Source organism: Lampris incognitus, chromosome 4, assembly GCF_029633865.1.
Source record: "Lampris incognitus isolate fLamInc1 chromosome 4, fLamInc1.hap2, whole genome shotgun sequence".
Taxonomy (NCBI): Eukaryota; Metazoa; Chordata; class Actinopteri; order Lampriformes; family Lampridae; genus Lampris; species Lampris incognitus.
Window position 1 is genome coordinate 28,378,722 of NC_079214.1, and position 72,089 is coordinate 28,450,810.

Below are 72,089 nucleotides of genomic sequence, written 5' to 3' on the forward strand. Positions count from 1 at the left end.
ATCTATTGAATCAAATTGTGCTTTTATTTTTCTGAGCTTTTGAGTCATATGCCTTCTTTCTGCCTATTTCTGACAATGTATCATAACATGCTCTATTGTTTCTTCTTGCCCACAGTAGTCACATCCGCCTGTGTTGTGTTTGCCTATTTTGAAAAGTATACTGTTTAGTTCAGTGTGTCAAAATCTGAGTCTTGAAATTATTGTCTCATCTCTCCTGTTCTTTCCTGCACACCTCATTTCCCTCACTTTCCCTTGAACTCTGTAAAACCATCGTCCGTTCCTTTCTTCCCCCATTGCTTTTGCCACCTTTCCTTCAATATGTGCGTAATAATGCTCTTTATTTCTGTCTTGCATAAAGTAACTGCCAAATCAATGTGATTATGTTTTGTAGTCTTCTTTGCAACCTTATCTGCCGTTTCATTTCCCTTAAGGCCAATGTGTGCCGGTACCCATACAAATTATACTGTAAGACCCATCATTTGAATTCTATGTCTGAATGACTGTATTGTAAACTGGCTAGCGATGAACTTGAGTCTGAACAAATAATTGCTCTCAATGGTCTTGTTTGCTCTAGCCACAGCGTTTCTGCTGTGTATACTGATATTTCCTCACTGAGCATTTTCTCTAATTTAATATGAAATTCTGGAACAATAAATGCTAATCTGTCTTTATTTACTGAACTCTTTGACGCATCTGTATAAATCTGGATGTAACTGTGGTAGTTATCACTATAAGCATGTGTGGTATGTGAATCATAATTAAGCTCCTTATCTTTATTCGACTTTTCTAATAATACAAAAACTACTGTGACATCTGGAAGTATCCAAGGTGGTATTGCTGGCAAAGACACTGTTGGACTAATGGACTTTTTTTGGACTTTTTTTCCACTTTTGTTTTGTCTTGAAAGTTTTGTTTTGGTTTGATTTGATTGATAAAGTATAAGAAAGGGGTAGGACCAGAAAAGTTCTTTACTTCATCCTACGCCTTTTTCGAACATGGTCTAGTTATTACTTGTGTTGTTACAGAGAGTTTGCAAAATATGTTCACTATTATTTCCATTTGTTCTTGTATTCCTGCCTGTGTATTTTATTTTGTTATTTTAGCATGTTCGAAATAAACGAAACGAAAAAATGTTTAATTGATCTACTTCAAGTTGCTTTCTGTGTCATTGTCCATCCAAAGCTTTTTGTTTCCCTCCTCTTCTTTTCCCAATGAGGGATTAAAGTGTCTAGTGTTGGATGATCCTGACTATGGCCCTTTAAATTAACCTAGTAGTTCAATGATAGCCGTATCCTTCTCATTTCTAGTGGCATGTCTCCCATTTCCACCTGTAATGCTGCTGTTGGGGTTGTTTTAAATGCACCTGTGCATAATCTCAAAGCCTGATACTGTATCTTATCTTATTTTTTTAGAGAAGTGTTTTTTCTTCTTCTCCTTCTTCTTCTTCTTCTGGCAAACAACAATTTGGTGCATTACTGTCGCTAACTGGAATGGAGAGTGGGCCAGAATGTCTATTCAATAAACAAAAATTAACAACAAAAAAACTCGTATCTTTTCTATTAAAGTAGTTATTTCACAGGTTTCTGAGAAGGACTAAAAGCCTTCTCCCAGCAGCTGCAGCACACATTCTCCAGAAACTCCCCCAACACCCAGAATTGCTGCATCTACATTTATGTCAATTTTCTCAGTTTTTCTTTCTACTCCAGCAGTACAGTTAATTTCCATTGCCAAAAAAGGCCCAAAACTTCATCTGGTCCTTACAAACGAAAAACTCAGCATGCTTCCTGACTGACTTGTCCTTTTCTCCATTCTCTTGGCAGCTTCAGCATATGACAATCCCTTTTCTGCTCTCATCTTATTCACTTTCTTTTCCTTAATTCTTTTTGGACACTGTGCTGAATGCATGATTCCTCATGCAGGGCAGGCACGTTACTTGTTCCTTCTGAACTTAACAATCTTCCATATTGCAGTTGTCCCACATCTCCCACATCCAGAACTGGCCCTAGCTAACATTGCGCCCTAGACAAGATTGTCTTTGGCGTCCCCTTGTGACCAGAAATTCAAGGCCCCTGTCCATGAGGTCTTCAACTCCCACCTCCGGAAGAAGTTCTCGTGTATCCCGAGGGAGGGTGGGGACATGGAGTCTGAGTGGGCCATGTTCAAAGCCTCTATTGCAGATGCAGCAGGTAGGAGCTGTGGTCATAAGGTCATCGGTGTGTATCAAGGTGGACACCGGCAGTGAGGGAAGCTGTCAGGCTGAAGAAGGAGGCCTTTGGGCTTGGTTGACTTAGGGGTCTCCTGAAGCAGCAGACAGGTACCGGGAGGACAGAAGGCCTGCAGCTTCGGCAGTCACGGGAGCAAAAACTCGGATGTGGGAGAGTTTGGTGAGGCTATGGAGGAGGACTTTCGCTTGGCCTCAAGGAAGTTCTGGCAAACCGTCCAGCGACTCAGTATGGGGAAGCCGGGCTTGTCTCAGGCTGTGTTCAGCAGCAGAAGGAAACTGTTGACCCGGACTGAGGATGTTGTCGGGAGGTGGAAAGAACACTTTGAGGAGCTCCTGAACCCGGCTAGCATGTCTGCAGTGGAGGAGGTAGAGTCTGAAGACCCGGGGAAAGCCCCACCCATATCCCTGGCAGAGGTCTCTGTGGCAGTTAAGAAGCTCCTCGGTGGCAAGGTGCCGGTTGTGGATGAGATTTGACCTGAGATGCTGAAGGCTCTGGACATTGATGAGCTGTCTTGGCTGAAACACCTCTTCAGTGTCGTGTGGAGGTTGGAGACAGTACCTGTAGAGTAGCAGACTGGGGTGGTTGTTCCCATATTTAAAAAAGCAGACGAAAGGGTGTGCTCCAATTATCGGGGCATCACATTGCTCAGCTTCCCTGGGAACGTCTATGCTGTAGGGTGCTGGAAAGGAGGCTCCGACCGATTGTTGAATCTCGGATCCAGGAGGAACAATGCGGATTCCATCCTGGCCATGGAACAACGGACCAACTCTTTACCTTTGCAGAAGTGCTAAGGGAGGCATGGGAGTTTTATCAGTCAGTCTAAATGTGTTTTGTGAACTTGGAGAAGGCTTATGACTGTGTACCCCGGGGCACTCTGTGGGGGGTACTGCGGGAGTATGGGGCACCAGGGCAGTTGCTACAAGCCATCTGGTCCTTGCATAACCAAAGTGAGAGCTGTGTTCGCATTCTCGGCACAAAGTCAAACACATTTTCGGTGGCTGTCAGAATCTGGAAAGGTTGTCCCTTGTCTCCGATTCTGTTTGTTAAATTCATGGACAGGATCTCAGGGCGCAGCCAAAGTGAGGAGTGTGTCAGTTTTGGGAACCTCAGAATTGCATCTCTGCTCTTCGCAGGTGATGTGGTTTTGTTGGCTTCATCAGAACGCGACCTACAGCGTGCATTGGGGCGGTTTGCATCTGAGTGTAAAATGGCCGGGATGAGAGTCAGCACCTCCAAGTCTGATGCCATGGTTCTCTACAGGTAAATGGTGGGTTGCTCCCTCCGGGTTGGGGATGAGTTGTTGCCTCAAGTGAAGGAATTCAAGTATCTCGGGGTCTTGTTCACGAATGAGGGTAGGATGGAGCGGGAGATTGAGAGGCGGATTGGTGCAGCAGCAGCAGCAGCAGCAGCTCTCAATTTACCAGTCAATCTTCATTTCAACCCTCACCTATGGTGATGAGCTTTGGGTAGTGACCGAAAGGGTGAGATTGCGGATACAAGCGGCTGAAATGGGTTTCCTCCGTAGGGTGTCTGGTCTCAGCCTTAGAGATAGGGTGAGGAGCTCGGACATCCGGAGGGAGCTCGGAGTAGAGCCCCTGCTCCTTCACGTCGAAAGGCGCCAGTTGAGGTGGTTCGGGCATTTGATCAGGATGCCTCGTGGGCGCCTTCTTTTGGAGGTTTTCCGGGCACGTCCAACTGGTAGGAGACCCCGGGCTAGACCCAGAACTCACTGGAGGAACTACATGTCCAATCTGGTCTGGGAACGCCCTGGGATCCCCCAGGAAGAGCTGGAGGGTGTTGCTGGGGAGAGGGACGTCTGGAGTGCCTTGCTGCCACTGCGACCCGACCTCGGAGAAGCAGCTGATAATGAGATGAGATGAGAGATGAAATTTTAAAAAAAAGTAAGACATTGAAACTACAGCCATCCTCTACAACTGGACCCTTCTAGCTTTTCTTGCTGTGAAATCATCGATTATGTCATCGTGCGATATTTTTAAAATGTTCCCCCTTTTTCTCCCCAATTGTATCTGGCCAATTACACCGCTCTTTTTGAGCTGTCCCGGTCGCTGCACCACCCCCTCTCTGCCGATCCGACCACAGGAGGTGCTAGTGCAGCGACCAGGACAAATATCCACATCTGACACACTTTGACCCCACATTGACCTTACAACTCGCATGTGATGCTTCCCCTTACGGAGTGGGGGCAGTCATTTCTCACATCATGCCCAGTGGTGAAGAGCGGCCAGTTGCATTCGCTTCACGCACACTCAACCAAGCCAAACGCAACTGTGCGGAAATTGAACGAGAAGCACTGGGAATTGTGTTTGGGGTCAGAAATTTTCGCCAATATGCCTTTGGGAGGAAATTTGTCCTTCTGACAGACCATCGCCCTCTGACAACAATTTTCGGGCCCCATACTGGTATTCCTTCCTTGGCAGCAAGTCGGATGCAAAGATGGGCCTTGTTGTTGTCCGCCCACGACTACGACATCAAATACCGAAAGTCGGAGCTGCATGCAAATGCCGACAGCCTCTCTAGGCTGCCCCTGCTGGTTGACCATGGTGAGCCACAGCAGGCTGGCATTTTCTGCTTCAGGCAAGTGGAGGAGGCTCCCATCACGTCTACTCAAGTGAAACGACATACCAAAAACGGCCCTGTGCTCTCCAAACTGATGGATGTTGTGAGTGGAAACCGTCCAGAGTTAAAACCGTACCTAGCAAGACGGAATGAGCTCTCTGTGCAGGCAGGATGTCTCCTATGGGGACACAGAGTGATTATTCCACCCACGCTGGGAAAAAGGCTACTACAGAACTCGCCAGGAGCTACTTCTGGTGGCCTGGACTGGATGGGCAAATAGAAGAGACTGCGAGAACATGTCCATCTTGTCAGTGGGTGCGCGGTATGCCACAGCCAGCCCCCCTCCACCCGTGGGAATGGCCAGAGGGACCCTGGCAGTGCATCCATATTGATTTTTAGCTGGCCCGTTCGAGAGGAGGTTTCTTTCTGATGTTATGGATGCCACATGGATACCACAAGATACAACAGTCGGGACAACACACGTAAAACAGGGATTTTCGAGATCACCGGTCAACGACAGATAGATGATGAGGCACAGTCAAGAGGTTTTTGGTTTAAAAAAAGATCATGTTGTAGAGCCGAAGGAACGGAGAAGACCGTAGGTTCACACTTTAGCTGTGTAGGCAACTTTCTTTAATCCACGGTAAATCAGAGACAACAAAACCACAGCTCGACTGAGCGGAGGCGGCAAGAATAATCAGAAAACTGGCTGGACAACCATAACTTAACCCTGCGTTAACCTGCCAGGGCAACCCTGACTTAACCCTTAGTTCCTGGGGTGAATTCTATCCCCAATACGTGTCCACCACATGAGCCCCCCCAGAATTCGCCCTAGTAATCGAAGTCAGGCAGGCGCAGGGGGACGACCGGCCGTCCGCGGCGGCTCCGGGTAACAGGGCCCGGATTGTCTCTGGGAGGCATTGACGCGGGCCTGTGGAGGTCGGCCTGAGGAGCAGAAGAGGCAGCGCGGGCCTCCACGGGGGGAGGAGGCGGAGCCGGGGGACGACCGCGACGAGGAGGTTGGGCTAACTCCAACGGCTGCGTCAAGTCCAGGTGTGCGGGTTTAACTTGGTCCACTGAAACATGCTCGGCCGTGCCCCCAAAATCCACCACCAGGTGCTTAGTTCCCCGTTCCAGGACGCGGAAGGGGCCGTCATAAGGGGGTTGCAGAGGGGGGCGGTGTGCGTCGTGACAGATGAACACGTAGTCCGCTGACTGCAGACCTGGGGGCACCTGGGACACCGGAGCGCCGTGTTGGGCGGTAGGGACGGGTGTGAAAGCTCTGACCCCGTCCAGCAAGGAGGCTCGTTGGTCCACAGCTGACCAGGGACGCATTGCGTTGGGCATGAAATCACCTGGGACTCGCAGCGGCGTGCCGTACACCAGCTCCACAGAGGAGGCTCGTAGGTCTTCCTTCGGGGCAGTCCGCAGGCCCAGCATGACCCATGGGAGCTTGTCGACCCAGTTGCAGTCCTTGAGAGTAGCCCGAAGCGCAGCCTTCATGGACCGGTGGAAGCGCTCACATAGGCCGTTCGCCTGAGGGTGGTAGGCGGTAGTGCGGTGAAGCTTGACGCCCAGAGCCTCACCCACAGCATTCCATAGCTCTGAGGTAAACTGTGGCCCGCGGTCAGATGAAAGGTCGGAAGGCGTACCGAAACGTGAGACCCGCGACCCAATAAAAGCCCGGGCCACATCAGCAGACGTCGTGGATGCCAGGGGAACAGCTTCAGGCCAGCGCATAGTCTTGTCCACCACAGTGAAGAGGTAGGTGAACCCATGGGAGGGGGATAGGGGACCAACCAGGTCGACGTGGACATGGTCAAATCGTCTCTCCGGCACTGCGAAGCGTTCCAGGGGCACCTTAATGTGGCGGTGTATCTTAGCCCGCTGACAGGCAACACACGAGTCGGCCCACGCTTTCACGTCTCTCTTAAGTCCCTCCCACACAAACTTAGCAGAGGTCAGGCGCACGGATGGCTTACCGCCTGGATGAGAGAGGCCGTGCACAGCTTCAAACACGGGGCGTCTCCAGCTGTCCGGGACGATGGGCCTGGGCTGTCCTGTGGAGACGTCACACAGGAGGGTGACACCCGTGTCGCTGAAAGGAACGTCCTGCAGGCGGAGCCCCGTGTCGGAGGTCCGGAGACGGAGGATGCTCGGGTCCGTGGCCTGGTCAGCGGCCATCTGTGCATAGTCCAGGCCTAGGTGGACCGCTCCAATCACTGCCCTAGAGAGGCAGTCAGCTACCTGGTTAGACTTACCAGCGACGTGCTGGATGTCGGTAGTGAATTCCAAAATGTAGGAGAGTTGTCGCTGCTGGCGAGCGGACCATGGCTCGGCCGTCTTGGACATGGCAAACGTGAGGGGCTTGTGGTCCACGTACGCAGTAAACTCGCGGCCCTCTAGCAGGAACCGGAAATGCCGGACGGCGAGCCATAGACCGAGGAGTTCCCTGTCAAAAGTACTACACTTGCGCTCTCGGGGTGTAAGCTGGCGACTGAAAAAGGCCAAAGGCTGCCAAGCCCCCCCCACCCACTGCTCGTGAACCGCACCAACAGCATTGTCCAATGCATCCGTGGTTATGGAAATAGGCGCTGTAGATGAAGGATGCGCTAGCAGGGTAGCCTGGGAGAGCGCAGCTTTAGTCTCGGTGAACGCACGGTCCCGCTCTGCTGTCCAGTCGACCGCCTGGTTGGGGGACTTGCCTTTCAGCGCCTCGTACAGTGGCCGGATGATAAAGGCGGCTCGGGGAATGAAGCGGTGGTAGAATGTCACCATCCCGATGAACTCCCTGAGCGCACGAGCTGTTTGGGGGCGCGGAAAGGCCGCCACCGCTTCCACCTTTGAGGGCAGGGGGACCGCCCCGTCCCCAGTGATGCAGTGCCCGAGGAAATCAATGGCCGTCAGCCCGAACCGGCACTTCGCCGTGTTGACGATCAGCCCATGCTGGCTGAGGCGTGTGAAGAGGGTGTGAAGATGGGACAGGTGTTCTTCCTCGGAGGCGCTGGCGATGAGTATGTCGTCCAAATAGACGAAGATGAAAGGAAGGCCATGGAGCACTGAATCCATCAGCCGCTGAAAGGACTGGGCCGCGTTCTTGAGTCCAAATGGCATTCGTAGGAATTCAAATAGGCCGAATAGGGTAGTCACCACTGTCTTGGGGATGATAACCACGGACCAGGTCGACTTTTGAGAAGACGCGTTTGCCAGACAGGTTTGCAGAAAAGTCCTGGATATGCGGGACAGGATAGCGGTCGGGCGTGGTGGCGTCATTTAGTCGGCGGTAGTCCCCGCATGGGCGCCAACCTCCATCAGGCTTAGCGATGATGTGGAGTGGGGACGCCCACGGGCTGTCAGAGCGGCGGATGATCCCCATGCGTTCCAGGTGCTCGAACTCAGACTTGGCAATGGCGAGTTTGGCGGGATCGAGACGCCTGGCTCTGGCGTAGACCGGGGGCCCTTTCATAGCAATGTGATGCTCCACCCCATGCTTAGCGGTGGGTGCAGAGAAGGTAGGCTGGGTGAGGTCAGGGAACTCAACGAGGAGGCGGTTGAACTTGTCTGCCTCTGAGAGAGAGTTGGCTAGACCTGCATAGGCCGCTTCCCCCCGCGTGCATGCGAAGGAGGAGAAGATTAAGGCGTCGACCAGACGGCTGTTCTGAATGTCCACTAGCAAACCATAAGCGCACAAAAAATCAGCTCCGAGGAGGGGAAGCGTTACATTGGCCATGACGAACTCCCACGTGAAACGTTGTCCACCAAAACACAGTTCTACAGACCGCACGCCGTAGGTGTGGATAGGGCTGCCGTCAGCCGTCGCCAACTGGGGGCCCCGCTCCCCGCCCATGATGTCGACGTCAGTAGCAGGGAGCACGGAGATGGTGTCGAGGATGAAGAGTAGCCTGCTCGTATCGCCAACACTCATGGCCACTACTGAGTGTTGGCCCTCTCGTTTCCCGTCGGCCTGTAGTTGCAGGGGGAACGGCACCGTTTAGCTTTCGCACCAAATCGAGCGTGGTACATACAGAGTCCAGAGGGCTTGTAGCGGTCTGATGCTGTGGCGCCACCGTCGGGCCACGCCCGCGATGTCGGCGGGGGGCCAGTGAAGGTAGGAGCCAGCACCCCGGCATGGGAGGAACGTTGTGTAGCGACGAAGAATCGGTTAGCCTCCTTTGCCAGTTCACGGGGATCAGTGATGGTGGAGTTAGCGAGCGCAGTCTGGACGTGGGGCGGCATGTTGCGCAGAAACAGCTCCATAAACAGGAAACATGGCTTTTCTTGACCCAGTAGGTTTAACATCCTGCTCATTAGCTCCGATGGTTTGCCATCTCCCAAGCCCTGAATTGCGAAGAGGCGACGTGCTCTCTCCGTTGTTGACAGTTCAAAAGTTTCAAGGAGGAGATGTTTAAGTGCGGCGTATTTACCATCGGCCGGTGGTTTGGTTATGAAACCGCTTATCCTGGAAGCCGTAGCGCACCCCAGCGCCGCCACTACGTAGTAGTACCTGGTCTCGTCTGCTGTTAATGTCTCTGAGCGCGAACTGTGCCTCAGACTGCGCGAACCATGTAGCCGCGGAAGACTCCCAAAACTCCGGCAGTTTAATTGCAACGGCGTTCGTAGCCATAATGTGTGTGGTTTCAGAAAACTTATCCGAAAACCGACGTCGGGGTCACCAGTGTAGAGCCGAAGGAACGGAGAAGACAGTAGGTTCACACTTTAGCTGTGTAGGCAACTTTCTTTAATCCACGGTAAATCAGAGACAACAAAACCACAGCTCGACGGAGCGGAGGCGGCAAGAATAATCAGAAAACTGGCTGGACAACCATAACTTAACCCTGCGTTAACCTGCCAGGGCAACCCTGACTTAACCCTTAGTTCCTGGGGTGAATTCTATCCCCAATACGTGTCCACCACAATGTTTAATTAAATGACATATCGTCCAGCAGCATTTGAACACAGGAAAGCATCTGAGATATTTACTAGAGATATTTATTTGAGATACTTCCTCTCCCAAGCTGTCTCCCTCTGGTGGACGTATTAAATCAACAGCGAGGCACTCAGTAGCCCATTATTTTCGCACACAACCAACCTACCGGGCATTACGTGGTATTAACTGTAGCCTATTGAATACTTATTTATGACTTAATTAATTAAAATGAGTGATACTTATTTAACTAGCCTATGTTATTACACTTCGTGTGTGCCCCGTCCGTATTCGCCAGCTGTCTGTTATATTGCATTTAATTTTCATGTTGGTGGGGGATAAAACGGAGGAGAGGCCTAGGGCCCATTAACGTCATGATCCGGCCCTGGCCCTCTTCTAGACTGCTGGGATAGGCTCCAGCATTCCCGCGATCCTGAGAGCAGGATAAGCGGTTTGGATAATGGATGGAAGGGAATGGATGGATCTCCCAAGTTTCCCCCCTACAAACTTTCCGACCACATGCGGGTCGTGACAATCCCATCTTCTCTTGTCACGGTTATCACCCCAACAACACACGTTTCCTCTGTTCTCGACTGACGGGAATTACTTTAGTATTGGTCTTCCTTTTCTTTTTATTTTCTAACCCTCTCGTACTCTCATTTTGATTTTCAATTTCGCTCTCCAACTTTGATACCATTTCTGCTGTCTTCTTCTCGCCGCTATGTTGAATGCTACGTGCTAGTGATCTCATTACGTGCGACGTATGTCGCTTCCCTTTCTAAACCCAGGCGCATGCGCGGCTTGGCACTTCCTCTACGGCTTCGGGTTCTCTTTGAAAGGTCTGTTGATGGCGACTGCTTATACACGTGTGGTTATTCCTGTGCAAAATCTGTGTTTGGGGACAGATCTGCGAGTTTAGGTTAGTTTGCTGGATGGGTAAAGTAACCATCTAGTTACCAGCTTTTGTTTTGAGAACTGCGCAGCGACTTGGTAGAGAAGCCATTGGTTACGACTTGGAAGTTTAGCCGGGTTTTCTGTGGCTAGCATGTTGGTGTTAGCCAGACATTGCATCCACTTTGTTTTCCTGCTAACGTTTGCTAGCTGGCAACAACATTCGGCTTAAGCTAGCTGGCTAACGCAGTCCATTGTAGAGAAAAGAAAATCAACGAGTTGGGTGTCATTAACTTCCAGTTAAAACAGGAAAAATTTACGTTGTGTCTGCTGCTGTTAACAAGAACTAGAAGTCTAACATTTCATCAGACATCTTATCACCAGGTTGTAAGCCATAGAAGCCGACCACCATGGGGGCATATCTTTCCCAACCCAATACGACCAAAACTTCTTCTGATGGCGGCAACAGCAAAATGAGCTACGGCTTTTCTGCCATGCAGGGCTGGCGGGTCTCCATGGAGGTGAGCCGATAAAAAAAAAGAATAACATTTTGAAAAATTGAGTCATCTACTTTCGCTGGACAGTGTATGTTATTAACGTGTGTGGCTCTAATCTTCTGTATAGATCTGCAGGTTGAGGAGCTTTTAGGATTTATAGCACCCATTTATAGCACCATTGACAATAAGCAAGGTTTTCTTTAATTGTTGACTACAGTGGCTGGTGAATTCTAAAACGCAATTTACAGCAGTGTTGTTAAACTGCAGGGTTTCATCTATTCTCAGATGTCGTTTTTAAACTTTAAAACCTTTAGTTGCCTACACATGAATTGGTTATGTTGTCCATAGTAGTTAAAATTCCTCTTTGCAGAACTGCAATAACAGATTTCTTGGTAGAGATGATGGTAGAGATTGAGTTACAGACACGTTGACAAGTGTGTGGACAAGTAGTAACAAATGAGACATTAAGGATTTGTCAGAATTTTCTACCTGTAATCTTGCCCGTTTTTTTGTCGCGTGTTCTTGTCTTTGCTTTGTAATAGGATGCTCACAATTGTATCCCAGAGCTTGACGAAGAAACAGCCATGTTTGCTGTGTATGATGGACACGGAGGTAACCTATGCATATATGGTGTTATAACATAATAGGTGTCAGGACCTGATCATAACTGTACTATTTCCTAAACATGAATCCTTCAAGTATGCCATTATCATGACTCAACACGAATTCTGACTTAAAACCCTAACACTAAAAAAACAAACGAAGAGAACGCTCTGAAATTCTCAACTTTCCAGGAAGTCTGTTCCTAAAATTAACGAAATTGATACCAACAAGAACACAAAGCCAGATTTTTTTTCCCTCAGTCCTTCTCTATAGTTACATCTTGCTTTTTGTGTTTAACACATCATCCTAATACATGCTCATGCATCTGTGCAAAAGATGAATTATTCTGTTCCCCCATCTAGGTGAGGAGGTGGCCTTATACTGTTCCAAGTACCTCCCTGAGACCATCAAGGAGCAAAAAGCCTACAAAGATGGCAAACTGCAGAAGGTGAGAAATGGTAAAATCCAATGTGTTTCTCATTTTAACAAGTGATAGTACAGGCATGATGTTCATTTCGCTAACCAATCTCTAAAATTCAGCACCATCCATCTAATTACTTTGTTCATAAATTTGCAAGAGGCATTATTTTTCTTTTACATGCTTGAATTTAGATATGTGTTCCAAATGGATATTTTCAAGCATTTCACTTTCATTGATCTCAAATAAGATTACTGTTTTTTTGTACTCCAGTTCCACTTGTGATCTATTCTGTAGATCAGATTTCTTATGATGACAAATCTGTCGCCTCTTAATGCATTATGTCTTTTGGCCATTACATTATGGAAAGGCTGTGGTATTGGAATTTTTTGTGGCCTTGGACAGTGTTAAAGTGGAATTCGTTTTTCCTGATCTCTGCATTTACCTGTAAAAGAAGAAATTAGGGTTATCACCAGGCCAAAGTTGTTTATGAGCATTATTGAACCATATCAGCTATTGCGATATCTTGAGTTGGCAGAGTAGACAAGCCCAGTGTTTCCCCTAGAAACTTTATTAGTGGGTGGGGGTGGGGATGTGTAGGTGTGTTGGCGAAGGGGGGAGGGGTGCTATACAGTTTACCCATCTCGCTTCCTTCACTCCGTCTTGTTGTCATACCAAGGCTACTATTAAACTTTCCACAGCCTTCTGTTACATCATGCTTTAGTCACTCTCACTGTGGTAATTATTGCTGTTGGGCGAAAACCATGTCTCTGCAGAGGAACTCACGTTGCAGGAAGGGGAGAAAAAAACATTTCACTACTTGATAACCAAACATTACATTTTCACAGGCTTTGTAAAACACTTTGCATTTGCCAAGGAGCACTAAGGTACTCAGAAGCCTTCAATGGGTAGGTTGGTTTACATAATAAAATTCCCAAATTTGTAGCTAAGTGGTTTTCACTCGACAGTGACATTTATTTAAGTTTTTTGCCAAAAACATGCGGTGTGAATATACGAGTCGACTCATCCTGCGATGAGTCACCTTTCAAGTCACTGACACTTTGAACTGTGGGGAAATTAAAGGACTTGTTAGAGGAAACAAATACTGATATGAAACATGACATGTTGTAGTACCTGTGTTAAAATACATTTACCAAGGTCCAGTCAACACCAAAATACCAGACGTGTGTGACATCTACATTGTCAACAATGCTGCAACTCTCCTGCATGAAATTATAATGGGACAAAGTTGCATTTTGGGGATGAAATAATAAATAATCAGGAAATTGCAGATTATTCTTTTGAAAATCTTTAATTCTATGTTACAGTAAAATTAACTTTTTCTACACGATATTGACCTTTTCACTCAAAATTAAAAGTAAATTCTTTTTCACATTTCGGTGACAGAAGGTTGTTCGGTGGCTCTTCACGATTAGTGCTAGGCACACCCACCAGTGGCTGTGGAAGGGGAAAAGCTGCAAACCTGTGTACAAGAATGCTACCCTAATGACCCTGATCATTTTGCTTTGTGTGCCCATTTCATGATGTACACTAAATAATCTTAAAGGAGTGTGCAGGTTTTTAATGGGTGCTAACACATTCCACCTAGCCTCACCAAGCGTGTCAGAATGTGAATGTTATCGAAATGATGGGTCATGGTTGATCAACTTATCCAACTAAACTTAAGTTGTAACTGTTCTTCATGGTCCTCACGTTCATTATGAGGACATACCAAGTAAAATAAAGGTGGTCCATTTGTGAGCAATATAGTAATCAGTTTAAGAGGTATTGACTCAGACATCCTAGACTTTTCAATTTGAAAATACGGATACAAAATATGCACACACTGTATATGTGTGCGTGTTTGTTGCTTCTGTCTTCTGGGCTCTTGGTGGGACTTCATATCTCACTGTATTTGATTTTACTTTCTTTGTGTTTTTGATAGGCACTAGAGGATGCCTTCCTGGCCATCGACAGCAGAATGACCACAGAGGAAGTCATCAAGGAGTTGGTGCAGATTGCTGGCCGGCCCACAGACGAGCCATCCAGTGAGAAGGTGGCAGAAGAGGATGACTGTGAGTAGACCTCCAAAAGTAGTCCATAGTCTTGGGTAGAAATGCTGAAGAATAATCAGCACATAATATAGTACATGTTGTCTATTCCCCTTTGAGTAAGGTTAAGAAATTATACCAGTATCATTTCTGAACAGGTACTCTCAGTGCTAAGGCTAATGGTGAACAGACAGCATTCAATACTTGGGCCGTTCTTACTGCCCCTAAACATATGGCCATGTTGATATTTCTAAATAAAAGCACTTGTTGCATTTGTTTATCCTAATGAATTTATGCAGGTTGAGTTTACGTGGACATTTCTTTTCAAGCCGCTGCTGGCAATCTCGTGTATTTAGCAGCCAGTATGAATTAGACTAACCGTGTCCCTCAACACAGGAAAATTATGCGAAGAAATAATTGATGTAATAGCCTGCAATCCCAATGCTTCAAGTCTTACTTGCTGTCTGCTGAGTACATGTAATCTCAAAGCATTTATGCAAGTGATCCATGTGATTTCTCTGAGTGGTAAAAATACTTCCAGTGGCAGCATTTGGAGCTGGGCGATATGGCCAAAAAAGTTGTCGCGATAAAAATTTTCATATCAGTCGATAATGATAATTATCACGCTAAATGTCAAATCGTTTTTTATTTCAGGTTTAAGGCTGATTTTTGCCCCTACGTGAAATTTGAAGAAACCAGACAAGTTTTGTTTATTGTCAGAACATAAACACTTGCCAAACAGTAGAATATTTCATAAATCTGAGGTAGAATATTCAAAACAATTATAATGGTAAAATCTTTTTTTCAACATCAAAATATGCATACAGTCGTTTTTCTTCAACAAAATAAATATCTTAATAGAAAAATTAAGTGCTGCAGTGTACAGCACACATGTAACTTTAGATGACTTGGACTGCAAAGTTTGTGTTTTAAAGGATTATGTCAATAAATAAACGAGAAAAAAATCTTAATTCTGGTCAGCAGCATGTCAAACCCTTTATGCAGATGGTAAGTATTTTAGCTGACAAAGTAAATGTTTCAAATGATGAACCAGGTTTGTGGCGTTGCCTGTCTTAGCTGGCACTTGTCTTCAGCACAGTTTTCCATGCACACTGCTCTGTTTTTTGTCGGACTGTAAAATATCTCAAACTACTGAAGTTGAGTGACATTTCTTGTTGAAAATGGCTTTGTTCTGCTTTGAGCTGGTCATGGGTACTGCGTTTTCTTTGGTGTCGCTAATTTCACTCACCAGTATTTTGCTTATTCCACTCCAACTACAAGCCTGTCAGCCACTGTGTCTTTAAGCATACTTCTATTCCTGCAACATGATAGCTGTTCATCTTCTTCTTCTGTTTAATGGCAGGTGGCAACTAGCGTTTAAGGTGCATTAGCACCCCCCCTCTCCCAGTGTATGGGTAGTTGAATTATATCTAGCATTTGTTGAACATGTGTTATTGTGCTTCTCCTTTAAGAGGGTTGGCAGTGTTAACTGTGTGACGCTGTTTGTCTTATTTGGACTCGACATAGTTTGATTTGTACTGAAAAGCCTTTGAATCGCAGCTGTTGTTTTTCCCATTTTCATTATTTTTTTTTCCTCTGCTGAACCCTAAAGAACTCTTATCTGTAAGTAACCAGATATTTGATTTGAATATTTACCTTGGAATGGTTATTTGGAACAGCTGTTAGCTCGTATGAAAAACTTAAACCATGACGATGCTAATTGCGCTAGCTTGTTTATAGGATTGTTAATGTTAAGTTAGCATTCGTGCTTGACTGTCATAGCTAATTAATGATGATGTAGTGTTTGTTGGTGTGAGAGCAAGAGGCAAACACATTATAATTGCGAATTTGTATTTTTATTTTTGTATTTCAGTTTCACAGTTTTTCTGATAAACATCTTAAACTGACAAGCTGTCCCCTGGATGTTTATTGAACCTATTTAGCTATCTGCCAAGCTAGCAGTGATGTCTACATTCTAGTAAGAGCAGAATAGTGAAAAGATAGATGCCTAACGGGTTACCTACAGAAAAGTGGATCTTCGTGGAAATACACAGCATTCTTCTGCCATTACAGCTGCAGTCAACAGGATGGATAAACTTGAAACACGATCACAATGCTCCAACACCTCACATACCAGTTAGTTGTCCTCAGCCAGTGCCATTGCAGCCATAGCATGTGCAAAAGCAGAAGCAGCACGTATGCAAGTATCATTTGCGCAAAGAGAAGCAGACATGATTAAGGTGCAAGCATACACTGAAGAGGAGCAACAAAAGGCTGCAGCGGAGGCTGCCAGAAAGAAAGCAGAGCTTCAAGCCAGTCTGCACACACTGCAGCTAAAGAGCGCAGCACCAGTTGCCATTGCTGAAGTTCTGGAAGCAGCTGCTGAGAACAAATTTGGGGATCTAGATCGTGCATGCCTAAAGAGTGACTATGCTGAGGATAAGTACATTAGTGAATTCAGTACCTGAGTCTCACCAAGACTCAAAGCTACTAGAACCCACATCCACACCAATGCACCAGCTAGCAGTGGATGACGGTGAGGCAGCTAAAACCTACATGGGGAAAAGTAATTTGCAGTTAAGTGAGTTCAGCGACCATGAATATCTGGAATTACCTGCTCGGCATACGTTCGGACAGAAGGTTGATGCCCCTCCGAATTATCTTCATGCTCAAAGCACATCCTGTGTCAGCACAGTCCCAAGTCTATACAAAGACACCTATAGCCACCAAGACCGGTCACACAATACAAGACCATTCAGCAGTGGTTACCAGCCTCCTCAGCCACATCCTGGTGTTGCACCCAGAGCTAATGAGGCCAGTTCATAGTTTACAACAGATTTGGCCAAGTATCTAATATGTCAGGAAATGGTAAGCTCCGGGCTATTAAAATTTGACAACCAACCAGAAAATTATTGGGCCTGGAAAGCATCTTTCCACAGCTCTTTGGAGGGCTTAAACCTGACACCAAGAGAAGAGCTTGATCTTTTGTATAAATGGCTTGGGGCAAAATCATCTGAGCACGCAAAGAGAATACGAGCAGTCCACATCCATAATGCATCAGCAGGTTTGAGCATGGTATGGCAAAGTTTGGAAGATTGCTATGGATCCCTGGAAGCAATAGAAATGCACTCCTTGAGAAAGTTGACCATTTTCCAAAAATCACAAACAGAGAAAATCAAAGGTTAAGAGAGCTAGGAGATATTCTTTTGGAGCTTGAAGCTGCCTGAGCAGATGGCTCTTTACCAGGTCTTAACTACCTGGACACATCTCGTGGAATCAATCCCAACTGTCCAAAAGCCGCCATACCACCTGCATGACCAGTGGGTCTCTGGCATATCGTTACAAAGAAAATCACTGAATATCTTACCCACCATTCTCTTTCTTTGAAAAGTTTGTTTGTGACCAAACCAAGACAGTCAGTGATCCAAGCTTTGCCCTACTCACTGGTAGTTTGAGTACAAGTAGGACAGAGAAACTTTTAAAACACAACATGAAAACGCCAGTTTCTGTCAGAAGTATAGAGGTCTCAATAGACTCTGACAGCAGTACTGACAACCCCTCAGAAAAAGGGGTGGCCAACCCAGACAAGCAGTGCCCACTTCACAACAAACCACATCCCCTTAGGAAATGTTGGGGTTTTAGGAGCAAATCCTTGGATGAGAGGAAAGCCTACCTTAAAGATAAGAATATTTGCTATAAGTCTGTTCATCAATCAGTCACCTAGCCAGAAATGGTGACAAAAATGTTCAGGGCAGAGAGCGCAACAGTTGAGGGCCAGCCTACTGTACCGCATCCAGGACCAGCTCCATAGATAACTGGGACCTCTGTAACCACAAAAGATCAAGGCAGAGAGCAAAAAGATGGCGCCCCTCTAGCCGTCACATCGAAATGCACCGACATGTGTGGGACTGCAGTTAGGTCAAGGTCATGCTCCAAAATCTGTCTGTGTTGGTATTAAGGAGGGCACAGCACCGTACACTCTAAAGATGTGCACAGGATTCATTGAAACTTTAGGGCGGCAGGCTAACAATTTCATTATGGAGTCATTGGATGGCAAAACTCATATTCCACTCCCCCCTCTGATCAAATGTGATATGCTCCCAGATGACAAATCTGAAATCCCCACATTTGACATCGCTAGACACTATACACACCCCAAGCGGGTAGTGGACAAGATCCCAACTCTAGAGCCCGCTGCAGCCATCCTGATCCTGCTTGGCCGAGACATACCACGAGTGCACAAAGATCGAGAACAATGCAGTGGACCCCAAGACGCATCCTATCCCCAGTGTCTTGACCTGGGCTGGGTGATTATAGGAGAAATCTGTGTCAGAAGAGCCCACAAGCCAGACTGTGCCAATTTCTACCAGACTAACATGCTAAATAATGGGCATACATTTCTTTTTGACCCTTGCACTAATAGCATCCAAGTCAAAGAAGTTTGACACTCCAGTGCTTCCCTATGGATTTCCAAGGACTACCGAGACTTAACAACCCATTTGATGAAAAAGACAATCTTGGTAAGGGAGTTTATCACCAAACGTCACATGACGACAAGCCTGTGGTGTCTGTGGAAGATAAAGCCTTCCTGGAAATAATGGACAGAGAGGTCTTCATGAACAACTCAAACAGTTGGGTGGCACCACTACACTTATGAGAACCAAGGTGCAGCCTCCCCAATAACAGAGCACAAGCAGTCAAGCGTCTTACGATGTTACGCCGTATGCTTGAAAAAAGGCCAGACATGAAGGAACACATTGTTATGTTCATGCAGAAGATCTTTGAGTCAGGTCACGCTGAACTAGCCCCGCCACTCAACGGAGAACAAGAGTGTTGGAGGTTCTATGTGTATGTCGCTAACAGTCACACACGTCCGGGTTTTGATGGTGCGGTATCTTTTCCCTGATAGCAAGGGAACAAACACGACAGTGACCTGGGTGTGTTGTGTCTTTGCTGATATTGCTGGCTTTCCTCTGTAGGCAGCCAGCATACACAGCATCCAGGTCCGGGAGCACAGCTCCCACAATCCTCTGTGCCGTCTTTAGCACCCGAGCCAAGTCCTTCCTATTCTCTGCTGTGCATTTGGCATACCACACTGTGACACATTGACAGAGGATGCTTGCTATTATGCTTCTGTAAAAGTTGACCAACAGCTGAGAGGGGAGACCGGCTTGTTTAAGTTTCCTGAGGAAGAAAAGCCTCTGTTGTGCTTTCTTCACCAGGTGGGAGGTGTTGAGTGACCATGTGAGTTCTTTGGTTATGTGGATTCCCAGGAATTTGATGTTATCCACAATATGCACCTCTTCACCGTTTATGTGCAGTAGGGGTGGGGTGGTCTTCCTGGAGCTCCTAAAGTCAACAATGATCTCCTTTGTTTTACTGGTGTTCAGGACCAGATTATTGTCTGAACACCACCCAACCAGATGTTGGACCTCCTCTCTGTAGTGTGTCTCCTCATTGTTGGTTATGAGTCCCACTATAGTGGTGTCTTCAGCGAACTTCACTATAGCGTTGGATGAGTGAATAGGGGTACAGTCATGGGTGAAAAGGGTGATGAGGGCTGGACTGAGCACACAGCCCTTCGGCACACCTGTGTTCAGGATGAGGGAGAAGTACGGTTACCTATCCTGACAATTTGTGGTCTTTGAGTGAAAAAGTCCATAATCCATGAACAGAGTGAGGTGGTTAATCCTAGGTTGCTGAGTTTGTGTACCAGTTTTTGGAGGATTATCATATTGAAAACAGAGCTAAAGTCAGTAAAAACTATCCTGACATATGTGTTTGGATGCCCCAGGTGGGACAGGGCTGTCTGAATTGTAATTGGGACAGCGTCCTCCGTAGATCTGTTCCCCTGATAGGCAAATTGGTGGCTGTCCAGATCTGTGGGGATGATGTCCTTGATGTGAGAGAGTATAATCCTCTCAAAGCACTTAATGATAATTGGGGTCAGGGCAACTGAGCGATATAGTCATTGAGGCAGTTGGCTGCTGTCTTCTTGGGTACAGGTACAATGGTGATGGATTTAAGGCAGGTTGGGACTACAGCCTGTTGTAAGGAGAGGTTGAAGATGTTGGTGAACACCCCTGTTAATTGGTCAGCGCATGTCTTCAGTGTGCGGCCCGACACTCTGTCTGGTCCTGCCGCTTTGGAAATATCGATTCTCCTCAGACTGGATTTCACCTGATGGTGCTGTAGGATGAGTGCATGCTCCTGCTTGGGCAGGGTCATTTGGGCCCTCGCTCCGCTGTTCTGCGTTTCAAAGTGTACAAAGAACTGGTTAAGTGTGTCAGGGAGTGTGCTGTCAAGGGGGATGTGTGGGGTGCTGCATTTATAATCTGTTATGTTTTTAATACCTCTCCACATGCTCGGGGGTTGTTGTTGTGTGTGAAGTGCCCCTCAATGCGCTGCTTGTACCTGCATTTAGCCTCTCTAATGTCCTTTTTCAAGTCCCTCCGGGCATTTTTGTAGGCCAGCATGTCACCTGTCCCGAAGGCAGCATCTCGAGCCCTGAGCAGAGACTGCACATTTCTTTCCAGCCATGGCTTCTAGTTTGGAAATACCTTGATGGTTTTGGTGGTTCGTACTGTGCCAGTGCAGAAGTGAATGTAGGCCAGGATGGCTGAAGTGTATTCCTCTAAGTCTGCTCCCTGTGCAAACACTCCCCAGTCTGCGCTTCCAAAGCAGTGCTGTACTTGTGAGTTGGCTTCCTTACTCCAAACTTGGACAGTTTTAACAGCTGGTCTTGTTCTACAGATTAGAGGTTTATAAGATGGAGTCATTACCAGTGAGATGTGGTCTGATAAACCGAGGTGTGGCGATGGTGTGGCTTTGTATGCTCCCGGGATGTTGGTGTAAACTTGGTCCAGAATATTTTTGTCTCTGGTTGGGAAGTTGATATTCTTGTAGAGTTTGGGCAGCACTGTCTTTAGTTCTGAGTGGTTAAAGTCTCCTGCCACAATCACAGTTCCCTCTGAAACAGCTGTGAGTAAGATGGCAGAAAACTCCCTCGGCATATAAAATGGCCTGCATTTCACAGCCAGGTATTCTAAGTCCAGGGAGCTGTGTGTCCCAATAATATTTGTAGCTCTACACCAGTCATTATTTATGTAAATACACACTCCTCCACCTTTGCTCTTACCGGAGGCTGCTGTCCTGTCTGCTCGGTAAACAGAGTGCCCCGTTAGTACAATAGCCACGTCGGGAACAGTGCTGGCCAGCCAGGTCTCTGTGATGATCATCACACAGCTGTCCATGTTATGCGACGTAATCCTCAGTCTTATTTCATCCATCTTATTGATGAGTGAGTGGAAGTTGGCAAAAAAGAGACTCAGCAGGACTGGTTTGTGCGGGTTAGCCCTTAGCCTAGCTTGTAGGCTGCTCCTCTTACCCTGCTTCTGCTTCCTTTCCCTGCACCGCCTCCGGCGCCTCTTTGGTGGGATAGCCATAACTCCTCCTCCGGGCTCTCCTGGATGCAGGATCTCCAGTGGGATGGAGTCCAGGCTTTCAGTTGTGTAACCCTGATACCATCATCCGATGTTAAGGAGTTCGGCTTGTTCATACTGTATACTAGCCTCAAGCGCTCGAAAACGCAACCACAACACACACAAAAATACTGTTTTGATGAGAGCACCGAGACACTGCATCTGTGTGCATCGCCATTTTAAGTTTTCATATGTGTAAATAAACAAACAAACAAGATACGAATTGGTTTTCAGGACCCTCCTTCTGTAAAAGGATGATGGAGCTACACCTCCTCAACAAAAGTCCTTTGAACCAGACTTGGATGCAGATATGCATCTACTTATTACAACTTATGCTACGAAAGATTCAGAAATCTTGCTGGTTCACACAGATTCAAGTGTTTTTTTCCAGCTGGAAGCTACTTACCCATGGATTAGCCGAACTCATTCAGAAAGTCAGATCCTGTTTCAGAGCTCAGGAGGGAGATCTTCCAAAAGCAAATGAGCTTATGCAGGCGAGAACAGTAATTGTCCAGAGTGTTTGCATGAGGCCTTCAAAGAAGAACTCAAGCCTGTCCAAAGGAGAGATTGTCTCAAAACACAGATAGTGTTGTGAGGAATGGTGGCCGCATGTCATCAGCTGCAATTTCTTGGGAAGAGAAACATCCAACCATTCCTAAAAACCACACCACATTGCTACATTGTTGGTGTAGTGTTACCATGAACGGGTCACACACCAGGATAGGCACATCACTGAAGGGGCCGTCAGGTCTGCTGGGCTGTGGATCCTGGGAGGAAAGAGACTGGTCTCAAGCGTCATACAGAAGTGTATCTATCACCTGTCGGAGGTTAAGAGGAAACATGGAAAAACAAAAAATGTCCAACTTACCTGCTGTCTGACCCAAGCCCCTCCATTCACACACGTTGGGTTAGACGTAATTGGGCCATGGACTGTCTGTGCTCACCATACCAGGGGAGTCTTCTTAGAAAGCAAGCACTTGCCTGTCATGTTTAACTGTTTGGTCACAAGAGCAGTACATATAGAGGTATTTGAGTCTCTACGTCAAGCTTCATAAATACACTTAGAAGATTCAATGCAGTCAGGGGTTCAGTAAAACTGTTGCATTTGGACCATGGGACGAACTTTTTTGGTGCCTGCAAAGAACTTGGAAAATGCAGAGCTTCAGTCTTACCTCAAAGAACAGGGCTGTACTTGGGACTTGAATCTACCACACTCTTCCCACATGGGAGGAGTATGGGAAGAATGATATGGGTTGTTCACCGCATTTTAGATGCTATGTTGCTCAAGGTGCACTCAACTAGTCTTTCACATGAAGTCCTCATCATGCTGATAATAGAAGTCACCGCCATAATGAATGCGCAGCCAATAGTAACTATGTCATCAGATCTGGACATGCCTGCTATGCTCACTCCTGCCATCCTTTTAACACAGAAGATTGACTGTGTCCACGCCTTCAGGAGACCTTGACATTAAGGATATCTACCGGAGTCAGTGGAAGCAAGTCCAGAGCCTTGCTGATTCTTTCTGGAGACGATGGCGTCAAGAGTACCTTCGAACACCACAATGAAGGAGGAAATGGCAAGCAGGCCAATCTAACCTGCAAATTGGACATGTTGTCCTCCTGAAGGTCAGCTAGGCCAAAAAGGAATGAATGGCCTACGGCACTTATAGTAAATACCTTTCCTGGTCAACACAACAGGGTCGATAAAGTGGAGGTAAGAGTGGTTAAAAGGGGCTCCCCCAGGGTGTATTCAAGACCTGCCTCAGAAGTTGTGCTACTAGTGGTATAGTACAATATACCAGGTGGCGAGTGTGCTGCCCCTTTAAGAGAGTTGACAGAGTGTTGGCTGTGTGCTGCCATTTGTCTTATGTGGATTTGCCATAGTTTGATTTGTACTGAAAAGCGTTTAAATCACAGCTGTTGTTTTTCCTTCTCATTCATTTTTTTCTCTGCTTAACCCTAAAGAACTCATGTCTGTAAGTAACCAGAGTTATTTAATTTGAATATTTACCTTGGAATGGTTATTTGGAACGGTTGTTAGTTCGTATGAAAAACTTAAACCATAGGGATGATAATCGCGCTAGCTTGTATATGGGATTTTTAATGTTAAGCTAGCATTCATGCTAATTGCTAGTTGACTTTAATGGCTAATTAATGGTGAGTTAGTGGTTGTTGGTTTGAGAGCAAGAGGCAAACACATTATAATTGTGAATTTTCTTTTTATTTCTGTATTTGTTTCAGTTCTGATAAACCTCTTAAACTGACAAACTGTCTCCTGGATGTTTATTGAACCTGTTTAGCTATCTGCCAAGCTAGCAATCCTGTCTACATTCTAGTAAGGGCAGAATAGTTATATTTCTATCGAGGAAAATTATATCAAGATAATTATTGCTATTGTTTTATCCCCCAGCCCTTGCAGCATTCACGAAATTATAAATGATGAGGCAATTCTGCTTAAAACCCCATTTTCAGAGATGGAAATATTAGTTGTATGAGCGCTTTTAGTTTCAATCATTTGCATGAGTTGTTAGTTTATATCGTGATCTAACTGTGTTTTTACCTCGTTTCCTTTTCCTTCAATCTATGTCTTTTAAACAGGCATCTCCACTTCTGAGAGTAGAATTACAATATATAACAGGACAATACCAGTTTTTGGTATTTGTCAACTTAAAGGCACCAAAAAACATCATAAGGCTTAAGCACGCTGGATTCTTGCAGTCAAAATAGAGAAATATTATTAACATAGTTATAAATAATGAAACTATGGCATAGAAAGCATTCAACAAAGCAGTACAACACTGTGCTCGTCTGTTGATATTTCTATCTTTCATCAGCGATATGATGTAAAATTCGTAGGCGGAAATGTAATCCTGCATTAATAAACACAAAAAAAATATTTCTGCATATTATTTACCCTGAACTTCTAAACCCTGTTTGTCCTCCTTTCTCCTTTTCTGTCCAGTGGACACAGAGGAGGCCGCTCTGCTCCACGAAGAAGCTACCATGACTATAGAGGAGCTGCTTGTACGCTATGGCCAGAATGACAATACTGTCAAACATGCTGCTGCACTCAGGTAAATAAATAAATTCTGTTTGGCCTGTCTCACATTTTACATACATACACAGCACTCTTGACTAAAGGGTCTGTCTGTGATTGCACTATAGTACTGACATGTATAGTAACCTAATCAGAATGAATACACATCCTTGACAGATTAGTATGGCTGACCATTATGTTATTTACGTATACAAAATTTGTAAAATATTGTTCCCATGGTTTTGTAAGTGTTATATGCATGCTTGATCCCTCTATTTTAACCTCCTTTTTATTGTGCTCCTAGTGTGGCTGCAAAAAAGGCCTCCTGCCCACATGCTGGGGCTGCAGGAGACGAGGAAGAGGGTGATGGTAGTGTGCAGAAGAAGGTAGGATTAAATGGAGAGGTTGAGGAGGATAGCAACGGAAAAGCCAAGGAAGTAGCAGGGGAAGGCGGAGCAAGAGGTTGCAAGCTGCGAGCCATTCGGAGAATGGGAGGAGGCGGTGATAGCAGTGATGGCTCCTCTTCAGGTATGGGAGTAAAAAGCGATGCTGTTAACAAATGCTCTAAATTCTTACTCTAGAAAGAACAGGTACCTTTTCAAGATTTATTTTCATCATGGGTCCTCTGATCACAGAAGCCAGCAATTGAAAAAACAGTTTTTAATTGCACCTCATATGTGTAAATTCTTAGTAGGACCATTCCAAGTAATAGTAAAGTGTTTCCTTCTTGCCTGCAGATTAAACAACCCTTAGATGTTCTGTTTCCTCAAGATTCTAAATAGTATTGTGACATTTACATTGCATTCACAAATAAGAACCCAAGTGGTATTAAGAAAAAATAACATCACGAAGGGTAGTAAGAATACTTGCCTTTGGTCTTCTTTCCACTGTCTTGTCTCCTATCTTGTATTTTCCTTCCCCTTATCCTCTCTCCTCTTCTATCACCATCATCCTCTCCTCTCCCCGATGTTCCTCAGCTGGAGCAGACAGTGGAGGTTCAGGAGGCACCAGCAGAGGTGAAAAGGCAGAAGGGGATGCAGGTCCTTCCTGTTCATCTTCTTCCTCCCAGGCTCCAGGAGACACCAAGTCCAGGTTCTTTGATGACAGCGAGGAGTCAGAGGAGGGTGAAGAGGAGGAAGGCAGTGATGAAGAGGTATGTATGTCTCACGGGTTTAGGGAATATGTTGTATCTGTAAGCTCAGTTAGCTAAGTTGAAGTCAACAGTGGGGGTGGAGTGGGCACACAACACAAAATGCTGTTGAAATGTCATTTGGGGATGTCACTTGGCCAGTCTGAATGATATTGGACTGAGGCAATGAATTAATGTATGAAGAAATGCTAAATGGGGGGCAGCAGTGGCTCAGTAGGTAGAGCAGGTCGCCTGGAGGGTTGCTGGTTTGATCCTTGGCTCCTTCTTGTAAAAAAAAAAAAATGTTGAGGTGTCTCTGAGCAAGACACCTAACCCCTAACTGCTCCCGGTGAGCTGATTGTTACCTTGCATGGTTGACACCGCTGTGTGTGTGGGTGGGTGGGTGGGTGAATGTTAGGCGTTCACTGTAAAGCACTATATATAAATGCGGTCCATTTATCATTTAAAATCTGCTCCAAGGCCTGATTGACCATTGACTATAGAGAAAGGCCAGGGACTGATTGAAACCAGAGATGGGCACAAATACATCAAAAGTATCAAGAGTATCTTGTTACAAATTACAAATACTTGCTCATCAAATGTATCAAAATAAAATACAAAATACTGGTATGAGAAAATATATTTAATTAAAATACAGGTAATTTGTAATTTGAAAATACAAAAATACATTCTATACAAACGGTATCACATTTTAGACATTAGGTAGCCTCAGTATGGGTCTGACCTTAACCCTCCCTAACATTGAAAAGATGAGCTCTGCTAATTTCCCCACATCGTAGATTTGAAGTGGCCAATCAGGATATCTTGGAGGTGGGAAGTTGTGAATTCAGGGATGCATGCGGGTGGTTTCTGTCAGTCAAAGCGACCATTAACTGACTGACTGAACAATTAATTGAAATGCAACTGGGGGAACTGAAGAGTTAGGCCAAAGTGATGCACTAGTTCTTTCAGAAGGCAATAAGACTGAGCATTTAGCAGATGCCTTTTGCAAGAGTCTACTACTACTACTACTTTCAGCTGCTCCCGTTAGGGGTCTCCACAGCAGATCATCCATTTCCATCTCTTCCTGTCCTCTGCATCTCCCTCTGTCACACCAACCACCTGCATGTCCTCCCTCACCACATCCATAAACCTCCTCCCTGGCAGTTCCATATTCAGCATCCTTCTCCCAATATACCCAGCATCTCTCCTCCACACATGTCCAAACCATCTCAATCTTGCCTCTCTTGCTTTGTCTCCAAACCATCCAACTTGAGCTGTCCGTCTAATATACTCGTTCCTAAGAGTGATAAATATAAATGCAGTAGAGTAAGTAAATTTCTGAGATCTCCAACTTTAAAAGCAACCAATTGAATGAGTGCAAAAGACACATAACAGTAGCATTACAGCAGAGTATGATACAGTACAAAAGAGAAGAGCCCCCCCTTTCCCAATTGCAAGAACAACCTAAAAACAGAGTATACTCCTTTGTGTAGCGCCTAACACTGCAGTCCTTCAATTTCTGTTTTAGATGTTTTTCAGCACAACTAATTCATTCATTCATTCATCATCAGCCGCTTCTCCGGGTTCGGGTCGCATTCGCAGCAAGCTAAGTAGGGCACTCGTCCCTCTCCCCAGCAACGCCCTCCAGCTCCTCCTGGGGGATCCCAAGGCATTCCCAGGCCAGATTGGACATGTAGTCCCTCCACTGAGTTCAGGGTCTACCCCGGGGTCTCCTCCCAGTTGGCCGTGCCTGGTAAACCTCCAAAGGAAGGCGCCCAGGAGGCATCCTAATCAGATGCCCGAACCACCTAAACTGGCTCCTTTGGATGCGAAGGAGCAGCGGCTCTACTCCAAGCTCCCTCCGGATGTCCGAGCTCCTCACCCTATCTCTAAGGCTGAGCCCAGACACCCTATGGAGGAAACTAATTTCAGCCGCTTGTATCCGCGATCTCACCCTTTTGGTCACTACCCAAAACCGATGACCATAGGTGAGGGGTGGAAAGAAGACTGACTGGTAAATTGAGCGCTTTGCCTCCCAGCTCAGCTCCCTCTTCCCCACAACGGTCTGGTACAACGTCCGCATTACTGCTGATGCAGCACCAATCCGCCTGTCAATCTCCTGTTCCATCCTACCCTCACTCGTGAACAAGACCCTGAGATACTTGAGCTCCTTCACTTGAGGCAACAACTCATCCCCAACCCGGAGGGAGCAATCCACCATTTTCCAGTAGAGAACCATGGCCTCAGACTTGGTGCTCAGCACAACTAATATCTATCTAACAAATTTTTTTACGTCAGTTGTAGTTGTTTTTCAGCACAACTGATTTCTCCCAGTTCAGCTGTTAATCACCTTCTGCGAGGGTGGTAAACCATGCCTGCAAAGGAGGAGAGATGCTCAACTGATGCCAGTGATGGCAAAGTGGTGTTGAATCTCACAAACTCAAAACTTTATTGCAGACTCGGGGTCCATAACTGACAAAGACATGGTAAAAAATGAAGCCATAAAAAATAAGAACCACTAGTAAAAGATAAACCCAAGACAATACATAGTGTAGACAGTAGAATAACATAAAAGGAACAAATCAGTGTCTTACATGGAGGCAGCTATACCAATGGTCCCGCTGCTTGGATTGGTAGTGTGTGTCACTGAATCTTATATTTGTTAAACTCTTGATTACATTATCAAAGTCATTGAGCCGGCAAATCAATTTATACATGAGATTTGTTTTAGAACAGCCTGAAAAGTATTGACTCCTGCAGCCACAAACATTTCACTTGCACTACACCATCTAGGTCTTTTTAGTAGTATTCTCGTTGCATCATTATAAGCTATTCAAAGTCTCTGTAAGCTTGCTTTTTTGTAGTTTGACCACAGGTGTGCAGTATAAAGTGGTGTACTCCACAAAGAGTAGCTTCATCAGTGGATATGAATCCACAGAGGAAAGGTCCTTTCTGGGGTCCTCAAGAAAGTGAAGGGTCTTCAACTCTGCTTTGCTGTGCCTGGGAAGTATCTCTCTGCCCAACTGTCTCAGTTCCTGTTGTTGGGATTGGAAACAGTAGAGACAAACAGGGAAACAATGTTATTATGAATTTACATTCAAGGATTTTTGACATCACGAAACTATTTAAAAACATGACATGAAACTAGCTACTCATTTATTTTTTTTAATTGATGAATATTCATTTTTGATGATTAATTCATGAAATTGCAGTTTAACCTTAAGACATTGAAGTGAGAGTAGTTTACCTGTACCCTGGTCAGAGAAGATGAAGAAGTCATCTTCATTCTCCAGCGGTGTTTGATGAGGTAGTCTCACTTTTTGACACAAGGCCAAGCTCTTCAGCTGAGTGCAGAAAGAGGTGATGTATTCTTTGCAGCTAGTTTGGGAGGCAGCCACCTCATCTTGAAAAACAGGTGGGTGGCTGTAGCCAGGATGGCTTCATTGACATCAGTCTTCAGCTGTAAGAGGCTACTGAACCTTTTCTGAAACCCAGCTATGGTGGCTTGCAAGATATGTGAGCAGTACCACAGGTTTGAAGCTTGCAGGTCATGTAGTTTAGCCTGAACATCAAAGAGGGTAGGTATGAGCTCACCATAGTAGCATGAGGTCTGACCTTGAAGGCAGTCAATTGCAATGGCAATGGGCTTGAGGACGTCCGTATTCCTCAAGGAAATCAAGCTCTACCTCTTTGAACAGTGGGAGTTGTAAGGCTGGCATGATCTCAGGAAGCTTCAGCCAAAGAAATGTCAGTCATAAAGAGAATTCCACCTACAAACGCAGGGTGTCTACAGTTGCTGGTTGGTCAAGTCGTTGAATATTTCCACAAATTTTGGTCTGCCAGAAGAATTCCATGGGGCTGAACACTGCCATGGATGAATGATTCAGCCCAGAGAGAGTTGAATTGTCTTTTAATTGCCCTTTTGGCATCAGTGGTTTAAACTAAACTGTGTGTGTGTGTGGAACACCTGATGTGAGGTCGTAGAATGATAGCACACTGACATTTCTTCTCTCTCTGGATTTATTATTACAAATGAAAGATCCTCTGTTCCTGCTCATCTCTCTCATCCTGTTCCTCTGAAATGACTGATATTGAACTCTCGAAATGCTTTTGAGAAGTTTGAGGCATTTTCAGTTACAGTACTCACAGTAGTGTCAGTTGTGAGTCCATATTCTGAATAGATTTCCTCCAGTAGTTCTGCAGTGTAATTCTAGGTATGTGGACTGGGAAAATACCTGCAAGCAAGAGCAGCTGATTCACATTCTATCATCTTTTTGTATCCAATGTACAGTGACTCCCGTATAATTTTTTTTTTAGTTGACCAGATATCTGCAGTGGTGCAGATGTGTGCATGTAAGTCTCTCCTTCAAATTTGCTGTTTTATTATTGAAGTCTTGATCGATTCTTCTCCCAAGTGTCCTCTTGGATATAACTTTAGCACCTTGGCAAAGTCCCTGTACTAAGTCTATAAAAAAATGTATGCTCAACAGTGGCCAATGAATACCATGTCTTTAGTGACAAAGGATGTCATGAGTCAATTTTAATTTGTGTCACTGGACCACATTCAAAGAGAGTTGTTTGTTTGTATGAGGTCCTGTTTGTATGAGGTCCTGTTTTTTTTGTTTTTGTTTTGTTTTTGTTTTTTTGCTTTCCCCACTGGCAAATTCCTTTTGTGGTCTTTAAATTCCTTTATTTTGTCAGGGTGCCTTCGTTTCAAGTGGTTTTTAAAATTTGATGTCACTGCAAGACAACACGTATTATGGTGACCTTTTTGTTAGTGCACAGCTGACACTCAGCCTCTATCTTTCCGTTTGAGATCTGCTTCACTATTTGGAAGTATTTCTCATGCAGCTTTGCACATTTGAGCATTGGTGTGGCTTCTTCTTCTGCAGATGTGGCAGATGATGGGCCAGCCTGGCCAGGCTCTGATGGTTTATTGCCACTCATCCACTGAGATGACTGACTTCTACCTAAACAAAAATGTATAAAGATACCATTAAATTGATTAGGCCTACCAGTTGCAACTTAAAACCAACAGCATTCAAAAACACTAACAATTCACATAATAGACAATAAAACAGTAATTTATGTGTTGCTATTATTTAAGCATTATCCAGGAATGGAGTCAGTTCGCTCTCAATTGTATTAATTCTATAGTCCATATTGCAAAACGTTTTTTTACAAAAAGATGAACAACGTTCAGCTTTAGAGTAAAGATCAGAATGAAAGATGTTTAATTGATACATGATTGCTTTCTTAAAATCTATGATGAGTATTTTTTTTTTTACCTGAATATTAACCTGACATTTTGCAGTGTTTGCCCTGGCATAGCAAACACTATAAAATGTTATCCTTATCCTCAGGAGGACTGTGCAAACTATTTCCCTGACAACTATTCAGAATGGCCACTGTAAAATGCCTAAATGTAACTATGCTAGAAATTAATTTTGTCCTGAGTTATAGAAGTTGCTAAAGATAATCTCGCTAATGAAGCCTATATGGCTAACCACAAGATGCCACTGTTCCAGGCTGCCTGAGCATATCTGTGATGTTAGCTGGTATGCTGACATTACTAGTTAGTAAGTGTATTTACCAGTTCTAGAGCACATGTTTGCTAATTGCTCTTTTCTTCTGTTGTATTTTAGAGTCATTCAGAAAGCTTGACTTAGCATGCAATATCTGATCATATTTTGATTACGTAACTTTGTCTTAGGGGAAGTTTGCACTAAACACCAAAGCAGCTTCTTTCCTCAAGCTATTGTCACAAGGAACACAATTGAAACAGAGTAATTAACAATGAGTGCAATGCTGGACCCAACAGGACATGTCACATGATTCACTTGCATTTAGCCAAAGACTATTAGGCTAATTTTTGTGCTGTTTTTTTTCTACAGTTTAAACCTGGGGATAAAAATGTGTCTTATTTGCGAATAAAATGACATATTAAATAATGTATTTTAAGTATTTCAAATATACAAATACAAGCTCTTTAAGTATTTTGTTACAAATTACATCTTATTTTTTCTGTCCAACAAAATACAAATTACAAAATACTCAAGTAATTAAATACATATTTTAAATACATTTAATGGAAATACTGCCTATCTGATTGAAACGGCATTTCCTAATGTTACCATGGAAACGAGTACTAGGTTTCTGTTAGATATTGTTTCCCCCGTGGCCAGGAATTGGCATTTATTTGTTTTTTTGTTGATGTATGTGGTCCCACCCTAATATCAGGGCTTAAAGTATTCCGGCACCATGCCGGCTTTCCGGCATGCGGCGTTTGGCTGCGGGGGAAAAAAAGTCTTATATTTAAAAAAAAACGTCTTGATATCATCACCATCGCTTTCAAGTTTGAGTTCGTCTGCCAATGATATGAGAGGAGCACAACTCTCACGCTCTCAAATTAACATTATTATCCAATCAGAAGTACAATGGGGCGGGTCTTGGAAAAATGTGCTTCAACTGAGTCCTATGCTGCATAGATGCCTGAGTAGAGAGATGACACGTCGAAGGAGAGTAGGATGGAGAGTAAGTTCATGAATCCTGGGGAAGATGCCCTCTTAGTTGATAAAGGATTAAAAAATAAATGGCGCTGGCCGTGGATAGAAGAGTTTGGGAAGGACGGTAAGCCTTTTGGTAGCTGGTGTAAGAAGTTAAGAGAAGCAGGTGCTTGCTTCTGCACTTTGTGCTCGAGAAAGCTAGTATATGCAACTAGCGGGGAAAAAGTGATACCACGTCATGAGTCAGACCCCGCTCATCGAGCAGCTGTTCGTGCTCTCCAACACACAACGCGGTTACCGGGAGCAACAACCACAGCTGATGTACTGGCATCAATAACTGACCGTGTGTGTGACTTGAAAATATGCGTGTGCACGTTCATCACAGAGCACGATCTGTCTTTCAAGCTCGCCCAACCCTTGGTGAATTTATTCAAAAAAATAGCTGGAGACAAAATTGCTTTGACAAAACTGTCAATATCTAATCAGCATGCCAGCTATTTGAACACACACGGCATAACACCAGAGTTTAAAAGACATATTTCAGAAAAGCTAAAAAACGGCATGTTTTCCTTAAATGTCGACGAAGCCACCAACCAGAACATGGACAAAGTCCTCAATGTCCTCGTTCGTTTTTTGCTACCTACTGACCTTTCTTGTTATTGCAGTTTCAAAAGGCCCACCATAATCTGCAATCATTCATTTCCATATAATGTTTTGGGGGTTTTTTTTGACCCTGCGAATGTGTCCACGCCACAGGATGACAACACCCACACACACACACACACACAAAGTTCAGGCTCAGGATTTTTTTTTTTTTTGTTGCTTTAACCCCTGTAATATGGACCGCAATGATATTTGGAAGTTGGGGAGGGCAAGGATATTTATCTATAAACCATTCATTTCATATGCACGCAAGACTGTTTAAAAATGTTTTGTGGTTGTTGGGAAGCCTTGTAGATGTGATTTTTATGACCCTTTATTTTCATGGTCCAAAGTGTTAAGGACCATGTTTTCCAGAGTATCCAATTCTTTTAAGATCTTGTGTTTTCACAAAACAACAGGATTCAACTGGAAATATTCAGCCTTCAGTTCATGCAAGCCATGAAAGATAATAATACCTTGTTTCCATTATTGTGCTGACACTGTAATGAGGCCACTGTGTGCCACTGCCACACAGAGTTTCCACAAGGAAAATTTGGTGCTGGCCAACATGTCCAGGGAGATTCCAGAATGTCAGACAAATGGGAAAAATTCCAGTCATATTATAATTGCCTCCCATACACTATACAATAAGAACAAAACATCAGTGCAAATAGAATGTACGTAAGATTTATTTTAATGATTGCCATTCAAACAAATATTCAAAATAAAGAGTTAGAAAACAGTGTAACCTAATTCGAAAAACTCGAATGTAAAAGAGGCGCAAAAAAAGGATCATTGCTAGCAGCTTGTGGCCACTCCAATGGAAAAATATTGAAAATTAGGAAATTGATTATGGATGTGCTGTTTTGCCATTTTCCTCCATAGCCATGTGGCAGTAAAGCTACAGCAGCTTGCATAGGCCAATCCAAGTGTATGAGCAGCCAAGGCCTAAATGATAAAATGAGAAAAGAAAATTAATTCTTTTAATCAGCCAGTAGTCCTACTGGCTTACAAAATTCTGAAAACCCACATTTTTGAAAGAAGGGTCTAACTGATTTTTATATATATGTAAACTTTCTATTCCTTGGGTGGAATTATTTCCAGACACCATGTCTGGGGAGATTATTATTTGTCGGATTTTTAGAGTTTTACATCTGATTTGGTTTACCATGCTCAGAACTGACCTACAGACAATATAACGACACCACCATTGGCAAGTGGAAATTTTGAAATACTGAAAGGCTGTAGGAGGTGCTGTACCACCATTACCATTGGCAAGTGGAAATTTTGAAATACTAAGATGCTGTAGGAGGTGCTGTACCACCATTATAAAGAGTTTAATACACTGTCAACATGAACATTTGTTATTCCAATCATTGATCTTCTAAAATTATCCTTATTGGCAAAAGGCAGCTGTGCTTTTGTTTCCATCAAAGGATCTTCCCACCATACTTTATATGGTGCTATGCATAAATGTGTATGTGTGCCTATTTCTTCTCAGGATGGCAGTGAGGAGGAGGAGGAGGGTGACAGCAGTGACATGGAGGAAGAGGAGGACACAGAAGAGGGGGAGGAAGACTCTGAGGATGAAGATGAGGAAGAAATGTGCCTACCCGGGATGGATGGCAAGGAGGAGGTATGTGCAAGGAGAGTCACTCGTGGATCAAAACTGTGGCTTAATTCGGATGCCTCAGGGACACTATGAGAAGTGCCTGGAAATTGCTGAGAAAAGTTGTGATTGTAGATGTTACATTGTTACAATTTCATTTAGCAGATGCTTTTATCCAAAGCGACGTACATCTGAGAATTAAGACAACACAAGCAATGATCTAGTCAGGAAGCGAATACGCAAGTAAGTGCCAAAAACTAGGTTCAAGTTCGATAGGACATAGGTGTCAACAGGCAGTGCACAAAGGCAATGCATAGGATTTTTTTTTTTAATACCATCAGGTGTGGAGGTGTTCGAGAAAGAGCTGGGTCTTTAACTTCTTCTAAAGATGGAAAGGGACTCAGAGGATCGAATGGAGTTTGTAACTTGTTCCACCACCAGGGAACTACAGTAGAGAAGAGTCTGGCTAGTGACTTAGGGCCCCGTTGTGGCGCTAGTGCCAGGCGCCTTTCATTGACAGTGCATAGTGAGCGGAACTGAGTGTAGACATGAATGAGGGAGTTCTGGTAGGTGGGAGCCGTTTTAGTTGCTGTTTTGTAAGCAAGCATTAAGGTTTTGAATTTGATGCGGGCAGCAACTGGGAGCCATTGGAGGGATATGAACAGTAGAGTAATGTGCTGTTTTGGGTTGGTTGAAGACCAGACGTGCCGCCACGTTCTGGATCATTTTCAGAGGTCTGAAAGTGCATGCAGGGAGGCCTGCCAGTAAGAAGTTGCAGTAGTCAATGCGCGATATTACAAGAGCCTGTACCAGGAGTTGTGCTGCATGCTCAGACAGGTAGGGTCTAATTTTCTTGATGTTGTACAGGGCAAATCGGCACAGCCAAGCAATCGAAGCCATGTGAACCTTAAAGGTCAGATGGTCATCAATCATGACACCCAGGTTTCAGGCAGACTTTGTGGGCATGAGTTGGGTTGATCCAAGCTGGACATTGTTCTGTTGTTGTACGGATGGACTGGCTGGGATGACAAGTCTTAGATAGGTTAAGCTGAAGGTGGCGTTTTTTTTTCATCCATGCAGTGATATCAGTAAGGCACGATGATATCCATGCCGAGACTGTGAGGTTATCTGGCAGGAATGATCGTCAGCATAGCAATGGTATGAGAAACCATGGGAGCAGATGCTTGCACCAAGTGAGTTGGTGTATATTGAGAAGATAAGGGGACCGAGCACTGACCCTTGAGGTACCCCTGTGGATAAGCCGTGTGGTTTGGACACCTCTCCCCTCCAAGATACTCTAAAAGATCTCCCTGAGAGGTAGGACATGAACCAGCGGAAGGTAGATCCTGAGATACCAAGCTCAGTGAGTGTGGAGAGGAGGATTTGGATTTGGTGGTGAACTGTCTCAAAGGCAGCTGACAGATCTAGCAGCAATAAAGCTGAGGACTGACCAGCAGCTCTAGCCAAACGCAGTGATGAAACAGTCACTGGTTCCATGATAAACCATTGTGTAATTCCCGACGGTTAGTATTACCAGTTCAAATTTTAATTATCATTAAAACCGTGTTTGATTACCACGCTTTTAAAAACTCATGGTAAATACCGTCCAGCATAAACCAAAGTTAGCAAAAGTCTCCCAGAGACAGGGCTGCTGCACTTCTTATTTAGTGCATATTGGTGGTTGGCAAACCAGCTTAGAAGTGCATTACCACCACCAACTTGACTGGAGTGTGGAACCAGGTGCACAGGCGCAGCATGCAACATTGAGTTTGTTTTGCATCAATGAAAACATGGCAGAAAGCAGTGACAGCACTCCAGCGGAGATTTTTCAGCCTTCTAAGAGTCCCAAGTGTGGTCGCTTTGTTGATTTAAACCTGCACTAGGGAAACTTTTATGAAAAAAATCGCTTCTTTAGCAAACTAAATCACAGAGTTGGGCTGGCTGAACAACAGAAAACCCTCCCAACAGCAATGTAGGAAACAGTGAGCTTATGGGCTCCTCTGGTCATGCACGACCAGTGCTGTGAAATCTGTCAAAGACTAGATCTCATTACTTGAGCATAGAATATGAAGAAATGTCTTTTTGGTTGCAGTTTTTTTATCTGCAATGTGCACAAAAGTGCAGTTACCTCTCATGGCCACATGGTGCCATCTTTAATGTTAATGCATATTTGATATGGTTTTCATAGGTTTGCATAACGTATTGGCTATAGTGCATAGTACTGCTAATTTTATTTGTGGTTTTCAATATAAAGCTTAGTGAAATAATTTCAGTGTGTGTATCAGTACTTTTTGAACATGTTCTGCATATTTTAGAAATACCGCAATAATACTGATAACCACGATAATTTTGGTCTCTATAATCGTGATATGTGATGTGGTAACCTTGACCCTGACAACACTAATGCTAATTTCCCCACTGTAATGTTATTGTAATATGGAGGCAGTGACGGGGACAAAAATGTGCTACAAAAAAAAAATATCACCTCCCATTATCCAACCTATGTATTATGAAAATAGACTTGAGATATAAACCTGCAATATTGCAGCTTTAATGCCAGCTTTCTATACATCTGCCTGACTCTGGGAATTCACAGAAAGTTGAATCAATTCATCTGGACACAACGGTTATTGGGAGAAATGTTTCATGACTCATTTAAGTAACTTCTTCAGATGACTGATGAAACATTTCTCCCAGTAAACATTGTGTCCAGATGAACTGATTCAACTTTCTGTGATTTCCTTGCCTGGATTATTGAGCATGCATCAAGACACTGGGAATTGTTAGTCTGACTTTAAACTGCACATAGTGTATAGAATTAGAGGGATCACCATTCTGTTTGAGTTTCACCAGGCATTACACAGTCTGTGTCGCAGTTATTTGGGGGCTTAGGATTTTGTTTTTATTTTTTTAACCTCAAATCCTTATTTTAAATTGCCCTTAAAAATTAAGTTGATTTTTAAGGTTTTATTCAGTCAGGATCTCCTTATTGCTCTTCAACTCATGTTAGGTTATTTTTTCACAAAATGGGTAGCCCTAATTTGTGCACAGCTGAATGGAGGTTTGACAGTTCATCATCCCTCTTCCATGCCTGTGTCTTGTTGTAGCCTGGTTCAGACAGTGGCACCACAGCAGTTGTGGCTCTGATCAGAGGGAAGCAGCTGATTGTGGCTAATGCTGGAGACTCACGCTGCGTGGTGTCTGAGCGTGGTAAGCTTAAAGCACGTCACAGTCATCTTCGTCATGACCCTTTTTACAATAGAATACTTAAAGCCAAATACTTGACATGCATAAAAACAAGCTGTTAATCTAAAATAAAAACCTCCAAAGTGATAACAAATGAAAATGGTGTAAACAGTTAGAGTACCAAACCCTTGACCATATTAGTGAGTATGCTGACATCGACAGGTTAAAAACCATTTTAGTCAGGGGTGTCATACCATGTGCCATAGAGGGCCAAGAGCTGGTTTCATTAATGAGCTCCTCCCTCTCATGCTGGAGTTGTGATGATCAGTGAAATCGGCTGGTGTAGTGATCAGTTGGAATGAAAACCTGTACCCTCTTGGCCCTCCATGGCACGTGGTTTGACATCCTTGATCTAAATTGAAAACGGTTTTTGTTTGATGTAGGCATGCAAGCAGACCAATCAGCACTGTCTGCAAACCAAACTCACCAAATGGTTTGGGGTTTAGTTACTCTCTTAAGTAATTTGCGGAAAGAATTGAATGAAGAATTTGTTACAGTACTTGGAATTGCATTTATTGCATATAGAAGGTCTACACTAAACAAAAGCCATTAACAGTATGTAGCATGACCCCCCCACACACACACACACACAGTTGCACTACTATAGAAATCCTGTAGCATAAAATCATATTTATTCACAACAAAAGGACCATAATTGTGGTGTTAACAAAAGGATTTGTTGGCCTCTTAAAACTATATTGGCATGGTTCTGATAATAGTTATGCTGTTTATTGACTGAATGATTTTTGTGGCTGTAGGCAAGGCAGTAGACATGTCATATGACCACAAGCCAGAAGATGAGCTGGAACTGGCACGCATTAAGAATGCTGGAGGGAAAGTTACCATGGATGGACGGGTCAACGGTGGACTCAACCTATCCAGAGCTATTGGTACAACTGAATTTGTGTGCTTGTGTCTGCGTGTGTGTAAGATTGAACACTACCACCTTCGTGTATAACAGTCAAACTATTAAACATATTAGGGGGGGCATCCGGATAGCGTAGTGGTCTATTCCATTGCCTACCAACACGGGGATCGCCGGCTCAAATCCTCGCATTACCTCCGGCTTGGTCGGGCGTCCCTACAGACACAATTCACACACACAAGTCCTACAGACACAAGTCCTGGGCTGCTCCGGTGGCATCTAGACGCTTGCTTGGCATCCTGCACATCATATTCTTCATAAATTTTATAATTCCATTATAATTCTGTTATCCTCTTTCAATGTTATATCCTGTAAATTGTGTAAACACAACATCCATTGCACGTTGTCCGTCTTGGGAGAGAAATCCCTCCTCTGTTGCTCTCCCTGAGGTTTCCTCCTATTTTTTCTCCCTGTTAAAGGTTTTTTTTTTTTTTTAGCGAGTTTTTCCTTATCTGATGAGAGGGTCTAAGGGCAGGATGTTGTGTTGCTGTAAAGCCCACTGGGACAAATTTGTAATTTGTGATATTGGGCTATACAAATAAAATTGACTTGACTTGACAATTGGCCGTGTCTGCAGATGGGAAGCCAGATGTGGGTATGTGTCCTGATCACTAGCGCCTCCTCTGGTCGGTCAGGGCACCTGTTCAGGGGGGAGGGGGAACTGGGGGGAATTGCATGATCCTCCCACACGCTACGTCCCCCTGGCGAAACTCCTCATGGTCAGGTGAAAAGAAGCGGCTGGCGACTCCACATGTATCGGAGGAGGGATGTGATAGTCTGCAGCCCACCCTGGATCGGCAGAGGGGGTGGAGCAGCGACCGGGATGGCTCGGAAGAGTGGAGTGATTGGCCGGATACAATTGGGAAGAAAAGGGGGGGGGGGGTCCAAAAAAAAAGAATGCTGGATGGAAAATTACCATGGATGGACGGGTTAACGTTGGACTCAACCTGTTCAGAGCTATTGGTACAACTGCATTTGTGTGCGTGTAAAATTGGAACACTACCACCTTAGTGTGTAACAGTCAAACTATTAAACATGCGTATTAAGGGGGCATCCGAGTAGCATAGCGGTCTATTCCGTTGCCTACCAATGCGGGGATTGCCGGCTCGAATCCCAGTGTTACCTCTGGCTTGGCCGAGCGTCCCTACAGACACAATTGGCCGTGTTTGCGGATGGGAAGCCGAATGTGGATCTGTCCTGGTCACTGCACTAGCGCTTCCTCTGGTCGGTCGAGGCGCCTGTTCAGAGGAGAGTGGGAACTGGGGGGAATAGCGTGATCCTCCCATGCGCTACGTCCTCCTGACGAAACACCTCACTGTCGAGTGAAAAGAAGCGGCTGGCGACTCCACATATGTTGGAGGAGGCATGTGATAGTCTGCAGCCCTCCCCGGATTGGCAGAGGGGCTCGAGCAGAGACCGGGACGGCTCGGAAGAGTGGGCTAATTGGCTAAATTCAATTGGGGAGAAAAGGGGGGGGGGGGAAGTAATCCACCAAAAAAAAAAAAACACGTTAGAAATTATGCATATCAATATAGCCTTATGTGTAAGTTGTTCTGTGGTTTTGAGGAATGCTAAAAAAGGAATTCACATGTGTAATACACAAAATTATTCATAATATGGACAGTTTACAAGTAAGGATCTCTTAAAAGAAACTGTATCCACCCCAAAAAGCTGGGTAGTCGCATATTAGTGGTCAATTTCCATTACACCATGCAGTCCTGCATTCATGAATGACTATTTACACTCCACACAGTTCCCTCAGTTAGTTCCATAGGTGTAGATAAAAAAAACCTTTGTTAGATAAAACATGATGTCTCCAGTTCGTTATCGCCTGTTGCCCTTTGTAATCCGGTTCCTCTAAAGGTGGGTTCTCTCTCATCCCATGGCTCTTACAATATTTCTGTTAGAGGTAGGCCATGATTTAATACCCACTATCCTTATGTGTCTTCAACTGTCAGGCCAGATAATTTGATTAGAGTCTGCTGTAGTGATTCCAGTCCAACTAAGCGCCTTATTCCAGTTGTTTTTGCTCTTTTAAACACCCAGTCCATGTCAAATAAACCTTTCATTCTCAATGATTTAATTACCTCCCTCAACCTTGACTTTCTATTTCTTACTGAGATCTGGCTTAAACCTGGGGAGTGCTCCCCTGTAGTGGAGCTCTGCCTACCCAGCTATAATTTTCTCAATGCACCCAGGTTAACAGGTCATGGTGGGGGTATAATAGCTGCTTTTAAGAACCATTACACTTGTATTCCTTTTACTTTTGGTTCTTTTAACCGTTTTGAAATCGTAACTTTTAAAATTGTGTGTGATAACCCAATTTGCTATAATCATTTGTTGACACCCCCCCCCCCCACAATCCATCTACAGGTTTTCTCAATGAGTTCTCTGAGATATTATCCTCTTTTGTTCTTAAATTTGATAGGGTCATTATAGTTGATGATTTTAACATTGATATTGATAATCCTTTTAACGCATTGGTCATAGCTTTTTTAACATTTCTAAATCTTTTAACCTTGTGCAGCATGTCACTGGCCCCACACATAACCATGGGCACACCCTTGATTTAGTTTTCACCCTGAACATGTCTCTTTAATTCCCTGAATAAGATTGATTTTGTCTCTGGCCATAAATGTATTCTTTGCAGTTTCTTTACCACCTACTACAATACCTCAGAAACGTATAATTCACTCTCGCATCTTTAATAAGCAGTCAGCAGCCATGTTTTCTAGTTACTTTTCCACTCTGGCCAACTGCCCTGTTCACTTCGCCAACATTAAGACTAAATTAGTTGATTTAATGATTTGTGTACATCTGCCCTTGTTTTTTTTTTGTTTTTTTTTTGGCTCCATAAACTTCCAGAGCTGTCCCAGTTATTAACACAACCCCTTGGATCAATGAAAACATCTGTCAAAAAAGAAGAGACTATAGGAAGGCTGAACACAGATGTAACAAATCTACTCTTGAAGTTCACCAACTCCTTATGAAGGCGTTATTATCGAATTTGAATCAAACTATTAAAGATTTGGGAGCTGCTTACTTCTCTGACTTGATTGATAGTGCGACACATAACCCTAGGTTTCTGTTTAGTACTATCAACCAGCTTATTGAATCCCTCTCTTCCTACGATTTACGCATCTTCTGTTAATGACTGGGAAAATTTCTTGTCTTTTGTTGACAAGGTCGATGGTCCCCACTGCCCCCCCACCTCACCCCTTTCAGCCATCCAATTTTAATGTCGGAATTTGCTCCCATTTCACTGCAATTCCTTGTAAATACTGTATCCCTTATGTGCCGCTCCTCCAGTCCCTGTGATATAGTTCCAACAAAATTTTTAAAATTCATCCTCCCTAGCTTAGGTATCATCAACTGCTCACTCACATCCAGGTCCATACCTGACTATTTTAAAATTGCCTGTGTTCAGCCTCTCAAAAAAACCTCTCACGATCCGGCAAGGGTAGAGAATTATAGAACGATTTCCAAACTTTCTTTTTTATCCGGAATCCTTGAAAAAATTGTTGTAGACCAAATCCTGCAGCTGACTATGGGTCATAACATTTTCAATAAATTTCAATCCGGCTTTCATCACAAGTATAGCACTGAGACTCCATTACCAAGAGTGTCCAATGACATTCTTAAGTAAAATTCAGATCTTATTGATTACATTTAAAGCACTATATGATCTTGCCCCCAGTTACATTTCTGATCTTGTCATTTTTCCTTCCATGCCCCGATCCTCAAACCTCAGTCTTTTATCCGTCCCCCACTCCAACTGCAAAACAAAAGGTCAAGTCAGTTTTGTTTGTATAGCCCAATATCACAAATTACAAAAGGTGACCGCGCCTTTGCAGTTTTAGCCCCGAGCCTCTGGAATAATCTTCCCCAATCCATTAGATTTGCTGAATCTTTGGACTGTTTTAAGCGGCTTCTAAAAACCCATCTTTTCAGGCAAGCCTTTTTATAGAGCCCTATCCCTGCCTTCTGTTTTGGTTCATTTTTAGCTTGGTCTGTTAACTCCCTGTGCCATGTTTTATATTCATTCAATTTATTTATGTATTTACTTGTAATTTTCTGGATTGAGTGTAAAGAACTTTGCAACTGTGTGTTTTTAAAACTACTGTATAAATAAAGCGTTACTTACTTACTTACTTACTCTTATTTCCTTGAAACTACTGTTCAAAGCCAGGAATCAAAATGTCACAGTTTACATTGCTGTTTATATGCCCGTACAAGTCTGTCCAACAAGCATTTGTTGTACCAAGATAAACTGGTAAATTTTACTTAGCAGATGACAAAATTTAAAACTTCTTTACATTATGGAGTATACAATTTGAATGGTATTGCTATAAGCAGATGACATGACTTTGTTTAAACAAATTTAAATGGCAATCCAGCCATTGTCCAAACCGTTTATCCAACTTGGATTAAGTATGATTAAATGGCAGTTTGTTAATTTATTTATTTTGCCAACACAATTGGAACACAACTAATTTTCATGGGGACACAATTCATTGACAGCTCACCACCATCAGACCAGCTATTATTATGTCAGGTGGTGCAGTGGTTGGCGCGGTTGCCTCACAGCAAGAAGGTCCTGGGTTCGAGCCCCGGGGTAGTCCAACCTTGGTGGGTCATCCCGGGTCATCCTCTGTGTGGAGTTTGCATGTTCTCCCCGTGTCTGCGTGAGTTTCCTCCGAGGGCTCCGGTTTCCTCCCACAGTCCAAAGACATGTAGGTCAGGTGAATTGGCAGTACTAAATTGTCCCTAGGAATGAATAGGTGTGTGTGTGTGTGTGTGTGTGTGTGTGTGTGTGTGTGTGTGTGTGTGTGTGTGTGTGTGTGTGTGTGTGTGTGTGTGAGTGTGTGTGTGTTTTGGTGTGCGTGGGTGTGAGTGAGTGTGTGATGGCCTGGCGGCCTGTCCAGGGTGTCTCCCCGCCTGCCTCCCAATGACTGCTGGAATAGGCTCCAGCATCCCTGCGACCCTGAGAGCAGGATAGGCGGTTAAGACAATGGATGGAAAATTATGTCAACAGGCGTAATATCACGTTAACAGAAACCTCAGCTGGTGGAACTAATCCAGTGTGAATAGTGCTGAAGAGGGACAATATCATGGCTATTTCTCACCATTTTTCCTCTTTCAGGTGACCACTTCTATAAAAGGAACAAGGCATTGCCGCCAGAGGAGCAGATGATTTCAGCGTTGCCAGATGTTAAAGTTCTGACGCTCAACGAGGACCACGACTTCATGGTCATTGCCTGTGATGGCATCTGGTAGGTAGAAGCTATGGTAAACAATTTCCTGCCAGTTTATTAATCAGTCTGACACTTCAAGATTAGCTTTAAAATTTTGCATGTTTTTTCACACTGGGACAAGTTGTTCAGATTGTAGGTTGATAAAAGTAAAGGGGGAGACGTCCCTATCTGACATTTGTTCACAAAAAAATGATGACCCTTAAAACTGAACTGTTTGGGAACCTAAAAACCTAAATTAAGACTGTATGTGATGTGTGCATTACACAGTGGACCAACCGAAGCAAATTGATATGGGATTATTCATGAATTGATCACCATGTCACTTAAGTGAATGACCCCAAAAACTGGTGGTGCCATTAGTACAAACAGTTTTGAGCCCCTGTTACTTGGTAGGTTCAGGTAACATGTAACACACTCATAAGTCGAGGATCTGTGAACACCCCATCCACCTTCCACCCCCTCGTTCTCTCATCACCTCTTAACATGTGACTACGCAATTAAAATTGTCATCTTAACATTAGAACAGTTGATAATGCAGTTTCTTTTTAGCTTTGTTTGTGGATTGTCTTTCTGCATCCCTGTCTGTCAATGTGCAGGAATGTGTTAAGCAGCCAGGAAGTGGTGGACTTCATCAGTGAGAGGATCAAACCAGACCACAGAGGCAAAGTCTTGCCTCTCCCCACCATCGTGGAAGAGGTGAGAGAATGCTTCTTAAAGATGCCCTGCTGATTTTTTGGATATCAGCTTATACAGTGTGTTATGGACAGCATATTTTATTCATGAGAAAATGCCATATGCTTTACTTAAAAGCCATTTGAGAAAAACACATAGTAGTGCAGACTACCCAAATATGTGCATGCAGGGTGGGGAAACAAAAAAGGAATCAAAATTTACAAGAAGATTTAGGTGAGCCTAGTCGAGCCAGACCGCATGCCGCATCTGGAAAATATTTGATTTAGGCGTGCCAGCACACCCATCAGCATTGACAGCCAGCCATCACTAACAATTTTCAATAGTACTGTCAATGCTGGTTCTTTAGCACTCCTACATCCAAAAGACCCATTATTGATGTTATTAGCTGCAGTTGTGTTTATCCTGCTATGCTAACATCACAGAGACCAACCTAGCATGTTTTTAACCTTTACATGGTTTTTTAATTTGTAGGTGTCTGCAAACTCAGTAAAATGGTCTCATTTAAATTTAATTTAAATGAATATTTAGTAGTGCTGCACATTTGATGAAAAAGTCATATTTCAATTATTATGAGTGTGATTGCAATATGATAAACAAATTTATACATATACAAATAATACAAATTTGTCACGTTGCCGTGACATGTAATGACTTTCATTTTGCATGTTTTACACAGTACCTCTTTCTGCTCAATGTCACTGAGGTTGAATCCAAAATATCGCCATACTATAACAGAGGCCGCTTTTTTTTGCCACCAGTTCATCAGCGTTAACCTGCTGTTGTCATCGGTACCCATATTTTTTCCTTTCTGGTCTGCACACAGCGCACCGGATAGCCATGTGACCGTAGACTGCACATGCTTAAACAAAGATTGATTGGTCGTCTCTTAATTATAGGCATAGATATGCAGACTACACACAAACAGATGTTCACACACGCCCATTTTATTATTTAATTAAATCACAGCCTTTTGCGGTTATATAATTGCACAGGCTGACATCGCAATTGCGATTAGATTAATTGTGCAGCACTAATATTTAGCAATCTATGCACCTAAATTTTTTTCAGTGAATCCCATAGATTGCCTTTTCCAATGCAGTATATTGTTAATAGGTTAAGTATTATTCACAAACTTATCGATCCATTGTCATCTTCTAGATTGCAACACAGGCATGCACTCGCCTTTCCCACTGTTGAGGCTTTTGTGTGCATGTGTGTCATTAGCGGACTTTCAGTCTCATTAGGCTGCACCTGTATGCATGGCCTGGCAAAAGCTAAACCAAAACACCATAACTACAGACAGCTTTGTTGAAGTTTGGTTTCTTCAAAAAGGGAAAATTATCCTCATCCTTTTTTTTTCCTGATAATCTCAAATTATTGGTCATATTGGTAGTTGTCACAGTTAAAAACTCAGTGGCAGTATCAAAAATGTATTCTCTGTTGAGTGTTAGTGTGTTCTCAGATTATTTTCTGCTTTAACTAAGTTTGCACTGATAAAGACAAACAGTTTACTGGGGTAACCGCCATCTTTGGGGAGTGGATATTTTTCTACATGTCTTTGACATGTCTTTGACATGACTCACTGATTAGAAAGAAAGGAAAGAAAACCTTTTCAAGTGCTATATTAAGTTTTGGTTGCAAATTACAGTGGGAGTACATTAGGGTTAGGCACTTGTTGATTAGGTAAGGATGAAGCAAGTGAAGGCTAGTCCATTGGATGTTCTTCACAGGCATAGCTACATAAACTTGCATATGCACATGTGTGTCTTTGTGCTCAAACCCCATCTCTCCCCAATGCAGCTCTTGGACCACTGCTTGGCCCCCGACACATCCGGAGATGGAACAGGATGTGACAACATGACTTGTATGATCATTACCTTCCGGTCACACCCCCTCTATACACCCACCCAATCAGATGACACAAAAAAGAGGAAGCAGCTGGAAGGGGAAGGGGTCGAGCTAGAGCTGGAGAAGAATGGAAATGACAACAAAAAGGCTAAAAGTGACTAAAAGCAAAGAAACTGTTCCACAGGAAGCAACTAGCCCCAGTGCTCCCCCAGAAATACCAGAGACACGTTCTGTTCCAAGTTAGATCCATCCTAAAAAAAAAAAAAGGGTAAAAAAATTTATCCATATGGATTAAACATCAATTGAACCAAGGTCATAGGCATAATTTACTTTTGATCTTAGTTATAGGATTTTTTTTTCTTTAATATCCTACCCTCGTTTTCTTTGTTTGGTATTGTAAGAAAGAAGCTGGACTCTGTTTTACTTCCCACAGCTCAAAAAATGCAGAAAAGTCAAAACCTTTCACTCATTGCCTGTTACTGAGACTGTCTCTCACAGATTGGTTTTTAATAAGCATTCCCATCACTTAATTGTTGTTAATGAGTTGGCCCACCCCTCATCAGCTGTTATTAGCACATCATTCTCAGTGTGTAAGTGACTAGAAAAAGCTACTAAAGAAAATAGGTCCAAACAGGCAGCAAAAATGTTTCCACATATTTCCAAACACATTTTCGATATGCTGCATGATCACTGGAGAGGCAATACACTCTACAATGTTCTTGTTAAATCATAAAAATCTTACTTTCCATTGGATGATTATGAAGGTACCAACAATTGAACTCTTGAGGATGGCTCTAATAGTGTTGTGTATCACCAGATTTTAACAAGTTAATTGCTCATTTTGTAACATAATGTGTGCTGTACAAGGCTGTAATACATTTCCATCATAAAATACTGCACAACCCTCTCTTGGGTGTTGTGTCCAAGTTTGTGTTCTCCTAACCTGGACAACCCAAATTTCATGTACATAATGCATAACTACAATTGGGCTTTGCAGATGCAATATCTCACCAACTAAAACATTGCTATCTGGCACTTGTTATATCCAACCCAGAGTTTCTTTCTGGGATGCAATTCCTGTGCGAGTTACAGTTGTGGACCTGACTCTTTCATACGGTGGAGCTGAAGGATTTTGGGCACTAGACCTGTGGCTATAGTTTATTATCATCTTTGTTTTTTTGTCTTTCTAATTATTTTAAACAACCTTCATACTCTGGCATGTGAGGAAGGTTTTCAAAGAAGTAATTCCACCTCCTTTATCCCAGGCTTGTTGGACACAACTCCCATTCAAATTGATCTGTCGTCTCATTCTTCCCCCCCATTGTTGCTTGCTTCAAATCTTTTGTCCTTGCCCAAGCTTATAAATGCCAGCCAGGGGTTAGTGAGCAAGTACGCTTTTCACCTTTGCCTGAGATCTAATGCTGCCCTGATTCGCTGCTGTAGCAGAATACCCCATGTGCAGTCCTACCAAAGGAAGCCTGCCACTAGTGCTCAACCCTCCTCTGTTATGTTTTGTTTGTTTTTCCCCATTCTGTTCACCATTTTCTGTTGTAGCCTCTTCTAAAGACTGGTCCTTAGGCTGTCGTGTTTTAGGTAAAGGGGAATTCCACTTGTTCTTTTTTCTTTCTTTCTTTCTTTTTTTTTTTTTTTTTTGCATGTTTCTTGAGTCCGTCCTCTGACGAGTTTTTAACATCTATTTTTGTGGAAACAATAAACTTTGTAGTTTCATAGCTCTGGTATTGAAAATATTCCCATTAAGGAATATAAGAAGACCAGACTGGGGAAAAATGTGTGGAAGTAAACTTCTGAGTGGAACTACCTTTAAGTCTAGAGCACGAAGACAATGTAACTGTTAAGAACAGACATCTTTTCTTTTGTTACCGAAGGCCCGTTTTGAAACATTTTATGTGACTGTTCGTCTCTAGTGTATCTTGTCACCATACCCTTTTTTCTGTACATAGTTTTTTTTTCAATACTTGTAATTGAAGAAAAAGAACATGCATTTTCTTTGTAATTGTGAATCTGTGACATTTTTGGTGCATACTCTTTTGACACCAGTATGTAAGTACATACAAATACATTTTTTTAAATAAGGTAAATTCAGTTGTGTCTGCTTTTTTATAGATGTTTGTTATTGTGGCCTCGCAAGCTGGACAAAGGGGTCTTATTTTAAATGGTTTTTCCCCAAACTTCTGTTACAATAGACCTTTTACCTCAGTGTTTTAGGGCCTTTTTGGTTTGTTTGCAATGATAAATGTCACATTTAAGTTTCACTCAGAAAGAAGAGAAAATGAAGTAGAGGAGAATTGAATACTGCAAGACCACCTGACTGCCCAAAGGTGGGCCTTGTAAAAGTCCTGATGGACCCGGACTTAGCAGCTCAGTTTCAAGGAAGGGCTATGTGTGATGCAGGCAAAAGGAGCCACGTTCAAATTCAGAAATCTAAACTAAATTTTAGATTAAAATTTGTAGCAACTATGGAAGGGCTAAAATAGGTTCCATCTGCAAGCATTAGCATATACGAAGAATTTTGAATAACACAACGTGATTTATTGTAATCACTGCAAATAATTGAAATCTTACATAAAACGCTTTATGGCAATAGCCACCATATGAAGTGGATATATTTGGACTAGACTTGGATTGTGTGTGCATGGACAGTGTTAATGTACCTTGTAAATAATCTGATGTTTTTATGTGAGATTCCGACACACCAGCTAAACCTGCAGTTCTCACCACCATTATTATGGTTGTCAGGTTAGTGAACTTTATAGATACAAAGGTGGCCGTGACCAAGGACATTTGGGGATGCTTTTAAGCAAGGATGCCTGAAAGCACCCTTTGCAAAGTACAGGTACACTCAATTAAACCCAACAACACATTAATAAAATGCACACCTCTCAACAACTGTGAGATTAGTTAAAGCCAGTTTTGATAAAGACACAGTCTAAAAACCAGTGACACCCACCTGTTATTTGCACAAATGACTGAGTCACCTCTGACAAGAAATAAGTTAATAACTGACTTCTGACAGGGGCCTCCTATCCCTTTGGACCCCTGTGCCTGTGCCGATTAGCCTTTGAGCTTTGCCATCAAAGTAAACCAATATGCCAGTAAAAGTACCTCCAGCATTTATTTTCAAAAAAGCTTTAAAAAGCAAATTTTCAAGCAGAAATTTTGAGAGGAATCAAAATGAAAGGATGCAACTACAGTGCCTTGCAAAAGTATTCAGCCCCCTTGACAGTCATCACTAATCTCTGGATTATAAAATATACGCACACATCTGTTTCTGAACAATATTATTTTTGTGAACCCATAAGCTCTAACAGCATCTTCCCAAAGCCAAAATAAATTATGTTTCACTGACTTTTGTAAATAAATTAAAAACTAAAATATAGTGTTTGCATAAGTATTCAACACCTACAAATCAATATTTTGTAGAGTACCCTTTTGCTGCAATAACAGCCATGATTCTCTTTGGGTAAGTATGTACAAGCTTTGCACATTCTTTTGGAGTATCTTTTGCCAATTCTTCTTGGCAGAATTTGTACAGGTCTTGCAGGTTGGTGGGATGGTATCTCTGGACAGTGATTTTCAGTCTGCCAGATTTTCAAAGGGGTTGAGGTCCGAACTTTGACTTGGCCACTCCAAAACGTTCACCTTTTTGTTGCCAAGCCATGCCATTGATGCTTTAGCCTTGTGCTTAGGATCGTTGTCCTACTGGAAGGTGAACCTTCTCCCAAGCTTCAGTTTTATGGCAGACTGCAACAGGTTTTCTTCCAATATTTCTCTGTTTTTAGCTCCATCCATTCTCCCCTCAATTTGAACAAGGTTCCCAGTGCCTGCAGATGAAAAGCAACCCCATAGCATTATGTTGCCGCTGCAATGCTTCACTGTAGGGAGTGTTTTTTAGGGCATGAGCAGTGTTAGGTTTGTGCCACACATTACGCTTTGAGTTTTGGCCAAAAATTTCAGCTTGCATCTCATCTGACCACAAAACCTTTACCCACATCCTAACTGGGTCTATCTCGTGCTTGGTAGCAAACTCCAAGAGTTCTTTTATATGCATAGTTGGGCAACGGCTTCTTTCTTGCCACCCTGCCATACAGGCCAGATTTATGGAGAGCCGGTGATATGGTTGACTCATGCACATTTACTCCAGTTTCAGCCACTGACCCCTGGAGCTCCTTCAAAGTGATTTCAGGATCATCTGTAGCTTTCCTCACCAGTCCACGTCTTGCTCGTATACTTAGCTTTGAGGGACAGCCTGTCCTACAAAGCGTCTGGGTGGTGTGATACAGCTTTCACTTTTTGACAATGGATCCAACAGTGTTCCGTGGGACATCCAAACATTTGGATATTGTTTTGTACCCCTTTCCCGCCTTCTGCATTTTAATCACTTTGTCTCTTACTACAGTATTATGCTCCTTTGTCTTCATTTTCTAATGGAGTTCACGCCCGGCTAATGAACTTTACACAGAGTGCTTTTTATACCCATAAACAAGACCGTTACTTTAATATCTTACAGGTGCACACTAATTACGTCCAATTGTGTTTACCTGAGCTTGTTTTGGGAATAATTTGTCATTTGTGTAAACTTGGAGCTTTCAGCGCACAAGGGGTTGAATACTTATGCAAGCACTATATTTTGATTTTAATTTATAAGTAACAAGTCAGCGAAACAACTTGTTTTGGCTTTGGGAACATGGTGTTAGAGGTTATGGGGTCACAAAAATAATGTTCATGAAAATGTGTCTTTTATAACCCAGAAATTAGTGATGACTGTCAAGGGGGTTGAATACTTTTGCAAGGCACCGTATATCACCACGTTTAATGTCTTCAACATGCTGCTTTTGGCAAAACAGGCTTTGGATAGGCAGATGGGCTCACCACATCTTGCCGTAGCATGGACCTCAGCCACAGCTACACCATGGAAAAATACTTTCACTGTGGCAGTGGGAATTTTCCCAATTTTAAATTTGTTGGACACTGTTGCGGCCCTGTGTGATGGCCTGGTAGCCTGTCCAGGGTGTCTCCCCGCCTGCCGCCCAATGACTGTTGGGATAGAATCCAGCATCCCCGCAACCCTGAGAGCAGGATAACCGGTTCGGATAAGGGATGGATGGATGCACACTGTTGCAGAGAAAGGTATATCAGCCTTGCTCTGCCTTCCTTTCATTTCCTCCACAAAGGAGTGATTAGGTGGGACAGTCACCACTATGGGGAGGGAGTGCTCTGTGATTTCTTTAGAGGGATGTCGTCTGAAATGGTTCTCTCGTGTGACGTCTCATACCCTGTTGAGACCTGAGCAAAAATTTTAGCAACCCAGCAGAAATGGAAAAGTGCTTGGTGTGAGACTCGGAACACTTCGCTTTCCCAAAAGCGCATTTTCTCTGTAACTTTCTTCAGATGGGTCAGGGAGTTTGACCAGTTGACAGTTTTTTTAACAGTCTTTATTTATTGTTTAAGCAATCTTTTACATAAGCAATACTAAAGTCTATACAATCAAATCAATAGGGTTACAGCCTTTGATGTGTTTACATATATAGAGAGGCATTAAAAGGTATAGAAATTATATTCACATTTTAACAGTTCATTGTCAATTGAGCATGGCATCACCATTGATAGAAAGGCTGACATGTTATCATACATTACATGGAACTGTATGTTACAGGAAAAATATGGGTGGTGGTCATACTCATGTACTATATTACAGTCATTTAGCCGACGCTTTTATCCAAAGCGACTTACAATAAGTGCATTTAACAGGAAATCAGGAGAACTACTAGTCATCAGAGGTCATAAGTGCATCTAAAAGCAAAACCAGTGCCGAAGTAAAAGTTCAAGAAAGAGATTTTTTTTTTCAATGAGTGAATACAATAAGTGCTAAGAGCAAGTAACAGGGTAGTAGTTCTTGAAGAGGTGAGTTTTCAACCTGCGCCGAAAGATGGGCAGCGACTCCGCTGTCCTGATATCAGTGGGGAGTTCATTCCACCACTGTGGGGCCAGGACAGAAAAGAGCCGTGACCGGGTTGATTGGCGGCAAGGGCCTCTGAGCAATGGGGCAACCAGGCGTTCCGAGGCAGCAGAGCAAAGTGGTCAGGCAGGGGTGTAGGGCTTGACCATGGTTTGGAGATAGGAAGGAGCTGTTCCTTTCACTGCCCTGTAGGCTAGCACCAGAGTCTTAAACTAGATGTGAGCAGCTACTGGGAGCCAGTGTAGGGACATGAGAAGGGGAGTTGTGTGGGAGAACTTAGGGTGGTTGATCACCAGACGAGCTGCAGCTTTCTGAACAAGCTCCAGAGGTCTGATGGCCGACGCCGGGGCGCCAGCAAGGAGGGAGTTGCCGTAGTCCAGCCGGGAGATGACCAGAGCCTGGATGAGCACCTGTGCCATCTCGTCGGTGAGGAATGGGCGAATCCTCCTGATGTTATAGAGGAGAAATCTGCAGGAGTGAGCAACCAATGCAACGTTTTCAGCAAACCACAGTTGGTCGTCCAGGATCACATCCAGATTCCTCACAGTCCGAGTTTGCGTCACCATGGTGTTGTCAATGGTGATGGGCAGGTCTCGGTGTGGACAATCTTTTCCCGGGAGGAACATCAGCTCTGTCTTGTCCAGTCTGAGCTTCAGGTGGTGTGTCGCCATGCACTCCGAGATGTCAGTCAAGCACGCAGCAATGCGTGTCTCTACTTGTGTGTCAGAGGGAGGAAAGGACAAGATCAGCTGGGTGTCATCGGCATAACAATGGTAAGAGAAGCCATGCGAGCGAATAACAGAACCCAGGGGTGTCGTGTACAGGGAGAAAAGGAGAGGACCCAGAACCGAACCCTGTGGCATGCCTGTAGTCAGTCTGTGAGGCTCTGACACAGATCCGCTCCATGTCACCTGGTAGGAGCGACCCGTCAGGTAGGTTGCAAACATTGAGAGTGCAGAGCCTGTGACACCCAGCCCCTCGAGGGTAGAGAGTAGGATCTGGTGGTTCACTGTGTCAAACGCAGCTGACAGGTCCAGGAGTATCAGGACAGAGGAGAGAGAGTTTGCTCTCGCAGAGTGCAGCGATTCTGTCACTGCAAGGAGGGCCGTCTCTGTCGAGTGACCCACCCTGAACCCAGACTGGTTGGGGTCCAGGAGGTTGTTCTGGTGGAGGTACAAAGAAAGTTGGTTAAAGACAGCACGTTCGAAAGTTTTGGATAGAAAGGGTAGAAGGGAAACTGGTCTGTCGTTTTTGACGTCAGAGGGGTTAAGTGATGGTTTCTTGAAAAGGGGGGTGACTCTAGCAGTCTTGAAGGCAGAAGGAAAGCATCCTGCCTGGAGGGAGGTGTTGGTGAGGTGGGTTAGATAGGGAAGGAGTTCAGGTGCTATAGACTGAAGAAGAGGGGAGGGGACCGGGTCAAGGGAGCATGTGGTGGGGCAACTGGATGTGATGTGGTTTAGAGCCTCGTCAGGGGAGAGGGGAGTGAGGTGGGATAGGGTGGGACGTGGAGAGGGGAGAGAGGGTGCAGAAGGTGGGATAGTGCAAGCAGCACTAACCGGGTGGTGAGAAAAGGAGGATCTGATGTCGTTTACCTTCTTGTCAAAGAAGTTAGCGAGGTCATCAGGGAGAAGGGTGGAAGTAGGAGGAGGAGGTGGAGGTTGAAGAAGTGTAGAGAAAGTTTCAAAGAGTTTCGCAGGATTAGAGGCAGAGGAGAGGATTTTAGAGCGATAGAAGGCAGCCTTAGCAGCAGAAAGGGAGGAGGAGAAAGTGGAATGAAGAGACAGGAAGTTGAGAGGTCCTCTGGGAGTTTGCCTTTTCTCCATTTGCGCTCTACCACTCTCAGGCTCTGTCTGTCAGTACGTACTGAGTCGGTCAGCCAAGGGGCTGGTGGAGTTGGGCGTGCAGGCCTGGAGGTGAGGGGACAGAGATTGTCCAGAGAAGAGGAGAGGGTAGAGAGAAGAAGATCAGTAGCAGTGTCATGGGGTAGGAGAGAGAAAGATTCAGGTGTAGGGAGGATAGAGGTAACAGAGGAAGAAAGATCAGTGGCGATGAGAGAGCGGAGGTGTCTACGGGTGGAAACCATGTGGGTAGGGGAAGGGGCTGAGGGGGATGAAGAGAGGGAGAGAGAGTAGGACATGAAATAGTGGTGAGAGAGCTGGAGGGGAGTAACAGAGAGATTGGAAATAGGACAGTGTCTAGGAAAGATAAGGTCCAGCTGGTTGCTGGCCTTGTGGGTAACAGGAGAGGGTGAGAGGTGAAGGTCAAAGGAGGTGAGGAAAGAGATAAGAGGATCTAGCTTGTTAGTGTGGATGTTGAAGTCACCGAGAAGGATAAGTGCAGAGTCATCAACAGGGAAGTGTGAGACAAGTGTGTCAAGCTCCTCCAGAAACTCACCAAGAGGGCCTGGTGGGCGGTACACAACCACGATGGTGAGTTTGACTGGATAAGAGACAGTAACAGCATGAAATTCAAAAGAGGGCAGAGAAAATTGTGGAATGGAAACAAGAGAGTATTTCCATTTCAGGGAGACTAGCAGGCCAGAACCACCACCCCGCCTCCCAGCTCTGGGAGTGGAAGAAAAAGAGTACACATCAGACAGAGCTGTGGGTGTGGTAGTGTTTTCTGGCATGAACCAGGTCTCAGTTAGAGCAAGAAAGTTGAGGGAGAGCAAGGATGCGTTGCCTGAGATAAACTCAGCTTTCGGCACCACAGACTGGCAATTCCAGAGCCCTCCCCTCACCACTTGCTCAACGTGAGTGGAGAGAGTGGGATAGATGAGATTGGTAGGGTCACAGCACCTAGGAGTGACCCAACATCTATGCCAGCCCCGGGAAGAGGAAAGGACAGGAATGCGAAGGAAACACATAGTCTATACTAGGTACACAAAATACAGATGACTGACCGGATCTAAAAAGACCAGTCCGTGCTTGACGAGGTCTTGGCTTGAAAAAGTCGTGCTTGCCTTTGTTCACTCTAGCCTTCGTTCAACCTAGGCTTGTTTGCCTAAGTAGCAGCAGTGATTTAAAGAGGACTGATTGCTAATTGTCTGCCATGAGTGCAGGCCACACCCTTGCCACTTAACAACCAATTGGCCAAAGAGGTACACTGAAAATAGGCTTATTGCCCAGAAACTGGACACTTATGTAAAACTCTATCAAAACTCACACAATACTATTAAAACTGCAAACAGCAAGTTACCAAGGAATATATTTATAAGCTAAAAGGATAACTAAGTCAAAACAGCTAGGCAACAAGAAATATTTAAGGGCACACTAGGTGAAAAAACAGCTACAGCTAGATTAAGTAAATAAGACAAGTAAGTAAATAGAATAAGACTGCTACAGCTAGAATAAGATCCCACTAGGAACCAGCAGCAGATGTATAGACAAAATGACTAATATTCAAGCAGCTGGAATAAGACTAGTAGCAACTTGTTAAGCAAGAAAGATGATACTTACTCTATTCTAGATGAACCAGCAATTCAGAATCACTCCAGAAGTTAAGATGCACACTGGATTAAAACTGAATGACGCCAGATTTATAAATCCCTGTGATGTTCTGGCCACACCCTGGCCGCTTAACACCCAACTGGCCAAAGAGGTACACTGAAAATAGGCCTATTGCCCAGAAACTGGTCACTTATGTAAAACTCCATCAAACCTCACACAATACTATTAAAATGGCAAACAGCAAGTTACCAAGGAATATATAAGCTAAAAGGATAACTAAGTCAAAACAGCAAGGCAACAAGAAATATTTAAGGGTACACTAGATGAAAAAAAAACAGCTACAGCTAGATTAAGTAAATAAGACAAGTAAGTAAATAGAATAAGACAGCTACAGCTAGAATAAGATCCCACTAGGAACCAGCAGCAGATGTATAGAGAAAAGGACTAATACTCAAGCAGCTGCAATAAGAGTAATAGCAACTGGTTAAGCAAGAAAGATGATACTCTATACTAGATGAACCATCAAGTCAGAATCACTCCAGACGTTAAAATGTACACATGTACATCACATACTTCCACATGGTCTTGAGAGTTTGGATATGACAGGCCGATTTAACAAAATATACGTTTTTAGCTGTAATTTTGTAGTTATGTTTTCCGTAGTCTGTATTTCTTTTACTTCCACCCTTCAAATTTGTATTTTTGGAGGGTTTTTATTTTTCCAGTTAAAAGTTGCGATTTTTTTCTCTTTTTTTGCAATTAGCAGTAGTAACCCAAGAAGATATCTTTGGCTACTTACGAGGTCGCCTGGAACCCCACCTAAAATATAGCATGCTGGTTTTTGTGGTAGATCAAATCCCACATGTTTTGAATTTCCATCTGGACAACTCTCCAGTATTTACATAGTTTAGGACAGCCCCCCCCCCAAAAAGTGTATGTGATTTCCGATAAGCCCACACTACCTTTGATGCCCCACTATATCTTAGGGGGGTTTTGAGGGGCGTCCGGGTAGCATAGCGGTCTATTCCGTTGCCTACCAACAAGGGGATCGCCGGTTCGAATCCACGTGTTATCTCCGGCTTGGTCGGGTGTCCCAAGAGACAAAATTGGCCATGTCTAAGGGCGGGAAGCCATATGTGGATGTGTCCTGGTCGCTGCACTAGCGCCTCCTCTGGTCGGTCGGTTCGCCAGTGCAGGAGTAGCGTGATCCTCCCACGCGCTACGCCCCCTTGGCCTGGCGAAACTCCTCACAGGTGAAAAGAAGCGGCTGGCGACTCCACGTGTATCGGAGGAAGCATGTGGTAGTCTGCAGCCTTCCCCGGATCGGCAGAGGGGGTGGAGCCGCGACCGGGAAGGCTCAGAAGAGTGGGATAACTGGCCGGATACAATTGGAGAAAATAAAAATAAAATAAAAAAGGTGGGTTTTGAAAACCCCCATTTTGACCTTTCAGTCGAACTCGTTCCATATTGGGATATTTGTTAGTTTGTGTCCATCTCTCCATGAATTTTCCCAGATTTCCTTTTCAATTAAAATATTCATTTCTAGTTCCCATTTTTCTTTAATATCAATTGATGTCTTGGAGTATATATGTGTGTGTGTGTGTGTGTGTGTGTGTGTGTGTGTGTGTATATCGGGTTTTTTTTTCAGAAACCGTCAATTGTGTTGATAAGAGTGCTCAATTCATGAGGAGCGGAATATCAATATAGATGTAGGAAAAAACTTCCCATATCTTTCTATCTATCTATCTATCTATCTATCTATCTATCTATGTGTATATATACACTACCGTTCAAAAGTTTGGGATCACCCAAACAATTTTGTGTTTTCCATGAAAAGTCACACTTATTCACCACCATATGTTGTGAAATGAATAGAAAATAGAGTCAAGACATTGACAAGGTTAGAAATAATGATTTGTATTTGAAATAAGATTTTTTTTACATCAAACCTTGCTTTCGTCAAAGAATCCTCCATTTGCAGCAATTACAGCATTGCAGACCTTTGGCATTCTAGCTGTTAATTTGTTGAGGTAATCTGGAGAAATTGCACCCCACGCTTCCAGAAGCAGCTCCCACAAGTTGGATTGGTTGGATGGGCACTTCTTGCGTACCATACGGTCAAGCTGCTCCCACAACAGCTCAATTGGGTTCAGATCTGGTGACTGCGCTGGCCACTCCATTACCGATAGAATACCAGCTGCCTGCTTCTGCTCTAAATAGTTCTTGCACAATTTGGAGGTGTGTTTAGGGTCATTGTCCTGTTGTAGGATGAAATTGGCTCCAATCAAGCGCTGTCCACTGGGTATGGCATGGCGTTACAAAATGGAGTGATAGCCTTCCTTATTCAGAATCCCTTTTACCCTGTACAAATCTCCCACCTTACCAGCACCAAAGCAACCCCAGACCATCACATTACCTCCACCATGCTTAACAGATGGCGTCAGGCATTCTTCCAGCATCTTTTCATTTGTTCTGCGTCTCACAAACGTTCTTCTTTGTGATCCAAACACCTCAAACTTGGATTCATCCGTCCACAACACTTTTTTCCAGTCTTCCTCTGTCCAATGTCTGTGTTCTTTTGCCCATCTTAATCTTTTTCTTTTATTGGTCAGTCTCAGATATGGCTTTTTCTTTGCCACTCTGCCCTGAAGCCCAGAATCCCGCAGCCGCCTCTTCACTGTAGATGTTGACACTGGTGTTTTGCGGGTACTATTTAATGAAGATGCCAGTTGGGGACCTGTGAGGCGTCTGTTTCTCAAACTAGAGACTCTAATGTACTTATCTTCTTGCTCAGTTGTGCAACGCGGCCTCCCACTTCTTTTTCTACTCTGGTTAGAGCCTGTTTGTGCTGTCCTCTGGAGGGAGTAGTACACACCGGTGTAGGAAATCTTCAATTTCTTAGCAATTTCTCGCATGGAATAGCCTTCATTTCTAAGAACAAGAATAGACTGTCGAGTTTCAGATGAAAGTCATCTTTTTCTGGCCATTTTGAGCGTTTAATTGACCCCACAAATGTGATGCTCCAGAAACTCAATCTGCTCAAAGGAAGGTCAGTTTTGTAGCTTCTGTTACGAGCTAAACTGTTTTCAGATGTGTGAACATGATTGCACAAGGGTTTTCTAATCATCAATTAGCCTTCTGAGCCAATGAGCAAACACATTGTACCATTAGAACACTGGAGTGATAGTTGCTTGAAATGGGCCTCTATACACCTATGTAGATATTGCACCAAAAACCAGACATTTGCAGCTAGAATAGTCATTTACCACATTAGCAATGTATAGAGTGTATTTCTTTAAAGTTAAGACTAGTTTAAAGTTATCTTCATTGAACAGTACAGTGCTTTTCCTTCAAAAATATGGACATTTCAATGTGATCCCAAACTTTTGAACGGTAGTGTATATCTATGTATGTATGTGTGTGTGTGTGTGTGTGTATGTATATATATATATATATATATATATATATACATATACATATATACATATATACATACACACATATATATACATATATTGTGGCAGGATGAGGAAAAACACAGGAGACGAAGGCGAGTTTGAACTTTATTCCTCAGCTCCAAAACCAAACTGAAACAGGAACAACCCTGCACCAGAGAGCCCGGGAACGTAAACCACGCCCCCAGCTCGCAGCCCTGCTGGGTGAGAGGCATAGCCCCTAGTGTCCGCCACAATGTGTATGTGTGTGTGTGTGCGCGCGATATTATTTTGTTTTATTGTACTCTTTACTGTTGATATGAAAAATGTTTCTGGGTTAAATGGTACTTTACATATCTGTTGCCATTCGGAGTGTGTTTGTAAATAGTGTCTTATTTGTAGGAATCTGTTAAAATCACTTCTAGTGAGATTCTTGTTGGAGTTGGTCCAATGATCGTTGCACCTGTTATGTCTGCACACATCGACAGTGCTGCATTTGATTTGGTGCTGTTCTATTGTGCTGGGATCGATTGGTGATGCCTGCGGGCTCTGGGTTGTTTGATCGGGTCTGCCTTTGATGCTGTGTCAGTCTAAATAAAAAATGCCACGGAGAGGTTGTGTCGAGCGACAGCGCTGTGTCCTGAAGTGATTTAAAAATACAATATTGGCGACGAGGATGGCTGATATCTCTCTCCCACCACCTGCCCCCTTCCTGGCATTACCTGGCGAGCCTCCGGTACCATGGACTCGCTGGCTACATAGTTTTGAAAATGACATCATCGCCTCAGGGCTCGACGACGTGAGCCAGGCTAGGAAGACGGCTCTGTTGCTACACTGCTTGGGAGCAGAGGGTCATCGTGTGCTCGGGACTCTGGGGAACGTCACAAGCTTTGCCGAAGCTGTGGGACTTATGAGCACCCATTTCGCTGCTCCACAGAGTGCCCTCCTTCGGCGATTTATATTCCGTCAGCGACACCAACTGCCTGGTGAGTCTGTGCGGCAGTACGTAGCTAATTTGCGAGGGCTAGCTAGCTCATGCAAGTTTGGCGCGCTTCAGGACGAGATGGTTCGCGACCAGCTAATCGAACACACCAACAACGCAAAGGTGCGTGAGACTCTCCTGCTGGAAAAAGACGATCTGCTGCTGTCCAGAGCAATTACCATCGCACTACAGGTTGAGGGAGCAGCTGAGTGTGCTGCTATGCTAAATACACAGCAAGTGGCCACCTCCAGTCAAGCTGCCAACGACTCCTCCCTCTACTCACGGCTGCCCCTCGGGACGCAACCCAACCAGAGCGAGGCGGGCGCCGACTCCACTGGGGACGTCTTGCAACTACAACGACGGCGTTCTCGGCCCCGCCCTCAACAGTCCTGTGGTAACTGTGGGTCTCGGTCTCATGTTTCAAGGGCTCAGAACTGCCCTGCCCGTGGCCAGACATGCCGTAGCTGCGGTAAGCACAATCACTTTGCCAACGTCTTTCGATCTTCCCCGGCTGGGTCAGAGGGCCACACCGCCCAGTCTTCAACCGCCGTCATTCACAAGGTGAGCTCTGGGCCAGTGTCATTCAAATCATGCACAGTCAACATTAATGATGTGTGCATCCCCCTGCTGTTGGACACCGTGTGCAAGTGTGTCTCTCCTGAATGTTGATACCTACAGTCAATTTTTCGGTTCACTGCCACTGTCCGCACCCTCAGCTGTCCTCTGTGGGTATGGTGACTCCAAAATCGATCTGGTTGGCTCTCTCCAAGTGACTGTCCGCTATGGAACCAAGCTGGTGCCCAATGCAGTTTTTCATGTGGCACGCCGTGGGGCCAACCTGATGGGCCTGGACCTGTTCTCCGCTCTGGGGTTCTCCCTCTTAGACACAAGGGGGGCAGCAATCCTGACTGTCGCCACACCTTGGCAGCAGAAGTGGCCATCGCTGTTTATGGGGCTGGGCTGCCTCTCCGCCTTCACCCATCAACCTCTCCTCAACCCTGCTGTGAAATCTGTCATCCAACCACTGCGCCGCATCCCGTTGGCTCTCCGTGATGGGGTCTCCGCCGAGCTGCAACAACTGCTGGAAGCTGGCATCATTGAACCGGTGGACGCGTCACCTTGGGTCTCAAACCTCGTGGTGGCTAAGAAGAAGTCGGGGGGCCTGCGTGTCTGCGTCGATCTACGTGCAGTAAATAAGGCAGTGGTCCCTGATAAGTATCCACTGCCCACCTCAGAAGAACTCACTGCTCAGTTCTATGGCTCTGAGGTGTTCTCCAAGCTCGACCTCAGACAGGGGTACTTACAGGTGCCCCTCCACCCCAGCAGCCAAAACCTCACAGCCTTTGTGACACATGCAGGAGTGTTTCGCTACACCAGGATGCCTTACGGTCTCAGCTCCGCCCCTAGCTGCTTCCAGAAAATCATGGTCTCCGTGCTGGCTGGCATACTGGGCGTGGCCATTTATCTGGACGATATAGTGGTACACGGACCCACCAGTGAAATCCACGACAAGCGCCTCAACATGGTCTTCGCAGCCCTGTCCAAGCACAAGCTAACTCTCAATGCTGAGAAATGTGTCCTCTCTGTGCCAGCCATCGACTTCGTGGGGTTCCGGCTGTCAGCGAGCGGTGTAACTCCACTACAATCCAACGTGGACGCCATTCAGGCCATCCCTGAGCCCAGCTCGGCCGCCCAGGTCGCCTCCTTCCTGGGTATGACAAGTTACTACCTGAGGTTTCTTCCCCAGTACTCTACGACCACAGCCCCCCTGCGCCAGCTGCTGCGTAAGGACGAGCTATGGGTGTGGTCAAAGGCATGCAGTGACGCTGTGCGTGATCTCAAGACTTAACTGACTTCACCACCAGTGTTGGCTCACTTCGACATCTCCAGCTCCACCTTTGTGACCTGTGACGCATCAGCCACAGCGATAGGGGCTGTGCTGTCTCAAACCCAGAACGGTGTGGAGAAGCCCATTGCCTTCGCCTCCCGTGCCCTCAACCTGACCGAGCAACGGTACTCCGTGGGTGAGCGTGAGGCGTTAGCCTGTATCTGGGCTTGTGAAAGGTGGCACCTCTACCTCTATGGCCGCTCCTTCACCCTCAGGACAGATCACCAGGCCCTGACAGCGCTGCTGTCCACATCTGGGACAGGCCACAAACCCCTGAGGCTGCACCGCTGGTCTGACCGCCTCCGCCAGTACAACTTCAGCCTGCAGTTCACCCCAGGCAGAGACAATGTTGTCGCTGACCTGCTCTCTCGCTCTGTCTCCACCCCAGCGCCACAGACGGACACTGACTGTGTGGAAAAGGACATTGTCCAAATGCTACACACACCCCTCCAGGCCACTGTCTCTCTGCAGGAGCTGAGGGCAGCCTCCGAACAGGACCCTGTCCTCTCCCAGCTCCGCACCTACATCCAGAACGGCTGGCCTCACAAGGTCCCAGAGGAGCTGGCTGCGTTCGCCCGAGTCAGACAGGAGCTCTCCTGCTGGAACGACACCTGCGTGGCACGTGGGTTTTGCACAGTGGTCCCAGCTGCTCTCCATGCACGTGTTTTGAATACGGCGCATGAAGGCCACCTGGGCATTGTGAAACTGAAACAGCGCTGCCGAGACCTGGTGTGGTGGCCGGGGATAGACAGAGATATTGAGGCTCTGGTGAAGGACTGTTCTGCCTGCCTTGTGAGTGGCAAGACTGGCCACCAGGCTCCCCCACCCCTGCAACCTCTCGCCTGGCCCTCTCAGCCCTGGGAACACCTGCAGTTGGACATTTGTGGTGAGATCCATGGAGTTCCCCACCACCAAAGCTTCATGGTGGTCGCCTACGATCTACACTCAAAATGGCCTGAACTCACCACTTCCGGCACTGTGACCTCACAGATCATCATCGACTTCCTGGACTCTCTTTTCTCTCGCTGGGGCCTCCCAAAGGCCATCACCACTGACAACAGCCCTCAGCTGGTCTCTGCTGAGTTCACTGCTTATCTCGAAAGCAAGGGCATCCGTCATATACGCACTGCGTACTACCACCCCCAGGCCAATGGCGGCGTTGAACGTTTTCACCAGTCACTGAAGAACGGCCTCAGAGCACACATGGCCCAAGGGTGCTCTTTCACGCAGGCCATCCGTCACACTCTGCTGCACTATCGGGCCACACAGCACTCGACCACAGGCGTCTCCCCAGCCTCTCTCATGCTAGGCCGGGAACTGTGCATGCCCCTTGACAGGCTCCGCCCCTCCACACCTCAGGCACCTCCCTCTGGGGTCAGAGCCTCAGTCACTCGTCAGCAGACGCGGATGAAGCAACGGTTTGACCAGTCAAAACGAACCAGGGTGCCAGACATCAATGTGTCAGACTGGGTCAGGGTCCGCAGGCCCCACAGGGACAATAAAATGGCTTCATACTGGTCCTCTCCTCTCCAAGTCACCCGTCAGCTGGGCCCAGCCACTTACCTCCTCAGCGATGGCACTCGGTGGCACTCCAGTCGTCTACGGAAGGTGTCAGCTCCGCCACACACAGCTGGTGACACAACCATAGCCATTCCCTCAGCATGGCGAGACGCCCAGGGGCTTCATGCAGCTCCTACACGGGCCCCAGACATTTCTGGGCCTCAGCTTCCCCTGCCATCTCCCTCCCCACCTCGGCCTGCCCAGCCTCAGGCCGCCCCGCGACCCGTTCGCACACGTTTACGTCCTGGCCACCTAGAGGACTTTGTGTCAACCTTTCATGTTTGAAATCCTGCCGGGGGGGGGGGGATGTTATGTCTGCACACATCGACAGTGCTGCATTTGATTTGGTGCTGTTCTATTGTGCTGGTATCGATTGGTAATGCCTGCGGGCTCTGGGTTGTTTGATCGGGTCTGCCTTTGATGCTGTGTCAGTCTAAATAAAGAATGCCACGGAGAGGTTGTGTCGAGCGACAGCGCTGTGTCCTGACGTGATTTAAAAATACAATAGCACCTGCACTTCAAATAGTTGATTTATAATAGACAGGCCTTTGTTATTCCATTTTTAAAAACCCGTAACATTTTAGCTGGTTAAAATTAAGTATAGTTTTAGCTATTTTAAGGGCACTATAGTTGGGATGTTTAATTGTTTTCTTACCTTTGACCAGACCTTCAAGGTAAATTTAATCTAGTCATCGTGTATTTTAAAATTTTCCTGTTGTGCTTGAGTTAAAAAGGGCAGCATGTCCAACAGAGTATCCGAGCATGAATTTTGTTCTATAGCCACCCAACGTGTTTCTCTACCTTCTGTTTCCCCTGCTACCAGTATTCTTAACGGTGCTGCCCAGTAGCAGTGTTTGAGGTGGGCTAAATTGAGACCCCCCCTTATGTTTGGAATTCCGCTGTGTTTTTAGTCTAATTCTAGGTTTCTTATTTTGCCGCATGAATTTAGAGAAAAGCTATCTAAGAGTTTGAGTTGATCTATAGGTACTTCAATCGGTAGAGATTGAAATAAAAAAAAAGAAATCAAGACAAAATATTCATTCTAATTGCTTCCACTCTTCTAACCTGGGATAGGGGAAGAATCTCACATCTTTGGAGGTCAACTTTTATGTCCCTTATTAACTTTTCATAATTTGCATTGTAACGTTTCGTGGTACATGGGGTGATATTAATTCCAAGGTATCTAAAACCCTTGCCACACCAATGGAATTTAACCCTTCCATCTAGTTGTGTAGGCCAGTCACCTGAGAGCATAATCGCTTCAGATGTTGAGTCGTTTGTTTTATAGCCTGTTATTTCCCCATAATTCCATAACTGTTATATGTTGTGATTAGACCTGGTCCGCTGCTGCCACCTATAGGCGGACCAAGGTTTTGATATTACGGGTGCCTTGGAGTGTCATGTGACAGTTGTTGTATAATAAAACCACCGACTATCGTGACGGCAAATTTTGAATCCCTCTCCCGACTGATTTATGTTGTAAACCTAACAGTATAAGTTGGGCAATACTCTAAGGAAGATACAGCAAAGTGGCGACGAGGATCTTATTCGACATCCGCGTGTGTTTCTCCGCTCGTTTTGAAGATTCTGAGCCGGACTATTGCTGTGACAGCTAGAAGCTAGCAGGTTAGCAAGTTAGCTTCACCGTCAGAGGCGGCAGTGTCGGCAGAGGTAAGATACTTGTGAAAAAAGCAGCGAACGAGTTGAAAATGGTGGGGATGATTGGGAGCATTGGCCCCTTTGATGAAACACTGAGCAGTGGAGCTCCTACACGGAACGTTTTGAATACTTTGTTCAAGCAAATGGGATTGCAGATGAGAAGATTGTGCCAACGTTCTTGAGTGTAATGGGACCGAAAACTTTTTGTCTGCTGCATTGCCTGGTGCAGCCAGCCAAGCCTGGGACTAAAAGCTACGCTAGCATAGTGGCTACGCTGACGGCCCATTTCTCACCCAAGCAACTGGTGATTGCAGAACGTTTTCGTTTCCATAAAAGAAACCAAGAGGAAGGGGAGAGTGTAACAGTGTTTGTGGCTGCACTGAGGAGGCTAGCAGAGCATTGTGAATTCAATGATGTGCTGAATGACACCATAAGAGACAGACTCGTGTGCGGGCTGAGGGGTGAGACTACTCAGAAACGTCTGCTAACTGAAGGTTCACTCACATTGGATAAAGTTGTCGAGATTGCTGTGTCAATGGAGCTAGCTGCCAGGGAGGCTCAGCACCTCAGTGAAAGTGGTAAACTACACCAGGTCTCCACCGAGGACAAGGAGGCTCACGAAAAATGTTACCGATGCGACAAAACAGGACATTTTGCAGCTGATTGTTGGAGTAAGGACGGGGATTGCACGAAGTGTGGAAAAAAGGGGCACCTGGAACACGCTTGCAGAAGTAAGGGAGCTGACAGAAACCCAAGGCAAGTAACCAAAAAGCCAATGCCCAAATTCAAAAAGAGACAGTCTGTACACAGTGTGGAACCAAGCCACACCACCGCTGAGTCCAACAGCTCATCAGATGAGGCATCAGTGTATGTACTGTCAGTGCAGGGAGGTCCAGATGAATATTGGGAAACTCCACTGCTGGAGGGGAAACCAGTGCGCATGGAAATTGACACCGGGGCAGCTGTCTCCATCATGTCGTATGCTGTTTACAAGGAAACCTTGCAGCACCTTCCATTACAACCAACCAGCCTCAACCTGAAAACATACACCGGCGAGTCAATGCGAACAAAAGGCATCGTCAATGTCACAGTCCTGGTGAATGGCCAGACAGCTAAACTACCATTGGAACTTTCCATCTCTGCTGGGTCGGTCGTGGCTGGAGGAGCTCACACTGGACTGGCTTGCAATTCGTATGGTGTGCAAAGGTGACAATGTCTGACAACGGTTCTGAACAAACATGCAGATGTGTTTAAGGAGGAACTAGGAACAATGAAAGACATAACAGTTAAACTGAACATTCAGCCGGAGAGCAAACCAAGGTTCATGAAAGCCAGACCAGTTCCCTACGCAATAAAGCCAAAAGTGGAAGCAGAACTGGAATCCTTGGTCAAGAGGGGGGTGCTGGAGCCTGTCAGCCGGAGTAACTGGGCCACTCCAATTGTGCCAGTTATAAAAAAGATAATTCGGTGAGAATCTGTGGTGACTTCAAAGTCACCATAAACCCAGTGCTTGAGGCTGAACAATATCCACTGCCCCACATTGAGGAGCTTTTCACTGGATTGGCTGGAGGACAAAAATTCAGCAAAATTGACCTCACACAAGCCTACCTCCAAATGCAAGCTGATGAGAAGTCGAGAGAACTGCTCACAATAGTCACTCACAAGGACCTCTACCAATAGTGCAGGCTACCCTTTGGAATAACATCGGCCCCGGCTCGCTTCCAGGTTGCGATGGAGCAGATACTGAGCAGCTTGGCTGGCGTCCAATGCTACTTGGACAACATACTGGTCACCGGGAAGACAGAGCAAGGGCACCTGGAAAATCTGGACGCCACACTGCAGCAGCTAGAAGAATATGGACTCAGGGTCCGCAGATCAAAGTGTGAGTTTTTCCAGTCTGCAGTAGAGTATTTGGGTCACGTAATAGATTCAGAGGGCTTACACAAAGCTCCATCCAAAATCAAAGCGATTGTGGAAGCACCGATGCCTCAAAATGTGAGTCAACTACGCTCTTATGTCGGGCTCCTAGACTACTATGGGAAATTCATACCGAGCCTCTCTTCTCTTCTGCGACCGCTTCCCCAGCTGCTGTGCCATGTAAGGCATGGAAATGGACTGAACAGTGTGAGGCTGCCTTTGCGCAAGCAAAAAAGGCGCTGCTTGAGTCTGACACGCTGGCACACTTTGACCCCACATTGCCCTTACAACTTGCATGTGATGCTTCTCCTTACGGAGTGGGGGCAGTCATTTCTCACATCATGCCCAGTGGTGAAGAGCAGCCGGTCGCGTTCGCTTCACGCACACTCAACCAAGCCGAAAGCAACTGCGCAAATTGAACGAGAAGCACTGGGAATTGTGTTTGCGGTCAGAAAATTTCACCAATATCTCTTTGGGAGGAAATGTGTCCTTCTGACAGACCACCGTCCCCTGACAACAATTTTCGGGCCCCATGCTGGTATTCCTTCCTTGGCAGCCAATCGGATGCAAAGATGGGCCTTGTTGTTGTCCGCCCACGACTACGACATCAAATACCGCAAGTCGGAGCTGCATGCAAATGTCGACAGCCTCTCTAGGCTGCCCCTGCTGGTTGACCATGGTGAGCCACAGCAGGCTGGCATTTTCTACTTCAGGCAAGTGGGGGAGGCTCCCATCACTTCTCAAGTGAAACAACACACCCGAAACGACCCTGTGCTGTCCAAACTGATAGATGTTATGATCAGCGGAAGGAGTGGGAACCATCCAGAGCTAAAACCGTGCCTAGCAAGAAGGAATGAGCTGTCTGTGCAGGCAGGATGTCTCCTATGGGGATGCAGAGTGATTATTCCACCCACGCTGTGAAAAAGGCTACTACAGCAGCTACATGCAGGCCACAGCGGAATGGTCCGCATGAAAGAACTCGCCAGGAGCTACTTCTGGTGGCCTTGGCTGGATGGGCAAATAGAAGAGACTGCGAGAACATGTACATCTTGTCAGTGTGTGCACGGCATGCCACAGCCAGCCCCCCTCCACCCATGGGAATGGCCAGAGGGACCCTGGCAGCGTGTCCACATTGATTTTGCTGGCCTGTTCGAGGAGAGGATGTTTCTGGTGGCAGTTGATGTTCACAGCAAGTGGCTAGATGTCGCCATCATGAGATCGACAACAGCTGAGAAAACCATCAAGAAACTTGGGGAAATGTTCAGTCGGTTTGGCTTCCCAGAACAGCTGGTGAGTGATAACGGGCCCCAATTTGTCTCACAAGAGTTCGAGCGATTCCTTGAGGTAAATGGAGTGCAAGACATCTGCTCTGCTCCCTATCACCCATCTACTAATGGATTAGCAGAGATTTGTTCAGAGCATGAAACATGCCTTGAAGGCTTCTCAGGGCTAAGGCTCTCTCCACCAGAGGCTGAACAACTTCCTGCTGTCTCACAGAAATGTGCCCCACGCAACCACAAGAGCTGCTCCTGCGGTACTACTCATGAAGAGACAGATCCGCACCAACCTTGACCTCCTAAAACCACCAATGACCAAAGAGACTGTTCACCTGAAACAACAAACTCAGGTTCAACAACGCCAACATAAAGCAAAAGAAAGGGTTTTCTTCCCAGGTGACAGTGTACTGGCATGCAACTATAACACCGGACCAAAATGGGTACCAGCCACCATCCTGGCACAGACAGGGCCTGTGTCCTATACAGTCCGGACCACTGAGGACACCGTCTGGAGAAGACACACAGACCAACTGCTTGCTGCAGAAACAGCGTCTGAGAACACTACACCACCACTACCAGTGGTCTGTGCTGAGCCATATGAGCAGGACAACCCAGCCCAACCCACCCTCACCCAGAATGCACCAGGTCACACAGAACCTGCTTCTTCTGGGCCCATCTCTTGAGCAGTTTCAGAGACAGAACTGTCATCATGCTCCACACTGACGTCTGTCCCTGTTGCACCCCTTGTAGATCCGCCAGAGGGTGGTGCTAACCGCCGGTATCCCCAGAGAGAACGGGAGTCTCCTAAACGCCTAGATTTATAGTAGCCACAACCTGAAGAATGGGGCAGAGTAATCCCCAGGGTTATGGCAGGGTCTGAGTAGTCCACCTCATTTCCTTAGTTAAAAAAAAAGAAAAAGAAAAAGTAATATTGTTGCTTGTCACTGTGAGTAAGGGGGATTGTTAATTACACTCACTGGCCACTTTATTAGGTACACCTTGCTAGTACCGGGTTGGACCCCCTTTTGCCTTCAGAACTGCCTTAATCCTTTGTGGCATAGATTCAACAAGGTACTGGAAACATTCCTCAGAGAGTTTGGTCCATATTGACATGATAGCATCACGCACTTGCTGCAGAATTGTCGGCTGCACATCCATGATGCGAATCTCCCGGTCCACCACATCCCAAAGGTGCTCTATTGGATTGCGAATTGTAGCCTAAGTTTCCTGTTCTTAGCTAACAGGAGTGGCACCCGGTGTGGTCTTCTGCTGCTGTAGCCCATCTGCCTCAAGGTTCGACGTGTTGTGCGTTCAGAGATGCTCTTCTGCATACCTGGGTTGTAATGAGTGGTTATTTGATTTACTGTTGCCTTTCTATCAGCTCGAACCAGTCTGGCCATTCTCCTCTGACCTCTGGCATCAACAAGGCATTTTCGCCCACAGAACTGCCGCTCACTGGATATTTTCTCTTTTTCGGACCATTCTCTGTAAACCCTAGAGATGGTTGTGCGTGAAAATCCCAGTAGATCAGCAGTTTCTGAAATACTCAGACGAGCCCGTCTGGCACCAACAACCATGCCACGTTCAAAGTCACTTAAATCACCTTTCTTCCCCATTCTGATGCTCGGTTTGAACTGCAGCAGATTGTCTTGACCATGTCTACATGCCTAAATGCATTGAGTTGCTGCCATGTGATTGGCTGATTAGAAATTTGCGTTAACTAGCAGTTGGACGGGTGTGCCTAATAAAGTGGCCGGTGAGTGTATATTGTTATGTTAATTATATTGAACAGTTTTGATTCAAGGGATTTGAGATATTTTAGTTACCATGGACAACATAGGGTTTACATGTCATGATAGTGGCTTATTGGTTACAGGTGTTTGTTCTGATATTAGTGATGCCACATGTTCATTAAGTGGGGAGGAGATGTTATATATTGTGATTATACCTGGTCCGTTGCTGCCACCTATAGGCGGATTAGGGTATTGATATTACGGGTGCCTTGGAGTGTCATGTGACAGTTGCTGTATAATAAAACCACCGGCTATGATGACGGCAAATTTCGAATCCCTCTCCCGATTGATTTATGTTGTAAACCTAGCAGTATACGTTGATCAGTAATCTAAGGAAGATACAGCAATAGCATTTTAAGAATAGCTGGTACTGTCGAGATAGGTTCACTGATATGCTTAATGACGTCATCAGCAAAAAGTGAAATTTTGCGTTCTCTTCCTCCATCTTTTATTCCTTTGATATTACCTTCTTGTCTTGTAATTTCTGCTAATGGTTGGACGTAGTAAATTGCAAAGAGCAAAGGATTCAATCTTCTTGCCTGACCCCCCTTTTTTTTAATATTAAATAAGTTAGAGCAGCATGCATTTACTCTCACTCTTGAGTTTGGTTGTAAATATAAAACTTTAACCCAGTCTATCAAGATGGGGTGAAACCCCATTTTGATAAATACCTGCTGGAGATAGTAGCTCCAATCAACCATATCGAAAGCTTTTTGTGCATCTAAGCTAAGCAGCATGGACGTTACTGTCTTTTTCTTTAGACATGATATCAGGTTTAGAAAACGTCTAATGTTGTTTGCTCCCTGTCTTCCTGATATGAACCCAGTTTGATCTGGTGTAATTAGCTTTCCTATATATTTTTGTATTCTTTTAAGGCAATATAGCACGAAGGTTTTCTTTGTCATTGCATAAGAGGCTTATAGGTCTGTATCCTTCACCGTAGGTGGGATCCTTTCCCTCTTTGTGGATGACTGAAATTATGGCTTCTGCCCAGGACCTTGGTGGCTTTCTTTCTGACAGTGAATAGTTATATACCTTGACCAGAGGAGGTGCCAACTCATCCAGAAAACATTTATAAATATTTTATAACAAAGAGGTCGTCTATGTGAAGAGGGAACAACCATCCCTGACATGGGGGGGGGGGAGGCTAAGAGTACACCTGTCACCATTTTAAAATGATGTGATTACAACTATTCCCCAATCCTCTGTGAGTAGTACACATCGCCATTGTAACTATAGTTAATGGTCATGGCAATTTGCATATGAAACCGATCGTTGGTTTCGGTTGTTATACAACTGTGCTGTCTATAAGTTTGGGAATACCTGCAGTCAGTTCAGACTGATGAAGTCACTTGCATGAGTGATGAAACGTTTCTCCCACTAAACGTTGTGCCCAGATGAACTAATTTAACTCTCTGGGATTTCCTTACCTGGATTATTAACCATTCATCAAGACAATAACCACATAGTTCTTAAAATTATATTTTCTTCAAAGCAAAACAAAACTAGCCAGTGTAAAGGGACAACCAAAACGATCAAGGATTTAAAGTAATAACTATTATACTTATAAATAAAACAGGTTGTTAATTTT

At 44.9% G+C, this 72,089-nt stretch overlaps 1 protein-coding gene across 5 annotated transcripts; it reads left to right on the forward strand.

Annotated features, from left to right (window-relative positions):
* Positions 1-10,547: 10,547 nt before the first annotated feature.
* On the forward strand, positions 10,548-48,655 carry ppm1g (protein phosphatase, Mg2+/Mn2+ dependent, 1G). 5 transcript variants are annotated; one of them, XM_056278509.1, is made up of 14 exons: positions 10,548-10,645; positions 11,002-11,138; positions 11,657-11,726; positions 12,080-12,165; positions 14,081-14,210; positions 24,632-24,743; positions 25,011-25,234; positions 25,684-25,859; positions 34,488-34,622; positions 37,703-37,805; positions 38,600-38,731; positions 43,910-44,039; positions 44,618-44,717; positions 46,515-48,655. In XM_056278509.1, the coding sequence occupies exons 2-14, from the start codon at positions 11,028-11,030 to the stop codon at positions 46,722-46,724; spliced, it is 1,719 nt and encodes a 572-aa protein (XP_056134484.1). In that variant the 5' UTR covers positions 10,548-10,645; positions 11,002-11,027; the 3' UTR covers positions 46,725-48,655. The 5 variants fall into 5 exon arrangements, with proteins under 5 accessions (XP_056134484.1, XP_056134487.1, XP_056134486.1 ...); XM_056278512.1 differs by having other exon boundaries at positions 10,549-10,565; XM_056278511.1 differs by having other exon boundaries at positions 10,552-10,565; positions 10,987-11,138.
* Positions 48,656-72,089: the final 23,434 nt, after the last annotated feature.

Excerpts from the sequence above, each read along its gene's own strand:
- ppm1g (XM_056278509.1), top strand. The coding sequence starts at position 11,028 with ATGGGGGCATATCTTTCCCAACCCAATACGACCAAAACTTCTTCTGAT. Across the intron at positions 12,166-14,080 it reads AAGATGGCAAACTGCAGAAG|GCACTAGAGGATGCCTTCCT; the intron begins GTGAGAAATGGT and ends TGTTTTTGATAG. Across the intron at positions 24,744-25,010 it reads AAACATGCTGCTGCACTCAG|TGTGGCTGCAAAAAAGGCCT; the intron begins GTAAATAAATAA and ends TTGTGCTCCTAG.